This window comes from Eucyclogobius newberryi, unplaced genomic scaffold, assembly GCF_026437365.1.
Source record: "Eucyclogobius newberryi isolate DKJ021-1_F unplaced genomic scaffold, fEucNew1.0.hap1 SCAF_7, whole genome shotgun sequence".
NCBI lineage: Eukaryota > Metazoa > Chordata > Actinopteri > Gobiiformes > Gobiidae > Eucyclogobius > Eucyclogobius newberryi.
In genome coordinates this window covers 21,927,191-21,999,279 of record NW_027316389.1, presented here as the reverse complement: position 1 = coordinate 21,999,279, position 72,089 = coordinate 21,927,191, and the positions used below count along the sequence as shown (strand labels likewise).

Genomic DNA, 72,089 nt, shown 5'->3' with positions numbered 1-72,089 from the left:
CTAAACCTCATGTATGTTTATTTCTGAGCAAAGGTGAGCGTGTGTGTCTCGGGCCGTGAGGTGGACAGATGCTAGTTGGCAATGAACAGAATGAATTACTTAGAGGCCGTTAAGCCAAACAGGGCAGTGCTGAGCGCTGGTTTACCTAGCACTGATAGGACCATCTGCCTCCTCTCTGCTCTTTACACACATGAAACCAAACATCGGTTGCACAGGGAAGAGCAAGGGCTGCTGGGTAAAAACATCAGGACGTCCCCATACAATGTGATTTGATAATTTAAGACTACTACGCTCAGACAATTTTTTTACATTCAACAGGTAAGAAACAGAAAGTATATGTTGAGTCAGTGATGAAATGATTCAAATATCACAAAACACAATAGGTATATATACTATGTATTTTAGTATGAATGTTGAGATAAATGTCCATTGTGATGAAAAGCTGTGAACAGGCTTTTATATAAAATGGTCTCATTCATTCATATTCCTAAGCCAGGAAGCTTGCGGGTTCTGCACAGTTTTTTTTCCAGGGATCTGCTGTAGCCACTCCTCCAGTTTGGGGGTCATTGCCCAGAGTGCTCTGATACATTCACCACTTTGGCCTTCCACACCTTCTCCAGCTCCTCTCTGCGCCCTTGGTATTGCTCTCTCGTGTTCCCTTTTCCTGATGTTAACATCACTTGGTGTTGCCAAGTCAACCACAACAGTATTCTTCTGCTGTTTATCCACCACAACAATGTTTGGTTGGTTCTCCATTACCATTCTGCCAGTCTGTATCTGGAAGTCCCAGAAGACCTTGGCTCGGTCATTCTCTACCACCTTTAGAGATGTTTACCACGTTGTCCTTGGGGTTCCCAGTCCATACTCCGCACTGATGTTTCTGGACACTATGCCAGCCACCTGGTTATGGTGCTTCATGTATGCTGTCCCTGCATCTTACACCTTTCAGTTATGTGTGGGATGGTCAGGGGCCTCTTTGCACAGCCTACACTTTGGGTCTTGTCTGGTGTTGTAAATCTGGGCCTCTTTTGATCTGGTGTTCAGGGCCTGCTCTTGTGCTGCCATGATCAGGGCCTCTGAGCTGTCCTTCAGACTGGCTCTTTCCAGCCATTGGTAGGATTTTGTGATATCAGCCATATCAGTTATATTCTGGTGGTACATCCCATGTAGGGGCTTGTCCTACCATGATGGTCCCTCAAGGACCTCATCATCCTCTGTTCCCTATTGTTTGAGACATTCACTGAGCACATCATCAGTTGGGGCCTTGCCCTTGATGTACTTGTGGATCTTGGATGTTTCATCCTGGATAGTGGCTCTCACACTCACTAGTCCACGGCCTCCTTCCTTACAGCTTGTGTAGAGTCTCAGGGTTCTGGATTTTGGGTGAAACCCTCCATGCATGGTCAGGAGCTTTCATATCTTAATGTCTGTGGTCTATAGTTCTTCATTTGGCCACATTATTATTCCTGCAGGATATCTGATCACTAGAAGGGCGTAGCTGTTTTTGCCCGGGACTAGCCTTAAGTAGGCAATAAGTATTGCGTAAGTATTTGGCTGTTACTACTTTCTTTGTTCCCTCCTTTGGTGGCCATTTGCCTGTGGTATTCAAAGGTATTTGTAATATGCATACATAAATGATTTAAATGCTCACTTCTTGAGGTTTGATCGGTCACCCGCCCCTCCCCCTGCACAGCTGCATGCTCCCTCTTCCACAGCTGGACAATGCCCTGCATCTGTTCCTCTTCGCTTATCTGCCCCGGACCATCAGCTCCCCACTTCGCCTGGACTCACCCATCCCCCCAGCACACGGTCCCCCTGCCAACCACTGACTGTCACAGCAGCACAGGTGAGAAGTGAGCTGAAGAGGATTAAAGTGAGGAAGGCAGCAGGACCTGATGGCATCAGCCCCAGGCTCCTTAAGTCCTGCGCAGATGAACTGTGTGGAGTTATGGAGCATGTCTTCAACATGAGCCTGAAGCTGAGGGTGGTACCACAGGTCTGGAAGACCTCCTGTCTGGTACCTGTGCCTAAGACACCGCGCCCCAAAGACCTCAACAGCTTCAGGCCAGTGGCTCTCACGTCCCACCTGATGAAGACACTGGAGCGGCTAGTCCTGGACCACCTCCGCTCCACCGTGAGCTCAGCCATGGACCCGCTGCAGTTTGCATATCGGTCTGGCATCGGAGTGGAGGACGCCGTCATCTCCCTGCTGCACCGCTCTCTCTCTCACCTGGAAAAGCCTGGCAGCTCTGTGAGGATCCTGTTCTTCGATCTCTCCAGTGCCTTCAACACCATCCAGCCGCTGCTCCTGAGGGACAAGCTGGAGACGGCTGGTGTGGAGTATGACCTGGCAGAGTGGATCCTGGACTACCTCACAGACCGACCCCAGTTTGTGAGAGCCCGGAACTGTGTGTCTGACACTCGGACCTGCAGTGTGGGGGCGCCCCAGGGCACTGTCCTCGCGCCCTTTCTCTTCACCCTTTACACTGCAGACTTCAGACATGACACGGACAGCTGTGTCCTGCAGAAGTTCTCTGACGACTCTGCCATCATCGGACTCATCACGGACGACGATGACGCGGAATACAGAGGACTGGCGCAGGACTTTATGGACTGGTGTCAGCGGAACCACCTCCTCATCAACGCGGGGAAGACCAAGGAGATGGTGGTGGATTTCCGCAGACGCCACTCCACTGCCCCCTCACCAGTGAACATCCAGGGACGGGACATTGAGAGAGTGGACTCATACAAGTACCTGGGTGTTCATCTGAACCACAAACTGGACTGGACTCACAACACAGACGCACTGTACAGGAAGAGCCAGAGTCGGCTCTACCTCCTGAGGAGACTCAGGTCTTTTGGAGTGACAGGGCCACTCCTGAAGACCTTCTACGACTCTGTGGTGGCATCAGCCCTCCTGTATGGTGTGGCCTGCTGGAGCAGCAGCATCACAGAGAGGGAGAGGAAGAGACTGGACAAAGCCATCAAGAAGTCCAGCTCCGTCCTGGGCTGTGCTCTGGACTCGGTGCAGGAGGTGGGGGACAGGAGGGTCCTGGCTAGATTCACATCTATGCTGGACCATGAGTCTCACCCCCTGCAGGACACTCTCTCCGCTCTGGAGAGCAGCTTCAGTGAGAGACTGATCCACCCTCGATGTGCGAAGGAAAGGTTCCGTAGGTCTTTCCTTCCTGCTGCTGTCAGACTTTATAACAAAAACTGTTAGTACTGAACACTCGCAATACTGACCTAACCTAATACTGATGCGCAATTCTGTCATATGTGCAATTGCTGTTGGAATTCATGTGCAATTCATGTGAAATTCATGTGCAATCTATGTGCTGTCGTGACACATATTCATGTGCAATTACTGTCGTGATCACATGCAATGGTATTTATGTATTTATTTATTTATTTGTCTATGGGAGTTTTTATTTATTTATAGGAGATCTTCTACTGAAAGTGTTTTTCAGACTTCCTATAAGTGATCTGTTCTTCTGTATCTACCTCTGTATCTACCTGCGTTGCACCAATGAAATTTCCCCATGTGGGACAATAAAGGAATATCTTATCTTATCTTATCTTAAAACCCATAATTAAAGTACATTTTCAGATGTACTGTGACTTTTACCAGAGTCATTTTTTAGACAGTCAAGTAATTTGAGTAATGAATATCAGTACTTTTGCTGGACACCAGCCGTGTTCTCTGTTCTCAGCAGAATAACCAAACTGGAAAGTATTTATTTCTTCTATGCTTTGGATCTACTTGAGTCTCTAAGTATACTCTCTGTTCAAATTTCAATTCAAATATTCAAATTCATAAAAATTCGGCCATTATGATTGAACTGATCCCTTTCTGGTTCTGATTTCCAAATACTGTAGATGACAATTCAACAAATCTATTTGTCACACAGGGGAAAGTTGCCCTGAGCATGTGGTACTGCATCATATACAGACAACACACCCGGGTGTTTTTTTTGTATTTCTAAATTTTGATCCTCGTCCTCATTTGTCCAGGAGTGATCCATTATAGAAAAAGCTTCAGTTGTAGTAATCTGGACACATATTTGATATAATAATATATAAAAATTACACAATATAAAAAGCCTAAATCTTCATGGGTGAATTTAATTTATTCATTTAAGATTTATTCTTTCAGGACACATTTCTATCAAATGCAATTTTACACAATATCAAACTATTTTAACAAAATTCTTAGCCATATGCTATAATTTCTTATTTAAAGCAAGAGGCTAAAGTATATAATTGTATTGAGAGCAAAGTGGAATGTACAGACACTTCCCTCTCAAGGTAAATTAGGGCTGATTATGGAAAAAAAAAAGAAGGCCTTTAATGTTAACTTTTATAATAGCAATAATTAAAAAAATGTGGGCTATTTTTAATCGACTAATGATTGACCAGAGAATCGTTGTTGGTTATTCACATATGAGAGCTAGTTACTTTTCGTCTAGCTTCAAATCACAACTACCTCGCTTATAAAGGATTCGCCTGTCCTATCTGAAAGGAAGTACAGACAATCCAGGTTACATTTGTGTTCCCCCAAACATAGGCCTATAAAAAAAAATCACAAATGGTTTTCGGTCTGTGTGTGTGGATGGAAGACTCATTTTAAAAGCTGCATAGAAAATACAAAACCCAGAAAACAACAAAAAGCAAGCACTTGACAACACAATAGCATTTGCCACAATGGTTTCTGAGTCTGGGAAATTAGAAAGTACAATGATGCAGGCAGCACACAAAGGCTTTACAAATTGCTCATTTGTGTGTGAAAATACACCTCTTTTCTGGCGTTTGTGCCATCACTCGGCCGGGGAGACACACACTGACAGATTATGTATAGCTGCCATCCACAGCAGGACAAGAGTTCATATGAAATCCAACATCATTTTGAAGTCTTAGGCTGCTGCTGTCAAGCCGCTGTGGAGAGCACTAAGGCGACATGGTTTTCATTTAAAAGTGGACACCGTCACTATATTATGAAGAGACAACATCCGCTTTTTACATTTACAAACATACACCTCTGTGAGTGGATACATGCATGTCATTTAACTGCAATCTGTTTTTCAAATGCACCATAAAGCATGGTAAGGAGATGCACTGTATGTTTTATGCACGTTGCTTAATAGAATACATCTTTTTTATTATTATTTAAGATATGAACCAATATAATTACTATTATTCAGTCGGGTTGTCATGATATGGCAATGTCATAATATGGGGATGTCATAACATTTTTGTGACAATTATTGTGAGACGAAACATCACCATGTTACAATTATTTGCCTACACCCTTATTCTTTTTTTAGTTCATGGGACCAGAATAATTACGATTATTGTAAAACCAAATAATCTTGACATCCCTGAATTTTACTTTGAGGTGTCAAAATGTCTGAATAGACAAGACTGGTTTTGAGTCAGAGGACGTGAGTATGAAGGCTATGCATTTCCTCTGATTACAAAACCCATACATATCTGAGATTAGTCTTATTATCATTTTAGATGTTATTATCACCTTAGATTTGGCCTTGCTGCTCCAAAACTCCTAACATTAGATAGATAGATTAGATAGTTAGATAGGCTAAGTAAAACAGAAATGTAGCGTGGACGTTGTGGACCTACTGTACCATTGCGTCCTCTTCCCCTCTGAGTGTACAACTTGTGGCTTCCATTCCTTTTTCCATGTGCAGGGAATAATACTGATGAATTAGTCGTGTACTTGACAAATGGAGTGGGGGTCGGGGTGACGTCAGGCCCCATCAGGCTGTGAGACCTCCTATTGGACCAGAGGAAGATTATTAAAAGGAGCAAGCGGCGGCGAACCGGAGGCTTTCTCTCCGATCCGACATCCGCGGCTCGCAGCGTGAAGCTCGTGGACGCAACAGCGGCGGCGCGCGGGCGACATCACAGGTAAGAGCCGACACTTTATTAAAAAACACGGAGGGTTGAAAAGAAGACGGACTCGATTGGTATTTGAGTTATGGAAAGGAGCAATAAAAAAAAGGATAAATAAAAAAAAAATCAATTAAAAAGTGACTACATTTTTTGGTGTTTATTTTGCCTTTTCTTTTCCAGGTCACTTCGGCGAAAACTCAGCGCGGCACAAGTAGCTCGAAAGGTATGTGCACACGTTTGACAACTGTTATAACAAATGAAACATGGCACTTTTCTAAAATAAAGAAAAAGAAAAAAAAAGATTGTATTAGCCTCGAATCGCAAAGTGAAATTAATTTTATTCACTGGATGTCTTGCCTGAGCCTATAGTTTATCATTAAAGCAAGAGAACTTAAACCCGGGAGCCTGTTTGTGCTTCCCGGGGCTCGCATGGAGGAAAAGTCCCTGTGGGGTGAGACACAAGTGTCCTGTGTGAAGAGGGCAGTGGAGAGGCAGGTTCGTCTGTGAGCATTACAGGTGAAGAGATGACAGCTGACAGTTGTGAAATTAAGTGCAGTCTCAATGCTGCTTTAGGGCAATCGAGAAACACTTTTCAGAGTTTGTCCTGAAATTACTCATGTTTATATTAGAGCTATGAGAGGATTATGTGGACGGGAAAATGAGGCAGTTGTGTGTGAACAAATCCAGCAGCAAGGAGACACTGCATTTTAAACAGACCTTATGCACAATCTTTACTTCAGCTATGGACATTTCCACTGTCTATCATCTCAAGACTATGTTAATAACTATTCAAATAGGCTCAGCACAGACTAGTTGGCTAATGACAGCATGGGAGGTGTGAAGGCCAGAATGTACCATGCATATTATTAATTTTTGTCCTCATCCCAAAAGATTGTGGGTGAATTTTCCTGGGATGTGTCGGTGACAGGCAGCCTCCTTCTGGCTCTGTCTGAGGTGTCAAAATGGGACCTGGAGCGCAGCCAGGATGTCCTATTTACATAACCCCCTCCCCTTTTACCCCAGCATGGGGCGGCTTTGAGGGCGGCTGCAGATACATACATTACACGTGTACACCCACATAGACGGACCAAATGGTGTGTGGCACGGCACATACAATCTGTGGCCACGAGAGAAATTCAGTGCTAACAGGTGTTCAAACAGGCCGCTCAGTACATTCTTCCAATTATTGCAATTAGCTGCCTAGTTACCACTCAATAATGTGCAACTGCTGCTGAGGACTATAAGTGTGTATGCAACAGAGACAGGACTGAAATAGGGAGAAAAACATCAGAAAGTGCATTTATGATGACACAGCGATTGTTTAGTGTCAGTGCTATAAACAAGTGACTAGAGATACTGCCTGAATGCATAAGTAATACAGTATTTTTCCTGCCTTGAATCATTATCAACTTTAGCAGATTGTCAAGAAGGTTTTGTGCTTTGCTTCACAACAGAAATACATAAAACAAACGTTGGCCACACACAGGAACAATTTGTGTGTTTTAGATAAACTGCAGCCTATTATCGGTTTTCTGTTGTTGTGTGTTGAAGCCGCTCGCACCAAATGAAATAAAGGTAGCTAGTGTGTGATAGGGTTTTATCGTATTATAAAAATGTGCAATTTGCGATAATAATCTGTTCTTGCCAGTGCCAATAATTAGAGTTGAAGCTTTAAAGCCTAAAACAAAGACTCAACTATAACTTTCTCCTGTGGGCACTGGTCGGTCACTCAAGAATAAACACAAATGTGAATGTTTCCTGTGATGTGGATGTTGCTCAGGTTTAATTAAATGCATGTAATAGCTCTGGTTGAATAGTCCATTAAAGTAATGTTTGCAAATGTATATGACCATTTATATTTTTAATTACATTTTGGAAACTTAATTTCTCTTTGATAAATCATCAAAGAGAAATATATACTATATATACTATACTATGACAAGGCACCTCAACCATAGTATAATGTTACTATAACTAGTGCAGGAGAAGTTCAACTATAATGTAAGATTGTATACATTTCTGCTCTGATCTGATCGTAAAGTAATTAAACCAATAGCTTCCTGTAGTTATTTTGTGCGAGAGCAGCCCCTGCGTCTGTCACTACAGCCTTTGGGGGGGTGAGAGAGGTGGACATCGTTGCTGTCTGTTCTGAGCTGGTTTTAGCAAATTTGTTGTTGATGATGATGTGATTGTTGGTCTATGGCTGAAATGTGTGCTGCAGCAGAGTGACAGCGGCAAAACCCGGCATGGAGGACACAGGTATTCCATCATGACAAGGGCAATCTTGAGTTGATGAATGATTGAGCTGTCATACTTTACAGCACGCAGGGCTCAATCAGTGTGGACGCGGCCTTATCACAAGATAGACCGATAACAGGCTGCCATAAAGCACCACAGTGGCCCACTGACATCTGAACAGTATAATAAGTGTGTATGTGTGTGTGTGTGTGTGTGTGTGTGTGTGTGTGCGTGCGTGTGTGTGTGAGCACCCAAAGGTGAAGGGACCCGTGTGTCATTACAAACAGTTGATGTTTGTGGCAGCTGTCATCCCTGTTTGAACAGCAATCACATCAGAGACAACAGCAGCCGAGCGCGTGGTGCTGACAGAGCTCTATGGGCGCCTCTATCTTCATCTGCACCTTGTCCTGGGCCTCTCCCCTGCCTCAGTGCCCCTGCCCTCATCCTGCCCTCATATGCAACTAAATGTTCTCACAATTAGTAATGATGTATGTAATGGCAAAATTTTGTCAATGAATGTCATATTTCTGTTGTCAAAAGATTGTTCACAATTGCGATGGTGCATTAGTAACTGCTTAACAGAGGGAAGAGGCTTTGCCATGGCAAAAAGAGCCAATTAAGAGCCCGGTTTGAGGCCTTATATTCATAATATGTCATTAACACTAGGGCTGGGCAATACGGACATGAAAATAATAATCAGAAACATTCATCACTTGACTGTCACAATGATACATGTTGAAGTATGAAAGAACGCTACACTAAATATATCAATACATGATAATGTTGAAACTACTTAATGCCGCTGAGACATAAACCTTAAGCAGCTTTTGCATTAGTAATGTAATAGCATCTTTGAAGTGTAATAACAAAGTGAGCCTGCTTCTCTGCGTGGCACTGTTTGAAAAACATGGCTTGTTTTTTAACTGTCTCTGATTGGATGCCTACATGTACTCATGAAGATTCAGTCCTTCATCAGTGATGATTGATACCAAGAGAAATGGAGGGAAATGACATATGACAGAACTATTTGAAGATTAAAAGTGGTTGTGTTCCCCAGTGCAGTGTAATGGTGCATTTAAATGTTCATATCAATCAGCACTCCTGATTTTTGTCATGTTTCTTCGCTCTCATTTTCAGTGGGTGCAGCTTCAATTTCTCGTCTTCTTTCTTGTGCTCTTCATTTGAGTTTAGGCTAAATCCATTGTTTGATGTGGCCTTTCCATCGGCTTTAGAAGAGGCTGAGGAGGGGAATTCACTCAAGGATGGAGCAGAGAAGACAAAAGTGAGAGAGTCCCGAAGCAACAGGCTGCTGCAGATGTGATTCACCGACAGGAAAAACAAGGTCAGGCATTTTGCTTTTTCTGTGTGTGCTGGCTGTGTTTTAACAGAAAGTTAAAAACCAAATTGCACATATCGACAAAATGTGGCATTGTTTGTTTACTGAAGATTCTTTTCACTCTTGTCGCCGCAGCAGGGCTTTAACACAACATCAATACACTTCATTCTTCAGCTTTCAAAACCTTCAAAAGTTGAAACTAAAGACATTTAGAGCACAAGAAAGCTTTCTTCTTCAGTACCATGATCATCTTAATAGCGTTGTGTCATTGACAGAAGTAAATAAAAAAACGTTAACCATAGTAAGTTTGACCTTAAGACAAAGCTAGATATGTTAAGCACATATAATTTACAATATAGTTTTAATGTCTCTAAATCAGAGCTTGGGTTGATCATGGATAGTAAGTAATACATTTAATACATTCAAATGTTTTTAAAGTGTCAGTTCATAAACAGATGACTTTGTTTTAACCAGAAAGGCCTAATATAGTTTGGGAGGACATTTGATGGGTTCAAAGAGTGGACATGTGACATTTCTGTAGGTTAGGTTGAAGCGAGCTGCGGCTTCTTAAACCGTTGCATGAATCTCTTCATCTGGTTTGACATTTGATCCACATGTGGACCGCTTTACAGAAGCGCAGGTCAAGGAGTTACCATTGTATGAAGAAAATTAGTCCTCAGAAACCATGTGTGTGTCAAATGAAACAGAAAAAGGCTTTTAAGCCATGGTGGGTGCCTTTTTTTATTTTCTTTTTTCTTGTGAGTCATGATTTCTTTGTTACATACAGTATAAGAAGCACAAAAAAAGGTTTGTCTGACCGCTCTCCAAAAGAGAGTATCTGCCTGGAAGCCTGGAAAGTCACAGCCAAGAAGAGTTTCCACTTTAATTTAATTTTTAAATCTATTTGGTTATGCAGTGCATTGCATATGCACTGCATAAGCAAATAGAAGCTGTTTATTATTTATGTCAAAGCCATATCAAAGTTTACTGCTGCTAAATTAAAACTGATTTAAACTATAGTAGAAAAAGCTTCAGTTGTAGTCATCTGGACTCAGTCCATCATCTGGACTGAGTCCAGATGACTACAACTGAAGCTTTTTCTACTATGGAACACGCCTGGACGAATGAGGGATTACACCCACTGATTTAAACTATCCTATCACTGCAGCTCAGGGAGGGTTGCCAACCTTCAGCAGCCAAACCAGTGCAAGAGCATCTGAAAAAACAGTGTATTTTCCACTGTATTAATGAAAGTAGCTCTTCTCCGGTGACACAGACCCCACTAACACGCAAATAGAAGCTCCACAGAGCTTTGGATGTGATTTATGTCACTGACATTCAAGACTTTCATGTTCATTCTAAAATTAAAACATTTTACTTGAAAAATTGCTCTGGCCGTGGAAAATATTTTTGACCCACAGCAGCTCTTAAAAAGCGGCCCAATTCCACGGCAAATCTGCAGACCTGGCAACACTGATCTCAGGTCAGGACTGTGTCAAACGTGTCACCATGTAGATGCAGTCATCTGATATAAGCATGCAGATTATTGCCTTATTTACATTTGAATGGCCCAGACCTGACACTTCCAGCATGCAGCCTTCACTTTCACATGTACTGATTGCTAACTGTTCACATTCTCTTATATTAGGCGGGAGTACGTTGGAACAGCTTGCAGAGGAGAATACTGCATTGTTCCCTCTTTAATTCAATTTAAAATACGCTTTTCAATCTATACAAATGTAGACAATTATCTTATTTGTGCATGCAGATTTTTTCCCTTTCTTATGAATTGCTCCTTTTGTCTGGAGCTAAAATGAGCGCTTTTTTGCACTCCAAGGTTGAAGCAGACTTTGTGCAGAACGAGGCAGCACTTCCTCTTCCACCTGCACACTGTGAGTAGCTGCAGCATGTTGCCCAGCTGCTGCCTTTTCTCTTTGCTTTGTGCTGTTTGTGTTGTCCTCCGTGTGTGACGTGTAGGACCACAGCTTGTGTAAGGCGGTCCTTGTCTTCACGTAGTTGGTCCATCTCTTTGCATGTCAGCGCTGTGTCCGTCTGGGCGCATGACCCGACCCAACTTTGGGTGTGCCTCTCTGCATGTACAGTACATGATGTGTGTTCACAATCCTAGGCCATTCACTGGCTCTGCATGGATCCATTCAGTGTCCCCGTCGCCATGGATACAGGGCCACTTATCACAGAAGGTCCCAGCAGATCAAACAGGTGTGCATCCTGGAGACCACTGTTGCTAAGAAGCTTTGTTAGAGACAACACACGGGTGCTTGTCGCTGCTGGTTAAAGCAGCAGGAGTGCTAAAACATTGTCTTGATGTCCCATTCTGAACTGAGGTGTGCTCTTGGACCAGTGTGTCCCGGGGCGAGCAGCAGGAAGTGAAAAGAAAATAGGTCATTTTGTGGGTCATCATTTCATCTGGACCGAGGGGTCACATTTTTATTACAATAGTGGACCCCCTGTGGCTGTATTTTCACTTTCAAAATATAATTTGGACTCTTAGAGAGTGAATTATACTCAGAACAAAACAAAACACAAACACTTTCTATTTCAATTGGATGTTTATTTTTTGTATTACTTTTGTATGTTCCCATCTGTGTTGGCAAGACAGTAATGGTAGACAGTGCTTGCTTACCATAAATAGCATAGTATCTTAGTGTTATTTCAAATGTAGCTTAAACGAGAAGTAAGTGTGAGGTTGAGTGTGATTCTCTCCTGCTGTGTTATTGATATGACAGAGAGCTGTAGACAGAAATATGTTTTTATTTTGCATTTTTTTGACTATTTGAGACAGTTCTTAACATTTTGAGCTTGCTGTCACAGGAGTTGCTGTTTTACAAGCAGATTTTGCAAATGCTATGACTAAAATTGGTCAATATTTCGTTGTAGCACATTAACAGCACACACATAGACAAATTATCAATGATCTGTCAATGTTCAGTATAAAATGTGTGAACAAAACAACAGTCAAGTCTATTATGTTACATCAAAAATGCCACCATTGTCATAAGCCGGCATACTAAGTAAACTATATTCACCAATGTCTTGTTGGAAATAGCAATAGCTTTAAAAACAGAACCAAGCACATTGCGAACAGTTAAAAAAGCTTGAACTTCACCCTTTCACCTGGCCCCTGCGGCCGCGGCCCCCTCCCCCTGCTTCCCCACACACAACACCTGTTCCTCTATTCATCTGCTGCCTATGGCTCCCACTTTAACTGCTGCACGTCTTCATGAGGAGCCCCGCTGCTAATAAAGCTTGTTCTCCTCAGCCAATCAGACGGGTGACTTTCTTCTCTATCCCTCACATCCTCTGTGTAATAAACCTAAAAGGACAAACATAAGCCCGACCCCCCTTCAACAAATTCTGCCCTTAAACCCCCGTCTCCACCTGACATTTACATCATAGGTTTTTAGCTGTGTGGCGCTACATGTGACATTAACCTGCTCCTCCCGTGTGCGTAGCTCTTCCTCCAGTTTGCTTTGTCCATCACTATTGCTGATAATATTTTTGGATAGAGACTAATTGATATTGACAGGAGGTGCCTTGGCCTGTTCAGTCAGCCGTGCAGTCAACAAGTATCCTCATAAATCCATATTGACAAGTGGGTGCATTGAGCTCGGCGTCCCACCTGTTAACACTTTATTTCTGCGTACACAATTACGACACGCATTCTGGGTCTGAACTTCAGGTTGCATTTACACCTGCCGTTGATGCCTCCACCTGATAATGATTTCATTAGATTGCAGTCTAAAAGTAGGTGTGAAAGCGCTCTGAAGCTCAAAGTTAGAAACTTATACTCAGGATTTATCCAGTTAATACAATTAAGTCAAATAATTGCTGCAGTTTTTCTGCCTCAGTGTTCCTGTTCTCAAATCCCATATGTCACATTTCAGTTTTAATCCAGTATAGCACTTCGCCCTTGCACCTCACTTACACCCATCCTCTTTCCTCCTCACCTCTCTCCCCCAACAGTACCACAGTACCTCCCCCTCCCCCTGTTCCTCTGAACCAATCACCACCAAAGAAAACATGAGTAGCACGTGATTCTATCGACACCAGAGGTGTCCAAACGTTTTCACTGAGGGCCACATTTTGAAACATATGCAGAGAAGAGGGCCACAAACGATATGACAAAGGCAATCATTGGAAATTTGGCATTGTATGTAGTTTTGATGAGCCTCCACATCTTTAATAAGACTTGGAACATTAATATTAGGTCTGTATCTCATCAAAATGTGTGTTAATTGGGTTATTAGAGCAGAATATTTCCTATTTACAGTAAAATGTACTACTTTTGGTTCTTTAGGCCAATTCAGCAGGATGCTTGAGGGCCCCAAAAAAAGGGCCGCATTTTGCCTCCAGGCCATAGTTTGGACACTCCTGATCTACACCATTCGATTGTGTTTGTGGTCAAGCCAAACATTTAACGGTTAGCAAAAATACCTTGACAAAGACTAAGGTTTTCGACCCCATCAAACTGGTGTGCAAAAGTTAGGAATGGAGAAAAAGATTTTGTGAAAGGTTTGCCAAATCTACAAACAAAACATTGAACAGTGCTGATTGAAAGACCAATTTTGTTGCGATCCTTATAGGGATGTCACAATATACATTTTTTAATTATTGTCAGAAGAAACTTCACACTTTTATGGCACTATGATCAAACAACAGATAAAGCCTTAAAATAATAAAATAATAATCTCACGATTATTATTTTATTAGTTCTTACGATTATGTTGTGACCTGGATAATCACATTATCGACTTGCTGAATTATATTGACAGCCCTAGATCCTTTTCAAATGTGGTTTGTTTGGATTGTCGACATTAATAATCAGTAGATTTGGCTCAGGCGACACCTCTCTTTCCCTGCTGTTTGGCCCCAGCCTCCCCTGCCTTACCATCCTCCTCCACATGGTCTGTGTCTGTTCCCCTGCAGCGAGCCCTTATCTTGGGCCGCGGCGCTCACGATGCTCCCTTGGTGAGAGGGCAGTGTTCTGGCTGTTTCCTCTGTTCTCCCCCTCAGCACTTCTCCAGCCGATGTAGATCACACAACCTTTGATAAATGGCCACAGGGTTAAAATGTGGTCTTTGCTGTGGTTGATATTGTTTTGCAGATCAGGTATTTGTCGTGGCATGAATACAAGCTTCATATCAGTACTAGCTATGATAGTATGAGTATGACAACATACTGTGGGCTTCTGGTAAAGTGCCATGCAATAGAGCTTAGAATGAATGATGATGAATTCTGTCCATGCTAATTTATTTATTTAATATTAGCGGAATATGAAAGTTGTGCCCTGTGCTATAAGTTGTGTACCTAAAATAATAATCATGCGCTGTTGCCTTTTAACAGTGTTCATGTCGAAAGTTTGTAATTATATGCACACAATTGAGAATTGGCCATTTTCCATATGACTTTATCTGTGGTAGAGAAACAGTGGCATGAACTGATTAGTACCTTTCTGTGAGAACATGCAACTGGTGCATACATGATTGTGCTACGTGCTATAGGGCTAATTCATTTGTAAACTAATTCAAATACTGTAAAACCTGTAATCAGTCATTATTGTCAGTACGCTTCAAAATGACCTGTAGCAACAAGTGATTCAATTCTCCCAACATATTAATTTAACATTAATTTGTTTAAATGTAGTTTGGGGAAATTAGTGCCAATATAAATTATCTTTGGAATTGCAAATTCTAATGTATGCTGATGGCCAGAGGACAGAGAAATCTGTTCTGTCAGCAAGTGAATAATGGAAATGTGTCGCGTTGGACGAGGAAGGCAGACGCACACTGCTCTTCAGAGAAATCCATTTTCTAATTCTCTGACAGACGCAGAGGGGGTGCCGAACACATGTACCTCCCCCTCACATACACCAATTACTGCAATGAGCAAATGAAAGGCTGTGTCCCATCAGGGCCGCTGTAGGGGGTACAGAGAGCCACAGAGAGGAGGGGGCTTCTACATAATTGCCCCCCTCCCTCCCTTTGACAGACACACACATACATTACCGGCAGTCATCATCTGCTCGCTCCGTTGTTCTCTCTTCCACTGTGTGGATTTGTGATTTGTTTTTAGTTTTTCCTAATTTTTCTCCCATCATCCTATTTCACTCACACCACAGACTCACACTGCCGTCTCATCAACTGTCTGCATGCGCAGTGACATTTTACAACAGCAGTCAAAATACTGTGGAGAGTCTGTCAAATCAATTAGGGTTACATTTGCCTTCACCACATTTGAAAGGAACATAAAGTTTCTTCTAATAATACAAATATATTTGCATTTATATACAAATAATTGCCTCTATATATGTTTTAACAGATCTGGAAAAATCACCCTTTAATTAACAGGAATAACAGATTTATTTTGTGAAAGGTTAATCTAAAACATAGGGCGAAAAGATGGACACATTATATACAGTGAAGGCATTTCACTAAACTAAGTTAAATTAAGCACCTCCTTTGAAAGAACTGAATGAATCTGAGGTGAAAGACAGAATAGAATGAGTTTCATCTGACTGCATGTTCACAGTGCAGCCGTGCCGCTGCAGGCTAATTGAAGTCAACCACAGGGCACTGCTAATGATCAGCCTACAGCGACCCTTGATGGTCTGTCATACTGTATCTCTGTCGTATCTCTGCATGCTATTTACAGAGCTCATAGTGTCTGCGGGAGAGGCCAGAGACAGAAGTGAAAAATACACACAGTGGATTTGAGAGCAAGAGGCCTGCCGTGATGGACAAATGACCCAGGTGATGAAATGACCAGCATCAAGCTGAGCAGGAAGTAGCCTCACCATGTCTGGATCTGCTCACTTCCGCTCGGTGGTCATTATCCCCCACCAGCTCCAAATTCACTAACGCAAAATCGATAGAAGCAGGTGGAGCCTGAGGTGAGAGCAGGAACTGTGGTTGAGAGCAGCTGAGGAGGAAAGACACTTTCACTTAGTTATTCAATGACCAAAGGCCTTGGATTAGCAGCACTATGGGGGGAAACCTATTGACTTTCTCTTATTAAATCTTCAGGCTGACAGAGGCACACAATGGAAAAGGAAAGGATTCTAATAGGTAATTGTGTCTAATTGTGAAATATATTTATTATATATATATATATATATATATATATATATATATATATATATATATATATATATATATATATATACATATATACTTTTTATTTTTTATTTGAATTGCTTGATTGCCATGAGGATACATGACCATTGCTATAGCTTGAAACCATGAAAATGATCCATTTCCATAAAGACTACACTCGTGCTCTTCTTCCTCACCAAACCAGGCAGTGACAAAGCAATAAAATATATAGTCTTCTACACTTTAGCCGAGTTAACAATGTGGAGTAATGAAGATGTCCTGGTGGATCCAGAATGTTGCCTGGACAAAATCACCAAGGTACTCAACTAAATTATTGCTATTGTTCATTTGATGTGTACCCTAAAATTATTGACTGAGAAAATCCACTTATGGCTAAAAAAAAAGGTGTTTGTGGGTTGAGAAAATGAGCCGTGCTGCTGAAAAATCTTTCTTAAATCCTATTTGCTGTTATTTCAGTTCATTTTGTGTTTCTGAATGAATACACTGCACCAAATCCCTGTTTGAAGAAAGGAGAAAATCATAGATCGTATGTTTGAGCTCTACAGGAGATGAGCGTTAAGCCTGGCTGGGCTGCGGATAATTTGATACACACTGTAATGCCCACAATAACAGCAGCACCTGTAGAATCGCATGTGGCTCAACTATTAGATCCCAGCAATAAACCCGGGTTTTGTGCAGCTTCAAATGCTCTGTTCCTTTGAGAACAGCAATATCTGCCCAACCAGTGCTGCATATTTAGGTGTCATTTTATACCCCATATTGTGATGACAGTTTTATAAGGAGCTGAATGTGGAAGCACATAAAAAAACATTGTCTACAGTATATGAAGTGGCAGTATGAATTAAAATAAACTCCTTTGGCATTAGAGGGCCTCTCTTTTTGCATGTCATTAAAATGAAATCCATTGAAATTCATCAGTGCAAATGAATGGTTAATGATTTGATTAGCTTACCATACATGCAATGATAATTATATTCACAATGGATATGATGGAATATGATTAAAAGGATTTTTGCCCTGTTCCTGTGTAAGAATTACATTTCACTAACCTGCCTTGACAAACTAATTGAACATTAGTCTAATATAGAACATTCTCAACAGAAGAAAATAAAATGTGCCGTCCTCCAACACTGCGCCAGCTTTTTGGCCGTACCACTGTCTTCACCCAGTTATTTCTCTTTGGCTCTGAGTGAAAGGACCTTCATCCGAAAGTGAAGAGCATAATTTAAGCCTTCTCTAATGACACAGAACCATTCAGCGGGCTCTCCATAATTGTTGGACCCAGGCGGAGAGAATAATAGTCCCAAACTCTCACCTCTGAGCCTTTCTCCGGCTTCTGTCTCGAGAACAGGCAGTGACCTAAGTTCCCCAGAAAAACAGAAAACTAGAGCCACTAAGTTATGGGAACTGTGGGGAGCCCATTATTTTCCAAGATGATTTTTTAAAATAGGAAAATTTGAATCAGGCTGGACATGGATCTAATTTCTAATGTGTCATTCTGGCTGTGCACTGAATGTCGTTACATTAACCAGGCTGCGTGCTCTTCTCTGTACTTGGCCTAATGCGTGTAAGTCAGTGGCCCCTAGTGGACCTTAATGAGTCTGGAGTAGGACACGCCCTAGGAGGACAACTGACAACGGGCGCAGGGAGAGGGAGAGATGTACGGGTGAAACGGAGGCATGGAGCTCTAATGAACTGAGGCTGGCTGTTGGCTGTCACTCTGCTGCTCAGCGCTGTGACCCGGACAATGCTGCCACATTGTTGGGCCTCCTTTGTGAGCCCTAACCCAGGCCGCCCGCGCCACATAGAGAATGAAGGGCTCCAGTAACTTAAACTTGCAGTCCAACAGAGGCAGCCGTCAGTCTGCCTTTTGTTGTCGTTGACAGCCGCCACTGATGAGAGCATTGTAAAATGGAAGAAAGCAGCAGCTCACAATGCAATGCAATGCTGTAACACAAAGATTTACATCCAAAGCTGCTGCATCTACAAGGACAAAGGCATTATTATATTTGAAATGTCTATTATTATTATTATTATTATTATTATATACCTGCATAATCAACAGGAGAATCTAAGTAAAAAAGTCTCTGGTATCAGTGATCAGATCAGGAGCTTATTCTGATGTACAGTATACGTAAAGATAATCTAATCTGTACATGGTAGAACAATATAAATATGTGTAACAATTTCACAATAAAACTGTGCATGATATAGTAATCATGTAATTTAGTTTTGTAGAAAAAACCCTTTTACATGTGCTCCCTGCGGATATTCAAATACAACATTACAAAGTGGCATTAAAGCAGAGACAAATGTAGCACATGGGATGTAAAAGTCAGTTGATGACAACAAGGATTTTTGCTCTGGATGTCAGGATAACACACCAGAGCTTGGCAGATGCTTTCATATTTACCAGCGTTGTTGGCAGTATATTTTACAGTGTGATGTAGTGAAGTCAATTTCTAAGCAGTGTGTTACTTAATCCCCAAAGGGCCAGAATCTTGATTGGGTCCTGAAGTGCAGCGACCCCAACCAGGACCTAAAAGCTCTGAGACGAGGCCCCCCGAGAGAGCCCTTATGAGCAGTCACCAGTGTGTGCGTATGTGTGTGTGCGGTTTGAGCGTCTTGTGTGCGTTAATATATATGTGTGTGTGTGTGTGTGTGTGTGTAGAAGGAATGACTTGATGGTCAGGTGAAAGGAAAATGAAATAAGAAACATGAAATGCTAGACTGATTACATTATATCTGTGTTCCAGTCCGCTGTCCTCTATAATGTTCATTCTGTTATTAGCAGCAGAAGATCATTACAAAGGATGTCCATTCAAAAGTCAGTCCACCTACGCTACAAAAAATACACAATCTAGAAACACAATTAGAAAATGTGTAACTGTAACTGACGGCTGTTTTTCAGTTAATATCAAGTCGAATAAATGTCAAAAAGTATCCTTATTTCTGCAAGAACAAAACCGGAGATTTTTTTCTGTGCATATTAATAACATCATAATATATTAATAGTGGTAATTATACTGTGATAAACAAGACTTTTTCTGGCTCAAAGGCTTGATTGGACATAACTATTGTGACGTGAAATGAAAGAGGGCAGAGACTTTTGGCCCGCAACACTGATGTGGCAAACACCACATATGTGCGACAACGCCTTGAACCACTACAGTGAGCACATCAACAGCACTTTTATTATTTATGTGTGTAACTGGAAAAGATTTTGGTGTTCCTGTAATGGGTCATTTAAAGGTGCACTATGTAACCTTTTGGGTACTAGTTCTGCACTTGGTTGTCTCCATATAATGTTCCACAGATACTCTTTTTTTCGATTCTTCTTTTTGTACATGTAACAATACTTGAAAATTAATAAATACATCTCAATAGAGACAAACATGTGATGCAAACCAGGCCTAGTTACAGGTCAGATCTTTAGAAAGGGGCAAAGGCTTACAGTAGTCATGCATGTTTTAGCAATAAAAACACACATGATTCAATAAATCCCATTACTGTGGAACATTCCAGGCAAAGCTATAACATCTAGACAAACTGCGGACCCTCCACCAGAAAAGTTATATCGTACAAGTATCATGTGTCGATAGAGGCTTTTAAAAATATTATTTTAAAATGTGTTGGCCTACTGCACAAAGATGCAATCTAGTCCTTGTGCGAACTGCATTGAGCTAACCAAGTGTTGTCTTTGTGTTGATCCTTCCCTCCAGAGCTATAATGAGGAGGGAGAGTCGCGTGTGGTACGGGACCGTTTACCCACCATTAAAGATTAATAGAAATAGAAAAACGGCAGAGGGGTCAGCGAGGCCGGAGCCCCCGATATTAACAGGAAATAGGATGGGAGCAGAGGTACTGTAGGCGGGCTACAGCTAAACAAGCCATTATCATTCATTTACGGGGATATTTGTCATTCACAACACAACCTGCATCCACAAATAGTGTCTGATGGCTTGAATAACATGAAAACAGTTATCTCTCCTGGCTTTATTCAGAGCCATTTGTGCCATCCCAGTCCCATTTTCCCTGTATTATCAGTTTGCCTTCATTTTGTTTATTCATATTTTTCAACACATTTGGATTCACTACTGCTTCCCTCCTGCCTTTAGATTATCTTCCATACTTTCCATGTTTACTGTCTATTTGTTGTGCTTTCTGGATTGGAAGCTTCCCTCCTCCTCTCTTCTGGTTACCCAGCAAAGATCTTATTGGCAGAGCTTTAGAGAACCAATCCAGTGAGATTAAACCTGTGTCCTTCTGTGTTATTAAAGCATCTGTGCTGTCACTACAGCTTCAAGACTCTTAAAGCTATTGGAATATTGCATTGTATATATGCAATAATTAGTGCAAAATGCTAACATAACAGCTGCTGTGATGGTTACTAATGACAATCTATTAAGGTTATCTCGTCTCACCTCTGTTGTTTTCTCTTTCAGACCATTTCAACATCAATATTGCGGAATTCTTGTACGTATATTAAATGATTGCGTAAACTCGAGAGCAAACACATTTCAGCTTGTCATAATGAAGATGTAATATGTGTTAAAAGATTCCTTATTAGTTGTTTAATTGATCCTCTACATATTAATGGACTACTAAATATTCATGTAAGTCATTGTTCAGTGTATTTGAAAATAAAGGGCGTGTTTGCACTAGGCTGTAGCTTGATTGTGAAACTTGCTTATAGGTTCTGATGATATGGACGTTTAACACTTGTTTTGAATCAACTGAACTGGCCACAATTTGTGTAAAAAGTTGCCAAAGTTGTTTTTCAAGCCTATGTACTTGCGCCCCCTCTTCACACTCACACTCCGCTTGCAGCTTTGGCGTGACACATTATGGAAGACTAGTGATTTTGTTGTTGTACATTTCAGTTCTTGACAACAAGTCACAGTCTACCTCACTGTGTTTTACGCACACACACACCCCTTAACTGCAAGACTTCAATCTGTGTGCAACTGCCAGCATCCATATAGCTGCAACAATTACAATCATGGCCTGTGGATACATGCAGACTCCTGGGGGCTGGGATTGGTCGCACTGCAAATAATACAACTTGTAAAACAGCAAATGGCTTGTAAATTTACTTTTATGACAGAGAGACAACCAGAAGAATTTACAGTAAAATGCAATGAATACAAATTAACTTATTAAACTATGACTTATATACCTAATTGATGTAGGACATATGAATTGATCTAATCCAACCTTCTTAAATATTTGGTTATGTCGCCTGAATATTTGTCTGTTTTTGGCCTTTTAAATATTGGCCCCGGACTTTACAAACAGCAAAAGGTAAGTTTGTTATAATACAAACTCTCTTTTTAAAAAAAATGTTTTAAATGTAGAAAATAGTGACCACTTCTTGTGATTGTATGATATGTATATTGAAATAAAAAGTCCAAAGCCCGTTCCCTGTTTTCCTGTGAGCTGATTAATGTTCTGCGCTCTGCATATTCCACATCGCAGCCCCGACTCCAACTGTGGCAATCAATTCAATCAGCAGCGCTTATGAACCCATTACAATCTAGCTGAGAGCACGCTCTGCATCCTTCAACTGGCCTCGGAGTAATTACTATTTAGTCAGGCCAAAAACCACAGAAGGACAGAGGGATGGATTGATAAAATATGTCCCTGATGACTCGTATGTGACTATGAATATGCATTAGAGTGATTTTGCAATATATAAAAAGCATGTGTTACGTTGGGAAGTAGGAAGTTGTAGAGAGTGCACCGTTGCCACGGTGATCAGCGTCATGGCAACTGCGTCTGCATGTTCCGACCCCATCCCCAATTGTCCAAGGCCAGAGGTCTCGGGTAGTACGGGCGTAAATGTCTGCTGTGGGGCATAGTATGTGACCAAAAATGCTCCATAGAAACGAAAGCCCACCTCGTGCATAATTGCAGGGTCAGAGTGAGCAAAACCTCCCCCCAAACGCTCGTTTTAAAGCAGGTTTTTGAACCTGTAACCTCTAGGCCGCAGAGGGTAGTGCACATTTAACATGTCCTGGGGCTTTTGTGTTACTAATGATGCATTTATGTTAATTAAATACGCCAAATTTCTCATATTTTACCCAGCCTCAGGTAGTTTTTTGCCCACACAAACCAGAATTTAAAAAACATGCACAGGCCACAACCAAACAAAGTCTTATGAACAATGTGCCCATGCTGATACAGATAATAATAATAATAATAATAATAATAATAATAATAATAATAATAATAATAATAATAATAATAATAATAATAATAATAATATGTGGAAATAATGGGCTAAATAAGTAGGTTAGTGAAAAGGCGGTAGATTAATAAAGTATTTTTGGTGTAATGGGATGACCTGAGCATGCATGTATTTTTTCATTTCTGTTACCAATATCAATACTTTGATACCCATAATAAACAGATATCAGAATCAGAATCAGAGCAGTGAAAGTAGGCCTACTAATTTATTCATGCATCAGTGGCTGTGTAACATTTTTATTTAAAAACGGTATTGTATAAATGAAAGTTATAAATTATACTATGAGGTGTTCTGGGCCAAGAATGCCCAATAAATGGTCTACATTCACTGATTTGCCTAAATCGACATGTTGAATCCGACACCAGCACAGTCTGAATCAAACCCAAAACCAGTATTCCTATATCCAATTGGCAGACTTTCAGGTCACTCCTTAGAATGAACTCAGCCCATCTCCAGAAAAGCATTAATTTTTTTAATAATCAATTATGTTAAAATAACACCACAAACTGAACTAACCTGTTTACAAAAACACTCAACATTGCATTTTATGGCCTTTTATCAAATTTGTTTTGTTATTGCCTAAATGGCAGGTTACATTTCACTAAAATGTAGAGAACACAATTATATTTCAGACTTTAAATAAAATCTTTGCCTGTTTGACCATTTTATAATTGTATAAAGTCACTTCTTGGTTGGACCTGAGCAGCAGATGTAACAGAAGTAGAGGTATTGGTAATTCCACAACTGTTACCTGGCAACCATACAGTAAACAAGAGCCAAAATACATATAAATCACACAATAGTTTTGATTTGACTAACAGTTATTCAATTTAAAACATTTATTTTGTAGAATGGACATTTAAACTATCAGAAAATTGTGTCAGTTAATTCAGTCACTGTTTTCAAATTGATGGCATTGGTAGGAATTCAGTTTTAGAACTGCTGTAATTTAATTTTAACGTCTTATTTTTCTAAATGTCTTCACAAACTGCAACTTAACAGAAGTAAAATTATTACCGGTATAAATATTTACCACAGGTGCTACCATACCAAACTAAGGCATAATTAGAAAAAAACAAGAGAACCTGTCATAGACTTTAAGTTAATGTATGTTAACCTTTAGCTTTGAGACAAAAACATGTCTCATATTTACATCATACGTAAAAGTCTCAACATGCTGCCAGCGATTATCCCTCTGTAACTCGCTCTCTGCTGTGAGATCTTTTTAATATGATTTATTTGACCAAGACTTGGCTAATTCCCACAAAGAATGAATGGAACGAGGAGTGAAGATTCGCACTTTATGGCAAAAGGGAAAACTATTATTTATAAATAAATATATGCAAGTATTAGTACAATTATTATAAGGTATATTTATGTGTTGAAGGATGTCAAAAAGTGATGTTAATATACCCAAAATACAAGTCTGTTTTATGTAGATTTTCCTCAATATTGCAAAGTGCCACTGCTGATTTACAAAAAACATTGGACATGATGAATGCATGAGCAGAATGAGCCTCATGCGATTCTCTCATTTGTGTTGCCAGTTTCAAAGCTGAAAAATACTTGGCTTTCGGTAGTGACCATTCAGATCAGAATCAATGCTAGTGCAGCCTCTGCAGCTCAGTGAGCCTGAAATACCAGAGATTTGAAGCTGAGCATTAAGCATAGATTGTTCACGTACTGGGAATGAGAAAATGTGTGACCTCTATCTGCAGTTTAAAACACTAGCAACAAAGGTTCAGTTGTTGTAGTTCCTTTTTTAACAATGTGACACCCCAATATTTTACCGTTGGTATACTTCATGTCACAAACGGTTTCCTACACACAAAAGTGCGATTCTATTGGACTAAATATTTGTTTTCTACTTTCAATGACTCAAATTTTTTACGAACTTGTCTTCTGTCCAAAAAATGGTTTAAACGTTTGATATTTTTTTAAAGATATGGATCTTTTTGTATGCCAAAGTCTTTTTTCTTATTTTTTTATGCCAAAAAACTCAACAAAATATGCAATATTTAAAAATATATAAAGTCTGAAGTAAATTATTTGGGTTGATGTTGTATAATAATTTATACCAACATTGATTTTGATGCATTATTGTGTTTTAAACAACAGCAGATTAATTTTATACCAGATAAGTTTGACAGTGATTCAGTGCCATTTACTGGAGATATACAATACTATGATACTGTACTTTATAAATAGAAATACTTTTGTCTTAACAACCACAACAACAATTCTGCAATACATAAATGTGATGTGAAATAATAATTTAAAAAAGTAGATTTTTTGGGTAATTATTTAGAACAATCTTGAACATTAAACACAGAGTTTGTGCAGGTCCTGGAGGACAAATATTCCGCAGCATATCCATATTTGTTAGGGAGACCATTAGGAAATAGATATTGTAATAACATAATTTGGTGAATTTTCTTACAAATATTGAATTTCAAAAAATAAAGATTCACTCACAAGATGAATGCGTCCAGGCTCTCAGAAGCCCCTTCTCTGCAGAGCCATGTCTGTGAGAGCAACATCAGACTCATGTTATGGTACTAACATGACCAACTGTTATGTCAATCTAACTTTTGCGGTTAATCTCCTGGTCAGTGTCAGACAGATCATCTCTGCTGCTGCAGACTCGAGATCCATATGATCCATATGATACAAAGTCAAAACAAACACAGCCATTTGAATAGGTTTTAATGTGGACCATTCTGATATCATACTTTGACTCAGGCTTAGTTTCAAGCCTAAGAACAGAACTGATCGAGCCTCTAGAAAACACTACAGGCTGCAAACTATTGACGTGAAACATGATTTAGACATTTGTAAAGTTGAATCAGGTCGACTTGCACATCTTGTGTCATTCTCTTTTTCACGGTTTCTAATTGAAAAGTCAGTGTTGCGCCTCGTGAGTTGTAGAACACATCTGCTGAGTCTCAGCTGTGCCCCTGATCTGTTTAAACTGGAGCTTGTACATCTCCAACCTGCTATGGAGAGAGAGCACGGGTTAGTCGAGTCCTATATAGTTAGTTATGAAATGATAAAGAACTAAAGACAGGCACTGAGGAGCAGCGTCAAAACATTCACTTGACAACTTCATGCAACACATCAAAATTATTAACTTTTATATCAGACATAAAAGGTGGTCCACAATTAAAAGAAGACAGATACAAAAACACACACAACATCCAGATTAGTCCATATAATTCTGGATGATTCTCACTGAGTATCTTGGCCCAGAGTTTTCTCAGAGCAGAAGTGCATCTGCATGAGCTCATTTGAGGGTTAGTTAGGAATTTTCAGACACCTTCAGGTGCTGCATGGATTTATGTCAATTGTCTAAGCTTTGCCTCAAAGGTGGAGATGTGACTGGCTCCATGACATCTGGGCTCCACAGCAGAAGAATCAAGGTACCACATAGTTTCAGCAGAGGAGCCAGGTGAGTTCCCCAAGTTTGAGAACCAACGCTATAAAGACTGTAACATTTTCCCAATTCTTCAGTCACTTAAGCCCCATTCACCTAATTCCCCATAATTCTCCAAAGGAATGAATGGAGCAGGAAGTGAAGCTCTGCATTTTTAAGACAACCGGAACTAGCTTATTAGTTTCGTGACTTCGTGAAAAGAGATTTAAGTATTTAGTAAATGCTTTGTAGGTCTAGAGCTTGTATGGGAACAGTTCCCTCAAAGAAATGCCAGAATATGGTATAAATAGTCACAGGAATGCTGCCTGGTTAAGGCACAGCACCTATAGGTCCATGCAGGGCCGGCCCAGCCTATAAGCGAACTAAGCAGCCGCATAGGGCCCCGAGGCGTTAATAGGGCCCCCAATCTGGCAACCCGTTTTATGCGAAGTGCAAGCGCAGCGTGCGCCACTAGTGTAGTAGCGCGGCAGCGCACACAGCGGTAACATATAACGCACAAACCGCGTTTATTTGTAATGACAATCTGGCAACCAAGACACCAAACCTGCGCTGATTGGGCAACTTCATTGTGCGCGAGGAGCTCGAGAGCAAATCATAAACACAACACAACGTGGTCCCTGCGTGGTCCTCATGTCCAGAGGAATATATCCCCCCGATGCCGAAAAACGAAAGAAGAAACTTCTTGACGATGTAAAGAAACTGCAAACTCAACAACACTCTCCAGGTATTGAACTTCTCTTACAAAGAGACGGTTAATGCTGCTGTTTGAAACAACACGATTCTGTCACGTTAGTTCGCTCAGGCTGGAGGCGACGAGAGCTCTGCCCCGCGCATAATGTGTCTGAATGAAAGATAATAAGATTAACATTTACACCAGCCCGGTAGTGTTAGCTGCAGGTGAGGCCGGTGAGGGGCGTCTATGTCCCGGGTCACTAAGAGGCGGAGATCCAGTCCGGACGAGCGCCGTCTCGTCCAGAACCTCTGACGTGAGACTTTGGAGTGAACAGTGTGCGGCCCCTGTCCCGGGCCCCTGTGCAGCCTCAGTTAGAGATGAGCTGGTTTGAGTTTGCGTCGCTCTCTCTCACATCACCATGTGTGAGATCAATCGTGACTCGTGATGTCTGTTTTACTTTGACTTCTTAAAGTGCAATAAGAGGAACGTAAAGGTTTATGCACGTAAGGTCCATCAGCCAATCACATCGCAGCATTGTGTCATGCAGAGGAGTCCAGTGTGTGATGTTCTGATCAGAACAAACATTTATATTGTAATTAACTTTTAATAGAGCAATAAAACATTTCAATTTATTTAAAAAGCATCATTAGACTATTTGTTATAAATTATAATAAAGTGATAGTGAAAAATAACCAGACATATTATAATTACGTCTGTTATAGAATAATACTATATATTTTTATATAAAAGTAGCAAAGTTGCAGAAACGCAGTCTCTTCACTATAGCGAGGTTTGGACCTTCACTTCTCGTTCTGTTCATTCTCTGGGAATAACATGTTTGCACTGTGAAGCTTTATGAGTGTTATCAAGCAATGCTTATGCCATTTGTTTAATTTAATATAACTTGTTTTGTCACTTTGGCAAGAAGGAACAGTTGGGAGCAGTAAAAGATAAATTAGTAAGGATAACTATTACTTTTACATTTTCAGTTAAAAAGAATCAATTTGATCATAATTATTTTTCATAGCCATTATTGTATTGAGTAATTAAGTACCATAATGTATTAATAACTGGCTTTAGTCATTTTCTCCTGGCACAGTTTCATCACATCATCATTTTATAGCATTGCAACCTCAACATTTTACTCTTATTTTAGCCGGCTGGAAATGCACCAGAAGACCCAAAAAGGTCTGAAAATCTCCCCCAGACCCCCCCTGTTCATTAGTTTAAACTAATGTGCTAATGTGGCTGTCGACCCTTAACGCTCACAAATACGCCCAAAAACATATCTGGGACGTGTGTTATTTGTACAGGGAGTAGAGGTGATGTCAGCGGAATACCAAGTTGCATTGTGGGATTTAAGTTATCAATATTTGAGCTTGTGAGGTGTTGAGAATAAACTAACTGGCAAACAGATGCCCTGGAGTTTGGGTGCGCTTTGTTTGCGTTGAAGAAAGTTCCCATATGTGAATTGTTTACTGACAATGGCAATAAAACTGATTCTGATGACGTGGTGAGGGGCCCCCAAAAATGTTTTCGCTTAGGGCCCCCTGAAGGCTTGGGCCGGCCCTGGGTCCATGAACTGTGCAGCACACTATGTCAGCTCCAAGTGTTATGAGTTCTACTCCAACAATTTACTGCAGGTCCTCCCTTCTCTCTCATCCCATATTTCACTCTGTCCTTCCTGTCTAACAAAGCCTACGGGCCACAAAATCTTAAAAACAAGGAAGCTATGTTGACCTGAATGTTTTTCAGAATAATCTACTGATGCTCACTGTGGTCAATGACGATAGAAGTATCTTACTGCCCCCTACCGGCCAGAAAGTATTACAGACGACACAGGCGGCCCGAGCATTAGTTACTATCAGGGCTGCAAAGTTTTACAACTTTTGTTGTTGAATAATGTGTGTAATAAGGGGTTTATATTTTAGATTAAATGTTTATAACATTTTGACGCTTTCTTTGTGTTAAGAATCTAAACATTTTTCAGCATGTAGGTCAAATAATTGAAAATTAAATACAATCAGTCGGTCCATTATTCTGTCTCATTCTGTCTTAAAAAAAACTCAAATAAAATGTTTTAACATACATTTTAACGAATACATTCAGGGCTATATTGGCACTACAACTAGAGTTAAGGGAAAAGCTAAATATTGTTCTGTAGTTCATCATTTATTTATTTTTGTTGTTGTTGTAAATTTAGTTTTATTTAATTAGTGTCACAACTGTTCAGAAAACACAGAAAAACAGCAGTAAAATTTCATTAAAAAATTAAATAAATGAATGGAAAAGATTGACAATAATAGTATTGTGCAAAATAGAATTTATTGAATTTAGTTGTAGTATTATGTGGCATTTGTGTAAATATTTTATTACCATCAATGACTTGTATATTCAGGAATACACACGTCTTCTATTTAACATGGGGATGAAACTAGTGACAGTAACACCAATGACAAATCTCTAGACATTTATTTTTTTGCTAAAATATTTAAGGTAACATTCTGTATCCTTGCAAGGGTATAATTTCACCATTGATCCCATTTCTTTGAGGAAAAAATGCAATTACATTAAAAAAGACCATTTCAAGCTAGTTTTTTAATTAATTAATTAAAAGTGCATTTGCATCACCAATACAATTCACATGCAGAAAGAAGCTCTTGACTTGCTAATTTCTGAACTGAAAATGACTTGCTCACATATTTCTAAACATACAAAATACTGGTCTGTAATGCGACAACATCAATGACACAAAAACGGGGGGCAGACACGTTTTATCAATTATTTGCAAATTATAATTATTAGTTTTCATTTTAATCAGGCACATGATTGGGGACTAGGGGTGGAGACACTGGGTTTTTAGCATACTTACAAAAGTTATTAAAAAATACAAAATGATAATCTCAATTCATCATTGTACAAATATGTGCTGAATTAATTGGTTTTAACTAGATTGAGGAGTAAAAAAAAATAAAAAAAATATATATATATATTTAATGACCCAGTTATTGACCATTTCAATTATTGTGCAGCCCTATGTGTACAACTTGCAGGGAATGAATAGCACATTATAAGAAAAAAGACAACAACAGCCAATAGTTTAAGGATGTATTTTAATAAAAATAATTTTGTCAAAATTAAGCAGAATATTTGTTTTAACATGTTTCCAGTACATACTTTTTCTATAATCTTTTTCACTTTTTATATTGTTTTTAAACTTTTAAAAGGTCATGCTAAGTGTAGAGTAAATCATTTCACCCCACATTTTGTGTATGTGTATGTGTATGTGTGTGTGTGTGTATGTGTGTGTGTGTGTATGTGTGTGTATGTGTGTGTGTGTGTGTGTGTGTGTGTGTGTGTGTGTGTGTGTGTGTGTGTGTGTGTGTGTGTGTGTGTGTGTGTGTGTGTGTGTGTGTGTGTGTGTGTGTGTGTGTGTGTATTTGATAAAACTAAAAAGTCAACATGAAATTAAAACGATGCTGTGCAAAGCTTGTTCTGACGATGCACTTTACATTTCTGTGACCTCTTTTATAGGAAGTCCATATTTGGCTTCAAAGACTTTGTGGCCATTTCCATATAAGTTTATATCCCTCGCTCACTGATCCAATCCACGACTGTGTTCAGGCCTCAAAATGAACAGAGTTGCGAGACCTGATCTTTACAGGTAAAACAATGTTAAGAAACAAAAGCCTTACAGGCATACAAGCAAACATCACTGTCAAACTATGTGTATAGAGACGGGTTGTTGTTCTAAGCAGCTTGGTTAAGTCTGACCACAAACTCTGTAGTGACCTCATAGCCAACACACACTCTACAGGGCTATAATTGACCATATGCAGTTGTAACAAATTCACACTGATTAGAAAAAAACGATTGCCGACTATACAGGTCTTATATGCAACGGGTTGTGGAAAGTGTCTATAGTTCAACATCTAAATGCATCCTGGAATTCTGGGTAATTCAATGTGAGTCTGTATGCTAAAGCCACAGAGCACTAAATGTGTAGCCCAACTAAAGTGATGTGTTAAATGCACTAAAAATCCACAAAATTGTTGAAATAAATCACGTAATGCTTTTAATCAAATGAAAAATACCAGCTTAACTTCCAACCCTGAATAAACAAGTCTTCCCCTATAAAATCACACAAGAACTTTCTTTGCCTTATTTAAACATACACAGAGCTTGTTAGACTGCCTTTCAGCGCGATTTATCTCATGCAGGTGATAAGGGGTGCTGACAGTGTTAGAAGTGGAGACTTGTAGAGTTAAAGGTGTAGCTGTGCCCCTTGCCACCTGTATCCACATCATTAATTGGCTGACAGTGACACTTGAAGTCAAATTAGTGCTCACTGCTCAGTCACCTACAATTTAAGTGTTTCAAACCACCTTTACAACATAGTTACAAGTTGTGTTTCACAACTTTTGAGGCATATTAACTCCTGAAAGAATGAGGTATACTTATTAGAATAAATGACAATTAATTTGAATTGGGCAATCCTTTCATTTAAACCTAAAGCGAATGCCATCCTTTCAGAAGTAAGTACCGGTATCTCCAATCGTCCTAAGATACAAAAGAAATTCAAAGCATAGCCCCAATACTGCGCTGAGCAGGCGGCTTCAGTGGACTTCAACCCAAAAGAAGTCACTGATGCAGCCAATAACTGCGATAACTAAACGTAAAATAATGATCTACTTATGTGGCTTCTTTCAATGTGTCAGTGTCCCCCTCCAATGTAGAAAAAGGTTCAGTTGTAGTCATCTAGACTCAGTTTTAGAAAAAACTAACGTGTCGACCCTCATCCAAGAGTCATTGTCAATCTGCGAATTAAGACAGGGAACTCTAGATATTGATTCCATTCTGTGGTAAGCCCATGCCCACCGGGCAGGCCCTCCTGAAGTAGAAGAAAAAGTTGTTTGTTTCAACAGAAACTTACACCTCTTTCAATGTCTTATTTGAAATGGAAAAGGTTGGACAATAAAAGGAGGCTACAGGTTTTGTGGTCAGCAAAATGGTGAACATGATGAATACTGATGTGAGGGGATCGTCTCCAGCTCCACGAGAAGGGAAAATATAGGGCCATTACAATCTGTAGAATTTTCCAGGATAAGCACAACAAACTGACATAAAATAACTAAAAATGCTAGATAACAGAATAATAACTGATCATCTTTTAAATAGTGTCACACAATTTATTTGATAATACTAAATTAAAAAGGAGACTTTCTTCACGGCCCTCCAGCGCTCCTGCAGTGAGGCATAGTCTGACGTGACGGTCCAATGCACCAATCAAAAAGCATGCTTGGTCCTTCATCGCCATGGGAACAACCTGCGAACATGCCCCTCTCTCAGTGCTACTTTACGTTACCCTGTGGAAAGACATGGATCGTGCACTGTATGTTAGGAACACAAGCGTATCTGACACTTCTGTATGGATGGCTGGCTAAAAAAACTCAAATAATCAAAACAAACCTGGTAAATGCAGTTTATTTTTCATTATTAAGTTTAACATTTAGCAGTTTCGATGCTTGCATTATCATTATGATGATCAAATAGGATTTTTTTTTAATGTAGATATCTTGAACAAGCTCAATCATATTTTGGCTACATATAGTGCAAGTGTAAACTGTAATGTGTCTCACCTGGCCATGGGCTAGTGCAAAAAGTTTTCTACTCTGGCGAAGGAGCAGGAGCCAGACCGGACTCTAGCCATGAGCTCCACACACTCTGTGGCCTGACCAAGCGCTAACATCAGCGGCGGCTGCTTCGGGAGATTCTGGGAATCTACACACAACATACACATAATACATATACACATGGCCCTCCTAATGATTGAATGTTTATTTATAATAAAAAAACAACCCTAAGTCTATTTCATAGTCCATATAATATATAAAAGCTACTTTTGAACTGAACCATTTTCTGTTTCAAAAAGCAATAATTGGTGCTATCGTTTTCTGGCCATTTTAGCTTTAAGTGGTAAGTTGGTTTACTTACTCATACAATATATTGTAAAATTGTTTTATAATTTTCTTGACAAAGTGGTGCAGACTAAACATTTCTCAAACCAAGTTTCTTCTAATATTGAAGTGTTCCAGTGGCGGGCCGTGGGTCTGGGGCTTGGGCCTTCAGTACACAGTCCCACCTAAATTAATCCACCTCTTATTACCTTCATATTACCATCATTATGATGCCATGGCTCTAGACACTATACATTTAGACAGAAACGCCGGTGTTCTCCGCACGCGATTATGTTTAGGCTAGCAGAGAAGGCCTTGCTGCCCCTGACGCCCCACCACTGGAGTGTTCTTACCCAGTATGGCACTGTTGAGTGCAGAGCAGAGTGTCTCTCTCTGTGTGGGATCCAACTGCTGTCCAACGGGGCAGTTCCAGGGGTCGGAGTAAGCAAGCAGGCTAAACGCATCCTTCACACAAAAAATATCATCATCAGTAACAACCTCACGTTGGTTGCAAACATAATAATATATATAACCAATACATAACCAAACTATTTAATCATCAATATTCATTCACTGACACTTGGTAGCCATTTTAAAACCAGGCACTACTGCAGCCACCACATCACACGCAACACCATCATACAAGGTTGGCATGCCCCAAGGACCCAGCGACAGTAAATGCCATTTTTCTATGCAAAAGCTGATATATTGGCAGGAAAAAGTAGGTTGAAGAAACTGATTATAGGTTTGGATTTTTTTTTTATTTTTTATTATCAACACATTTCAAGTAAAGAGTAACTACCATATCAGTTGCGACCCACTGAGTAAACACAAGATTCAAAAATACGATAAAACTTTGGGCATTGTCGAACACAATAATGTCATTGTGTAATAAAACAGCGACTCCTGTCCTCTACCTGCAACATTTTCTTGTGTGTGTTGTTCTTTCCATATTCTCGACACAACTGCTCACTGAGCGCCTGCAGTTCTCGTCCAAACTGGATCATCCTCTCGGTGGCCGCATGGTTCCCTCCACACAGCTGTCTGCCGTTACTGCACTCTTCGTCTGAGAAACACACACAGGATTGGTTGAAAAATACAAAAGATCCTTCCCTGTTGCAGTGATATTTAAAACATAAAATAATCTGCATGTAACATATATAGAATAATACAATTATTGTTTCTACTTTTTCTTGCTCCAAGTAAGATCAGACAGGTTCTATATATTGGAAAGTGTTTTATAAAGCTGCATCAAATTTACTGTATAGCATTAGTAAATGGAAACCGCTCTACCTGTGACCCCATTGCCAATGCTGTTGTCATCTGGTTGAAGGATCTCTTCATGTTTGTAGGTACCGTTCATGATCCGAGCAGTTGAACCCTCTACAACACCATTTGTGTAATGCTCTGCTTCTATTTCCATCTCACTGTCACTACAAATACATAGAGTCACAAACCACCTGAATTTAATTTAAGTAAAGATGTAAAGATGGTCACCTTGTTTCTTGGTTGCTATGTGGCTGGCTTTTAGTGGAATCTGAGGAGTTGGACTCTGAGTAGTTAACGGATGAAGGAGAGGAGGAAGTGGAGGTGGAGGCGGAGGAGGATGCACTGGGATATTTGCTACTGCCAACAACGCCCTGAAGCTTTGTCTTGTTGGGTGGAGTCACTCCGTTACTGCAGGTGGGACTGTCTGTTCCTGGGACAGAGGATACATAGCAGTTGTTGAAGAAAAGCTGTTTACACATTGGATGCCGCAGCTGTACCTCTGGTGTGCTGGGGTGTGCTGTTGGGCCCGCGACAAGGACTGAGGTTTGGGGACCCTGGGTAACTGTCCTGGGACTTAGGGGAGCGGACGGTCAAGCGCCGGACTTCACTGTCAGTACCGTTGACCATTTCTACAAACTGACGACACCTGGAAGAGATTAAAAAAGTGTGTGTCAGCCACAACTTATTCAGTAATTAAAAATGGGCAAAAAAAACACTGAGCGTACAGTAATGTAGGAATTATTTGGTTGTGAAATACCTAATGAATCACGTACTACCAGCATGTACTTTGGCCTTTTACTAAAAGATGGTAGAAAATTGTAAAACTGGTAGAAAAGTAACCAATGAAACTGAAACCATGAATGAAATATATGTGATGGAAAAGCTTGAGCTGGCATATAAAATAGCTTCTGCATTCGTTGTACCCCTTTTGAAAATGCATGAGTAGAAAGTGGATGAATGTAGAAGCATAAAGTTTGGGTTCAGGAACCAGAAGTGTGACTCACTTTACAGAATATTAATTGTGGTAATACTGTACATTCTTTTTGCATGTGTAGATGAAGACTTACTTCAACATGAACAGGAGGTTGGGGTTGTGATCCAACAGCCCTGGGTACAGCTGCTGAGTGTCTTCTATGGCTTCACCCACACGACCTGCCAACACCAGCTTCTGTATTCCTGTAACAACAGTTAGACTTACAATGTAATTCAAGTGAAATCAGCAGTTATCTCTTCAGACAAGTGTTGTGTGGTTTGTAGCTCACTTTGTCTGTTTTTTATCGATGACTGGTCCTCTTGTATCGTGGTCTGTGTGGCTCTGGCAAAGGCTGTTGCGGTGGCATAGTACCCATGATGCACCAGATAACTGGACACCATACTGCGGCAAAAAAACAAAAGTAAAATTATGTACCATTGTTAAAATGTATTGCCCAGCCGAGAAACCAGACTGTGTTTTTCTGATCTACATGCTTACTTTTGCAGAACACCTTGCCACTCGCCCAGTCTTTCTTCGATGGGGAAGCGAGCGATCATGCCGTGGATCTTGGCCCTCCATTCACTCATGTAGTCCTCAATGTCAAAGACAAAGGGTTGCTGGCCAAAGTTTGCATCTACAATCTCACCGGGAGTCTGCAGGCCCACAGTGGGGTACAGGTTTGGCTGGAAGAATTATTTTACAATTAGTGTTGTTTATTTCACAAAGCGTAACAAATATTTAGTTGGATGTTGGTTTATGCGTTTAAAATGGACTATACATACAGTACAAATTTGTTCACTGCCCTCTTGTGGCTGCTCTATCTAACGACAACCTTTTTTAAAATGTCTCATTATTGACCAAACTGTTGCCCTGGTAGTGAATTTGCTATCATCCACAAACCAAGCAAACATCCACCACTAAAGAAACAGAACGGAGTATAGTTTCACTCTAGTGCAGTGTGATAGTTCTGTGTAACTAACCACCAACATAATGTTAATGAGCTGCTCTTTACACACGCTTATACACATAAACAGGAGTTTATAATTACAAAGCGCTCATGCACAATACAAAAAGAGCACTTGGTTAAATGTTGGTTAGTTTTAACAGCAGCTGGTAACTCCATCTGCTGAGGCCAACTGTGATTTGCGGTCCCTGTTCTATTCTTGACACTGTGTTGGCTGGTAAAAGTGGCTTTCTCCGGCAAAATGTCCCTGCTACAGTCGGTGACAACAGCGTTCTTCCAAGTGCCAAAATAAAGCATTGTAGGACACAATGGAGGCCAGGCAGATCTCAGAGTCAGTAACATACTGCGTGTGAATGTGTCAGTCTGAAATGGAAACATTTGTTACATCTGTTTGGAATCACACACTGTCGTTTTTTACTCGATTTTTTTGTACAGTCAGTCATTTTGTACAGTCAGGACTAGGAAAGTGCAAATCTAGCAACTTTTCAAAATAATAGAATACTTTTTAGGACTCAATATATATCGTCTTTACTTTTCTTTTAGTTATTTTTGTACAATAACAGAGCTGTATAAGCTTAACAATTAACTTCTAGGACTCATTATAGAGACCAACCCACTTCTTTACCATTTTGCTTTGCCATAAATTTGTTGCAGTTTATGTTTTTAATAATGCTGTACATTATTGAGGCAGTCCTACATAGGGTTTTTCTGCCACTTCAAAATGTGTTATCGTGATGTCACATAAAACTACAATGTATACAGAAAAGTTCAGCTTCTTCATAATTCAATAACTTGCTCCATGCCTTTTCCTGTCTGCTGTTGTGCATATGACTCGTAATCCTAATCAATCGACCGATTCATTGACTAAACGGCTAAAGGACCACAGCCCTCATAACTACACAATAATACATGGAACTTGAGCTTGACAACATAAAAGGTGGGTCAAAATGTTAAGCTTATATTGTGCTGTACAGGCTTCTCAAGATTCTCAAAGCGCCACAGTGTGTACTGTAGTCATTCACTTTACAAACTCGAAATGATGAGCTACTGCTACAGCCACAGCTGCCCTGGGACTGACTGACCACCACAAATGACAACATTTAAACAAAACTGACAGAAGGTGTTCAGTTATAGTGTTTTAACAACTATAAGTATGCAAAACTAAAATCATCTAAATGGACGCAGTGTGTCAAACACAATACTTACGGGAAGGTCGGTGAAGGCTACACCTGCAGGATAAAAGAGAAATGTTGAATTTTGCTACTATTTGTTATGGTATTTTTTAAATATATATAAGTCAGCAATAACTAACCTAAACTGATGCCATTTTTGGTGTAAAAGCATGTGTTATTGATTAGGTTCACACAGCAGCCAATCACATCTCCGGTGGTGAATGTGGGCCCGTACGGCTGTCCTGTCCCAGAGGAGCAAAAGGAGTTGCCATCGTCTCCGTGGTAACCATAGGAGTGCTTGTCCCATCCTAAAAGAAGGCAAGGATGAGGGATTGTTTAGTAAAATGTCTTATTAACTGTTATGGACACATTTTTTCAAGTAAATACATTCCCAAATATTTCTTTCTGAAGTAGTAGACATACTTTAATAGTGCATCTTTGAAATACCCTAATATGCCTGCAGGAGGCAATGAATCTCACAGAGGAAAGAGGTGAGTCAGCTGGTCCATGCAGTGTGTCTTTAGCCAATACACACACCCAAATTACCAATGAGAAAAGGTACCATTCACAATAAGAAGCATCGGCTCTAGTTTTCCCTGGTACAAAAAAGTCTCTGCAGGGACTTTCCTATTGTAACTTTGTCAATGAAAGAGGCCACACTGTATGTTGCATTAGAAAGTCTGTGTGGCTTATACAGACACTTGTGAAAGAGACCGTCCTGATAAAGTAGTGCTGCTCCAGGCTGATATCATGTTTAGCTGTGCTAAGTGTCAGCCCATGCATAGAGGAGGCAGAATCAAGTTCACAGGTAACCCAGTCTTTGCAAGCAATTTATAAATGAATGGGCAGTGTCAAGGTTACACTGTGCTAGATGCATGCAAATTATACTGTAAAATAGTAACGTTAGTACCGTAATGTTAAAAAAAACAGCATAATCTTTTTTTCTCCCATTCATCCTCTTTGAATAAAGATCATGCTAAAATGTTTGCTCAACTATTCAAACTATAGCAGTGTGTGCTTTTAAGGTCACAAATGCAAATAACCAGTAAAGCCAGTACTGCCAAATACAGTAAAAAAAAAAAGAGATAACTACTGTGAGCACATCCTCTGTCTATAATGAGTGCGGGGATAAGTTTGTGTTGTTTTTACATTTCAACATTACACTTCACTCACACCAACAAGTTATGTAAAATATAGTGATTAATAAACGACTTTATGGTTGAAGTTTAATATTTCTATGGTTGAAGTTTAATATTTCTTATTTACAATAAAGTATGTATGTTCCACCATCTTTACAGCTGTATAGTTTAGTTCTAACAATGGACCAGTACCAGTCTGAAATACACTGCTGGGAGTTAGATTGGGCATGAGATTTTACACACAATACAATATTTTTGAGTAAATAGGATCACTCTCCCAGAACTGAGGCTTTTGAACTGCCGTCTCCTCAATCACAGCCTGCACGTCAATGCCAAAAAGCAAAGCAGGGTTAGTGAAAGTAGGTCGTAGTGGGGTAATATTAGGCATTCGCTTGTACAGTATATTATGTGCATGTTTGTAAACAGTCTCACCGCACAAGACGTTGGCTTTTTACACTCTATTGCTATTTCTTTGGTTTCACCTTCAGCCCCTGGTCTCCGATTTTATGTTGCCTTGAGTGCACGCAGGCTATAGTGGTGTGTGTATGCAAAGGTATTAGATTAATCTGCTGACAGGGATATTGCCTCTAAAGCCAGGCTCACTGATCCAACATGCTAATGAAATGGGCAGGACTCCACAGCAGGATCAGACAGAGGTCAACAGTGGACAACATTGTACAATCAAGGGAGAACACATAAATAAACATGCAGCGAGGGGAGGAGGGTGGGCTGTGACAGAAAGTTTATTGTAATATTGTATTGTAATATGTTTACATTTTAAAATTTGGAAATACTGTTGTTAAAATATACCCAGATATAATTGACATACTAAAACAATCAACTTTGTTATCCCAACTATGTAAACTATGTTTATTTTTATAATTAATTTAGTTCAGTAGTGAAGATTTATTCAAATGATTTATTTTTTTGGTTTTAGTCTCCAAAAATATACAAATTTGGTTGACTATAGTATTCGTCAACCAGAAAATATTTTTGTTGTGTTTTAATTGTGATCAACTATATGTCATTGCTACATGTAAAGACGTGTTCATAATGGATCTGGTTTGGGGCTCTGGGATTGAAAAGTGGAGCTTGGATCAACTCTCCATTCATTCCTTTCATTCCTGTTTACCTAATATTCATAAACAAAAAAAAATCCTCATCCTCATTTAGTTAGATTTAGTCTTTTTTACCCAGCAAAACTATGATGAAACATTTTAGTTGACAAAAACAACACCCATTTGAGTATTGTTCTCACTACTTACTACCACTACCTACGACCACTACTAGCCTTAGCCTTTTCCTTCCAATCAAAGTAATGTGTGAAATTTTACTATTGTAAAATGTACATGTTATTAAGGGTTGAAATTGCCCAGGTCGTGAGGTGAAACAAAGTATGCCTTGGGCTCTAAATCATCACACTGTGATAGAAGCTTGTCATACAAGGAAAACCTGACTGCTGGACTCAAGACGACTAAATCCAGAGCTGACGACAAACATTGCATTCAAACACAGAGTCTGAGTTAAGGCAATCAGCAGTAATCTGTGCACCAGCCCCACTCACCATCTGGGACAGAACTCTAGCAACTCAAAACTGTTTCATACGGAAGATTGATAGCAATTGAATCCAAATCACAATTTCAATGGTTAAAATTAGGAAAATGCTCCAATTACAGATTCATGCAATACAGCCTTTTCTTGTTCTGTGTGTGTCTTTGCCTGTCATGAAAAGTGATATACAAGTATTATGTGTAGCCAAGACATGCATTTAGCATACTTTACCAAGACGTACAGTCTGGAACTGAATCCGGTCTCCACAATTTCCCTTGGACGTGATTAACAAGTGGATTAACCAAAAGATGATACTGATATATTTAATCACCTCTCTTTACAAGTCTGTATAAAAAGCATGTGAAAATCAAATACAAATCACACTAGCTCAACCAGCTAACTATCATGTCAACAAAAATACATTTTCTACTTGGTTAAGAGAGAGATGTAAAGTATCTATGCCCTGCTAAGGCACATTCGACTGGCTCTGGTATCTTGACCGGTTTGCCTTGAAGCTCTTTGTCATAATAGCACTTCTGGTCCAGCGGGAATTCAATTGGTTTAAATGGCGAATGAGGGAAAATTCTCACTGCTAAAATATGCTATAAAGTAGATTGATTTGGGTAAAATATCCAACATTCATGTGACCAACAAGTAAACAATGCACTGATTTCGTGGGCGGCTAGAAAACGGACGGAATAAGAAGTATACAATATTTACAGTGCTGATGATCCTCTCCATAGCAAACCAATGGAAATGAGGCTCTAGAGCAGTGCTATTTAACATAAGGCCTGAGGGCAAAATCAGGCCCTCCAAGTGATTTAATTCTGCCCACGACCCATCATCCAAATATATATTTTTAAATAATCCTGTGTACTGGTTTAATTCTGGGATAGCACTAGTTTAGACATGGTTTGGTCTCGTTTTAGTCCTTGTTTAATTCCACTTTAGACCTGTTTTGATTCTAGGTTTGTCCTGGTTCAGACCTGGTTGGCACTAGTCTTGACCTGGTCTGACCTGGATGGGCAAGAAATGTTGGAAAAGAATTTTGGATGTCATTTCTCCCAAAAATGTAATCTATATGTATAATTAACTACATTTTTGGGTAACAGCGTTATTTTTTTTGTGCGACCCATAATGTTGTTTGGTCGAATGGCCCTGCTCTACAGACAAGGGCAAGAACAAAAAACAAATTACTGTAATGTAAAAAATTGTTTAAGGGCTGACAAAAAATAGATTAAATAGATTTTGATGAAAGTAGGGTAGCAGTAGTAAGTTAGTTAATTGATTAATCGTAATTATCCAATTATTTAAATAAATGTCAACTTATGTAATCAAATAATTGTTCAAACATGCCATGGATTACGGATATGAATTGGTGTAATTATATCAAAATGACACAGGAAATGTGTATATTTTTTGTTTTTGATGAAAACTTTGGAAATATACTCCAGATGTCTTCAAGCGGCTTCAAGGTCAAATTTAGTGAACATTTTATTTTTAATCTAACTTTTCTACTCGTCAGGACAGTGAAGCCAGTCCAATGGGGATGGACTCAACTAAAAGGCCCGGATCAGTGCGTCCAGGCCAGAGGAGTGGTCTGATTGTGTGGGGATAGACCCAGGCTTTAGTCAGCTCTGGGACACTGTAACATCACTTCTACTGATGTCACCACCAACTAACAGCATTTAGTGCACAGCCATGTCAAAGATATATGTATTGGTATGAATGAGCATCGCCACATTTGAGATAAAACAGACTTATCAGTGGTTATTAGTTGTCACCAATACCATGGATATAATATGTCTAATATTCAAAGCTTTATTAACTAAGTATCTTGCAATTGCCTGTAAATTAATACAATTAACAAATTAGCTGTAATAACAAAAAATATAATAAATGTAAATTTTAATTTAGCTTTCTTGTAATTAACAACTTATCTGAATTTATATCAGAAAAGTATGTTCATCGCAATCGGACATACATAACATTTTAAGTCACTGCATAATCCAATCCTGCATAGTCTTATGGTCCAAAAATAAATTCAATGAGAAGTGCGGTTTGAGTGAGATTAGTAGGAGTTCAGCCCACAATGCATCACAGCTCCACGTGACAGCTACAGTACAAGCCCCAACATGTCCTCTCCTTATACCTCACATACAGCTAACACAACAACAAAAAACATACCAAATAATAAAAAGGTATATTTCCTCCAAATCTCAGACATTCTAGCAGCCCCTGGATTCCAGCACACAAGACAAATGCTTTCTTGACACTTCAAAATGTATTAAACCTCCAGTGTCTAACCATCTGTCCCAAAGCTCCTGTGCTAAAAATATCACTCAGACAAATACAAACACAATGAAGCCTCAGGTAACATTACAGAATAAAAATGACTGCTACCTTTTGTTCAAAACTGTCAGGAATGAGCCAGTGGGTTTAGAGTGCTCAAAGTTGAATGAAGAAATGGTGCTCGACTGTCTCGCCCTTTTCGGTTCCAGATGTTCATTTCTAATTATTTTTTCCCCAGACTTTTTGAAAAATGTAATTACCAGTTCAGGCACAACAGAGGCTAACCATCTATGTCCATAATACAGATGTTTACATTTAATATAAAAATAACTTGTATGTGGTGATAGAATGTGATTAGGCCAAGAAGAAACAATTGTGTGTTTCCAGTAACTCGACCGACCTGGATTTCAAAATAAAGAAAACCCGACCTTAAACATTTTATCAACAAGACTCCAAAGTACGACTGGGCACTTACAAGCAATGGTGCTTTGGAAAACTTTTGGGGACGAGTGGATCTACAGGTCACCGAACACGCGCGCAGGGCGACAGCGCGGAGCGGGGCCGCAACAGAGCGGTAATTAATAAAAAGTTGTCTGCTAATGGCTCTTGTCCTGTGGTTGGACTAGTATAGATGTAGAGAACTATTTTATTCAATATCTACATACCAATAAGGCCACTTCAATGCAAAGCGCTCACTTCTGAGAAAAGAAAACTGTCTGCAAAACCTGTGCAAGGATTTTAAAAAATATTTTGAAAAAAATAAAAAATACGACCTACCTACCTGGATTTTTTATTCAATGTTACCGGAAACACACAATTTTATTTTTTGGCCTCAACTGTTGCAGGAACTACCCATGTGGTTATTAAAAAAACAATACACTCCAGTTAGCGCTGGAATCCTCGCTGACCAGGGTATAAAAAGAAACATCTATAAGATAAAAGATCTGTAGCGATGTTTTAGTTCAATTTGATGTCTACATGTTCTAAGGTTCATCTAGGATTGATGAAAGTGTCATAAATCAGATAATAGTCTATACTAAAACTAGTATTGAAACCAGATACTGATTTGAGCAAGTTTGAACATTTATATTGAGCCTATTCCTTAGTATCTAAAATTGAGTTTGAATTTTGTGTATTGTGACAACACTAGGCTCATCCCAGTTAGTGAATGTAACTGCTGGTGTGTTACTCACCGGGTAATCTGTTCATGTTGACCCCCTGCGCAGACAAGCCTATGCCCATGTACCTGCAAACACAAACCAAAACATCATTCCTAACAAACATATTTTAATCTTGTTTTTCCAACAGGTTTAGTTGATATAGTACACGGAAAATGACTGAGGTGTCATTTTTCAGCATTTTTCATTTGCATGTATTCAACATTTCAGAAATAGAACAATATCAGCTAATCAGCTCATACAATTATTAGGATCTGCAGATTTAGTTAAATTAATAGTTTTATTCTGTTCAAGTGCAATAAAAGTGAAAGGCCTCATTATTCCAGTCCGATACAGAGTGTGCTCGTTTTCTGTTAAAGGAAAAAGCTTGGGCTCAGAAATTGTCGTAGGCATGTCTCATCACCAAGAAATCAATCAATCATTGCTCAAGATTTCTAAAGAAAATCACAAAAAGACTTTATGTGGCTATTGTTTGGTCACAATATAATTATCCTTTTAATAATAATAATAATAATAATAATAATAATAATAATAATAATAATAATAATAATAATAATAATAATAATAAATATAGCCGCAAGCGGCAATGATCGGCCCTCGCCACGCCGCCGCCACGCCGCAAGAGGAGGCCCCAATTGTCCTTTTATTACATCTACTGCTGAATCTGTGACGCTGTCACATCTTCTCCCCTTTGTTTAACCATCAAAAAGCAATTTTATTTTGAATTCTTGGCAAAATGTGCGGCTTTGCCGCACAGAGACCGTGACTCTTAGAATAAAAATGTGGATAACTTTTGATGGTCCACCCCTGAAGATCAGTCTCACCAAATTTCAGGTTAATATGTCTAACGCCCTAAGAGGAGTTTGTGAAAGTCTAAAGTGTAAACATGTTCTGGCGATTTCCCCATTGGAATAACATGGAAGGTTTCGGTCATCGTTACGGCAAAGCCATAACAATTATGACATGGGTCTCATTGACTTTTTTGATGGGGATGCCAAAATTGAGTTGTGTGTCAAATTTCATATAATTTCGCAAAACTAAATATTTAACCTCCATATAAAATCTGTAGGGGGCGCTGTGGCTCCAAATTAATTTATTTCACTTCAAGTAGGTTTAGGGCAAAGAGTTTAACAACTGATTCTAATTTGACGCAATTCGGACTTTATCTGCGCAAACGGCAGAAATGTTAAATTTGGGAGATTTCTGAAATTCTTGAGACCATGAGAGGTATCAATGTAATTTGGATAACTTTTGATGTCCCACTCCTCAGTAGCATTTTCACCAAATTTCAGCTTTTTAGGGCCACCGCCCTGGGAGGAGTTCGTAAAAGTACGACGTTTGGAAAAACTCCGAAGTCATGTTTAGCCATTTTTGAAGCAATATGGCCGACATTTGGTTGGGCGGACGGCGTTGCCGTAATAATATTTTTTACTTCTCTTGTCACCATCTACCTCTAAATTTCATGATTCTACGATCAGATTTCTTTTGGGTCATTTCCCATCTCTCAATGCATTTTTGGTACATTTGGGGGCGCTGACGCGCCAATTTTTTTAATTTTAGAAAAGGGAAATAGCCAGATAGTAGAGAGGCACGATTTTTAGAGGTGGGCTAATTTTTGTGACTTTTCGTCAATGTTCACTGGGTGAAAAATAGGGGGGTTGGTCCCGAGAAGAAGAAGAAAGAAAGAAAGAATAATATTCCGATGCGAAAACAATGTTTCCCATTTTTCAAATATCATGAACTATACATTTTCGGAAAGCGCTCGCGCTTTCCTACCTCATGGTGTGGGTCCCTGGTCACTGACGGGTACCTATCGTTAATTTTGAGTGGGCTCCGCCCACTTTGTGTTTTTGGCCCTCTATACAGTAATAATGTTCAATTTTTGCATTACATGCTTATATGCACGGAACATGCAAGAGATGGGGAACGTATTCGTGAGCTACTTAGCGCAAATGAGTGCTTTATATGGGGATGACGACCGCTTCGCTTCGCGGTCGTCATCCCAATGTAAAGTGCTCGTTTAGTGCGCACTTTTGCGCGGGCTTCGCCCGTTTACAACGGTAATGTTCCATTTTCCTACTACTAATTATATGCACGGGGCGTGCATGAGTGAAGGAGTGCGTTAGTGAGTGTTTGGAAGTGGGCGAGCGCTTCGCGCTCGATTTCGTGCGCACTACGTGCGCACTTTCGCAGCCGTGCTTCGCACGGCCTTACGAGATTAATAGGCCTCTCGCCAGCTTGTGGCGCTCGGGCCTAATAATAATAATAATACTCATACGCTTATATGAAGACAAGACAACATTTTAACTCCACAGCTCTATGCCCTCAGAGTATGCCACCAAACCAGAACAGGGGAGTGTAAATGTTATGCAAGACAAGACTTTTGAAACTGAATTTCCAGTTAGGATTCCAGTGTATATTGCAAGGGTGGGCCTTTATTTTCCTCCGAGGGCCATATTCGAATCCAGGCAAGTAGCGGAGGGCCGGCCCGCGATCAAGAAAAAAGATTAGATATATAGATATGTATCTATATGTCCATCTTTTTTCTTTAAAAAATATCCAATATATATTAAATATCAAATAAAATATCACTTTTCTGTCAAACATAGGCTATTGAATCTATTTAATTAATTTTAAGGATACAAAAGGATACAAGTACAGACAGTTAAGACAGTTAAAGACAAACGGGCTGTATGTGGCCCGCGGGCCGTAGTTTGCCCAGGTCTGGTATAATGGGTCAAAAGACTGAAAGCAATAATAATAATTTTAACTCCCAAGTAGATAAAAGTAATGCAGTAAAAGTGCTTGCTCCTCTGGAGTCTGACTGTTGTTGAGCCATGACTAAACCAGAGTTACCAGCCTTTGTATTTTGTATTAAAAGGTGGTATGGACGATTTTTTTCAGCAAATTTTGTATCATATTTCCTCGTGGCGTGGATAAATCATTTGTCCTGCCACGTATCAATCATAAAACGCACCTACCGCTCACCTGCAGCCGCGCCAGGCTCGTCCCCACGTTTCCGCGTGCCTAAGCGCATGGATCTATCATAATATAGTTCCCTCAGTGTACGGGGCAAAATGAAGACGGAGAAAGACAGTTCGAGCTGACGCAGAAGTGGACAGAAATCTACGGGAGACGAGCGATGCGATGCGCTCCGTTGTGCTAATAAACAAACGCACGTGTGTGTTGTATCAGTCCGCACGGGGGAGTGCGCATGCGCACTTCCGCCTGCGTTCTCAAATCGCCGAAAAATCGTCCATACCGCCTTTAAGTTAGTAAAGAAACTAGATGCACAGACTTTTGTTCACAGAGCAGTTCATGTGGTGCATAGGGTCTTTTAAAATGCACATGATGGGGGAGATGTTGACTAAAAGCTGGCAGTGGTGTTTCTGCTTATCAGACAAGAATGATTTTGGGACAAAATCTAATTACAGTCTAATTACAATCTTTCTGAGAAATATTGCAATTAGCTTTGCTATATAAAATATTACAGCAAGAAGAGTAACTATTTGAAATTTGACATTAAAAGACATACAGGCTGACATATTCATTGGCATAAGATATCATTATCTGCACAGGAAATTGTAAAATATACATGAGCAAAGTTTTTGCCATTTTGTAACTAAGGTCATTTGAATAGCATTTTCAATTACTACTATCTTACCCGTCACGACCTTTGCTGACAATCTTGACTTCAAAGTAGTAAATCCCACAGGCCGCTGGGATGGGGTGTGTAGCGCGCACTGATGCCGCATCCTTGTGGTTCTTCCCGTGACCTGCAACAAGACGGCAAAAGGTTGAGAGGTTTATGTGAAGTATAGATGTAATATAAAAATATAGCCGCAAGCGGCAATGGTCGGCCCTCGCCACGCCGCCGCCACGCCGCAAGAGGAGGGGGCGCTAACGCGCCCCAATTGTCCTTTTATTACGCCTACTGCTGAATCTGTGACGCTGTCACATCTTCTCCCCTTTGTTTTACCATCAAAAAGCAATTTTATTTTGAATTCTTGGCAAAATGTGCGGCTTTGCCGCACAGACACCGTGACTCTTTGAATAAAAATGTGGATAACTTTTGATGGTCCACCCCTGAAGATGAGTCTCACCAAATTTCAGGTTAATAGGGCTAACGCCCTAAGAGGAGTTTGTGAAAGTCTAAAGTGTAAACATGTTCTGGCGATTTCCCCATTGGAATAACATGGGAGGTTTTGGTCATCGCTACGGCAACGCCATAACAATTATGACATGGGTCTCATTGACTTTTTTGATGGGGATGCCAAAATTGAGTTGTGTGTCAAATTTCATATAATTTCACAAAACTAAATATTTAACCTCCATATAAAATCTGTAGGGGGCGCTGTGGCTCCAAATTAATTTATTTCACTTCAAGTAGGTTTAGGGCAAAGAGTTTAACAACTGATTCTAATTTGACGCAATTCGGACTTTATCTGCGCAAACGGCAGAAATGTTAAATTTGGGAGATTTCTGAAATTCTTGCTACAGTTTGCGGCTTCGCCGCACAGAGACAGTGACAGGTATCAATGTAATTTGGATAACTTTTGATGTCCCACTCCTCAGTAGCATTTTCACCAAATTTCAGCTTTTTAGGGCCAACGCCCTGGGAGGAGTTTGTAAAAGTACGACGTTTGGAAAAACTCCGAAGTCATGTTTAGCCATTTTTGAAGCAATATGGCCGACATTTGGTTGGGCGGACGGCGTTGCCGTAATAATATTTTTTACTTCTCTTGTCACCATCGACCTCTGCGCCAAATTTCATGATTCTACGATCAAATTTTTTTTGGGTCAGTTCCCATCTCTCAATGCATTTTTGGTACATTTGGGGGCGCTGACGCGCCAATTTTTTTTATTTTAGAAAAGGGAAATAGCCAGAATGTAGAGAGGCACGATTTTTAGAGGTGTGCAAATTTTTGTGACTTTTCGTCAATGTTCACGGGGTGAAAAATAGGGGGGTTGGTCCCGAGAAGAAGAAGAAAGAATAATATTCCGATGCGAAAACAATGTTTCCCATTTTCCAAATATCATAAACTATACATTTTCAATGTAAAGTGCTCGTTTAGTGCGCACTTTTGCACGGGCTTCGCCCGTTTACAACGGTAATGTTCCATTTTCCTAATACTAATTAGTATGCACGGGGCGTGCGTGAGTGGAGGAGTGCGTTAGTGAGTGTTTGGAAGTGGGCGAGCGCTTCGCGCTCGATTTCGTGCGCACTACGTGCGCACTTTCGCAGCCTTACGAGATTAATAGGCCTCTCGCCAGCTTGTGGCGCTCGGGCCTAATAAATATCTGCCACATTTTCTATTTTTTTTTAACATACCGGTAATGTTTCATAAATGTAAAATTCACTTTAGCAGAGACTTCACTAAGACCTCATGATTTTTTTCATATATATATATATATATATATATATATATATATATATATATATATATATATATATATATATATATATATATATATATATATATATATATATATATATATATATATATATATATATATATATATATATATATATATGGTCACAAAGCTACTTTGTGTTTGCATAGGCCAATTAGACTGAAACATAACAATCATTAGAGTCTGTAAATTTAGATTTAGATGGCTGCTTATGCAATCCCTAGGGTCATAGAGAGAGTGTGCTCAGCTGAGCGTTGTGTAACCCCCGATCAGGCTTTGACACTTTACATGTGCCTCCCAGTTTGTGACATGTACGGTAATCACAGGATTGAATTGCTGAGGGTTCGCCTGGCTGCATGCATAAAAAGAGAGCCCCACTTGTGTGTGCATGAATGCAACGAAGATGGTGTGTAACCCTAACCGGAGCAGCTGGCGGTTAGCAGACACCTTGTGTCAGTGTGTGAGAGGGAGAGGAATAGAGAGGGCTTTGGCCATTAATGTGGAGCCATCTGGACACATACAGGACATAGATGGTTCAAGTTAGGAACAAACACACAGCCACATGATTGTGAAATGTTCCAGTGTGGGCCTATCCGATTTTATTCAGGGTCAGGGTGAACAGATGAGGATATTAGAATCATGATGCATGACAGGGAAGTTTGGCTTTCTGTCAGAACAGTGTACTAAACAGTTTAAAGATGTTGTACCCAGAGCCATTGCATGTTTATGCAGAATCGGGAGACACGGTGGTGCAGCGGTTAGTTGGGCCTTCCTGTGTGGAGTTTGCATGTTCTTTCCACGTCTGCTCCGGTTTCCTCCAGTTTCCCTACCACTGAAAACATGTAGAATAGGCTCCTCCCCTCTGGGGTCAGGACTCCCCTGAAAATATATTCTTAATCTAAGTGGGGCTTTCCTGGTTAAATAAAGGTCAATAATAAGGAGGCCTCATAGTCTAAGAACAATAAATAAGACAAAACAGGAGGAAGTAGCTAAACTGATTACAAGCATGACCTAAAGATGAACGTGTCAATGTGATGTATGTGAAGCATAGCAACTTGAACTTATGCAAATGCACTTAAATATCTGCATTTACACTGCCATAGCAAAGTGATGAACTGCATTCAAGTTGCCTGGTGTGACCACTTGGATATGATGAAGAGGTTTTAGGTCTCCAGGCCAAAAAGTATGCAGAGTGTGTCTAAAATATCTTCAAACCAATGAAAATCAGTCACATCTGTGCACACAAGTTACCGTAATTCCTTTGAGATTACACAAAGTTTTTTTGTTTTTCAAAATTCCAACAATTTGAAAAAATTGTTCCTCCTCTTTGCAACCCTAATTATGAATTGTTTCTGATTCCCATGAAAGTTTCCCCGATACAATTGTTGAAAGCTCCTCTTGTTGTGACTGAGAACATGGTATGCAGAACTCAGCTCCAATGCCATTTTATTGTATATAATTAAACTTGAATGGGCAATATTGTTTTTATTAGTTATTTGTCGATAGGTGATATGGAAGGGTCAAATGAAAAATGAAATCCACTGCCTCACTGAAGAAATATATGACTAGACAGACCGTGCTTTCTAATTTTGTTAAGAGAAAGCTTTTTCTTGTTGACTTGAGATTATGACTGTGGTGATTGTGACAATTATGATTATTTTTCCATGGTGGATAAAAGTAGATGATTTAGGAAATATGCCAATGGCTTGCTGGGGCCCTATTCCAGAAAACAAAACGAAATAATGAATTTGGTGCATTAATCACACCATTGTTTTTACATCCAACACTTTCTTATTTGTATTGTCACAGTCAGCGACCCGACACTCGTGAATTGTCTGCTGCAGTGGTTAGAGTGAGTGTGTGTGTCTAATTTTAGAAACTCCTCATGAAACAAGTCCTCAGTAGGCCCGCAGGTCTCTGTACAACTACATACAAGGACAGGGGACAAGTGTCAGTCTACCTATTCCACTGGACAGCTCCCACAATACAATTAAAGAGGAATAGAGAATGCTCTTTGTTTAAGTAACATCATTTCCACAGCAAAACAACAACATCCTTATTATGTATTGAACTACTCGGAATAACAAATAGTAACTCATAAGACCCTTTAGACTTTTACAAACAACTCTAAAATGCTCAGGATAGTTTAGTTCATATTACAGACTTTCTTATAGGCAATATGATTATAAAAATTGGAATTGTGATTTGATCTTTGCCATTAGCGATGGACCATCTATAAGGACGATATTTGCAGTTTTTAGTGTATTGGCGATCAGCCTTAATGTTCCAGCAGAAGACAACCTGCAGCCTAAAGAACACACACGTTAGCGTGAAGACGACGCTGCACAGAGCGACACTGCACAGAGCGACACTGCACAGAGCGACACTGCACAGAGCGACACTGCACAGAGCGACACTGCACAGAGCGACACTGCACAGAGCGACACTGCACAGAGCGACACTGCACAGAGCGACACTGCTCTCTTATATGTTTGTGGTTTAACGGCTGTGGACAAGTTTGTAGTCAATTTAAACAGTGTAATTTAGCCAAAAATATCAAAATGGGCCCAACATATTGGCCTAGAAATATTGGCTATGTTTATTGGTCATCGGTTTCCCTGTATTCTAAAACAATCGGCATCGACATATGGCTATGAAAGCAAAAAAAAAAAAAAAAAAAAACTTTGAAGGCAGGTGTTCAAACAGTCACATTTCCCGACCTACTCCTCTTTTGGTCAGCCTCCTCCATCATGCTCTTGCTTTGAGTGATCGACAGGTGGATTTGACCAAACACAGTTAAGATGAATGATTGCATACATGAACTCTCGGAAACAGGTAGTTGTAGTTAAAGACAGTATAAAGCTACTTAGTATTAGCAATGTGAAAATGATTTGGTTAAATCAATAACCGTGTTTATTCCGGTCAGAACTGAAAAAATATATCCAGATCAATTTAAAAGCAGTATTAATTCAATCTATATCCAAAAAGATTAACCTAAATGCGGAGTGTTTTTTTTATCTGGCTGTGATTTCACATTGATTTACTTTATAATTCAGAAAGTGTTTGATTTAATAACGCTGGTCACATACTACTTGAATGAAAGTCAATTAAGAGTTTCACTGTTTGGTTGTGGCATTGGAACACTAAAATGATTTATACTGTGACATCCCTAGTTGTAGGCTAGTGGCGAAATTGTGATCTAGGCTATTCTCAACATGTTATGTCCACTGAGAACATAGTCCTATATTAAAACTAAACATAAACCACAAATCTAAATGTGATGCAAGAAGAAATGTTTCCAAAATAGTTCAGCCCTTTGTATGCTAGAGGTGCGAATATCTCAGTTGTTTTGGACATATGAAAAATTATAATATTGAGAGTATATCCTCTCTAATATATGTATTTTTTTTAAACTGCAAAAAAACCAACATGTGTAATGAAAAGTGAAAAGTCCAAACAATGGATAAATTAAGTAATACTGCACTCTTTTAATTCTACAGCGCTATAACATTTTATGCAAACAAGGAACCGTGACAAAGGTTTTTAAAGGCAGGTTTTAGCACATTTCTGATAGTCCTGGCTGGGAGAGAAATTAACTAATCATGTGCCCATCATCAGAGTTAATGGTACAAAAAAGTTGGAGACCATGACTAACAATAATAATCATAACACTAAAAAGGTAATTACAAACTCTAAGGAAACGAATACAAAATGGAACATTCGGTCAAAATAGCATCAAAAATCTCAAGGGTGAGAGAAGGGAGCAGAGGCTACCAGGGGATAAAAGATATTTCATCTAATATAGAGTAGGCCTATTTATGGCGACAACCCATCCTAATCGTGCAGTGTCATACAAAAGTCTCATTTGAGCCCATAACCAACTTTTAATAGATGCTTATGGTGTAGTGTAGTGTATGGTATAGTATAGTGACCTTTTTTATAATACACAATCTGGGGGCAGTCCAGAACAGGCAGGATATCAGTTAACAACCAGGCACAATGAGTTATAAAAGGGGTAATTACTAAATACTGTCCCAGTTTGACAGACATATACAGCAGGATACCTCTGTGACTGTGATGAGGCCTGGGGGACTTACTTTATGGGTGTCCTTTTGGGCCAAATGCAGCCCCCAGACTAATTTGTGTTGACCCTCAGGCCTACTGATGAATTGGCCCAATGTTCATAGGCAGAACTTCTTACAACAAATTGAAGTAATTCTACGACTATAACCTGAATAGCAAACACTGCGTTGAAATACAGACCTACAATCCACATTCCTTATCAAAGTATATATAGTATATAGTAGTGGCCCTGTCAAAGCTGTGTAAAAGGCAGCAACATAAATGACTCACTGTATAAACCATCAGTCTGCGGCCCACCATTTCAAATACATTTCAATATGCGGCCCTTGGTGAAAATGTTTTGAACCCCCTGCCCTGGCTAACGTATCCTCTCACACGGTTTTCACGGGTTTCACTTGCGTTCATAAAGCGCTAGCACAGCCCCGTGAACGATGTGGTGACCGATGATGAAAAGGCGGCTTTAACAGGAGCAGATGACACTTTGTTTTTACTTGTGAAACAAGCCAGTAGGCAGGCCGAGCAGGCCTAACAGTGAGCACTTACTCATGACTAATGTGACCTGATCAATAACAAAGCATTGCATTTGTTTAAAGACAAGAAGACAACATTTGGCCAACTGAAATGTGACTGAAATGCGCTAAGGCCTCGTCCATCAGCTCAGAAAACTGCTTCGGGCCCAAACAGACGGACTGCTCTTTACTCAAATCAGGAAGGGGGAAAAAACAAACACCAAGCTTTATTGAAACCCATTAACAAAAAGACACACGAAGAAATTTCACAAATGAAAAAGTCTGTTATTACATTTAAGTCATTACCAAAACATTTAATCATCTGGGATCTATTTGATTGCTTTATGGTTAAAGGCAAACAAGTTATATAGGCGATTTCCATCGTGGCAAAGCTTAAAACCCGAAACAACACTCGAGTTAGCTAACGTTAGCTAGTTAGCTCATCGGCTAACTAAGGTTAACGCTAATATTGCTTATTGGAAGGTTATCTCGCTTTAGCAATCCCCGTTTTAGATACAATTGCCTTTATTAATGCCATGTCACTGCCAGTGTGTACTAGAATGTCATTGCAGCCTTTCCGTAAAACTAGACCATACCAGAAAAACAATTACAATACAAACGTCAGATAAACAAAGAGAAGCCTCGGCTTTGGACATTATTATCAGTTTGTTGGGTTAAAAAAATGGTTGATGTTAACGATGGTGTCAATGTCACCCATTTTGACATTCCTCTGCTTTTGAGAAACAAAGCCAGGTTATAGGACAGGGGAGGCAGCTCAGACTAGATTTACCAGGACTACACACAAACACACACACACACAAAACCAACCAACATAATCGCATAGTGTACGTGTTGTGTGTGTGTGTGTGTGTGTGTGTGTGTGAGACCCTCCGCAACTACTCGGGGTTTCGGTCGTTGAACAACTTCTTTAGCCCCGCGAGGATACACCAGCTCTAACCTTTGTAATGGACTCGCAGGTTGTTCTGTGACAGCCCGATATAGCTGTACTTATCCTTGGGGCTCCAGGATCGGGGTAAAGGGGTCTCTTTCTCGTTCACAGCCGGGTAGAGCCGTTTTAGTCGGTCGTTGAGTTCGTGCTCTTGGTAATTAAAAACAGGATCCACTGCGGGCAAGCTCCCGACTCCGACCACCTCTGCCATAACTGGCGTTTGTCTGGTGTCTAAAGTGCGTTTCTTGCTGCCCAAAGCCCCGTCGTTGTCCGCTGGTGCTGAGAGCTGAGAGCGAGAGGGACTGTGGGGAGAAAATAGCAGCGGTGTGACATCCCCGGATAAGCAGCAGAATGTACTGTAGGCTGGAACGGACGGTGCCGTGTGGGTACTGTAGTTCAGTCGCATTTGTGCGTCCTGCCTATGTTCGGCGGTAATACATTTAGATTCGAATGTTATCTCTTGGAAAGTAATTCACTAAGATGAGATATTTATGGCAATATTTATTGAATTGTTTTAGCCCGTTAAGTTTAATGTTTTGCATGTATATTTTTGTATAGGGAATCAAATAAAAATATACACTTTATGGTGGTTGTTGTTGTTGTTATTATTATATATGAATATATTGGTGTCTAGAAACACAAATCGATGTTATTTTTGGACTAGACTATTTATTACAATATTTATTAGACAGGCGCTCCGAGGTCTACTATGAGGACCTTGTTGCGTGCTCTTTTACGTTGCTATGGGAACATATTAACTCGCTGTGTTTTCTGGGCTTTCGATGAGCAATCAGAATCAATTTTGGAACTCGTGTGCTTTGAACTCGTGGGCTTTGAACTGAAGAACGAAGTCTAAAGATTAAAGTCTGAATAAAGTCTGACGGTAATGTAACGCTTGGATACCAGTCGACATAAAACACCATAGAGGAAGAAGAATAAAGTCCAAAGAATAAAGTCTTGCGGTAATGTAACACTTGGATAGCAGCCGCCATAAAACACCATAGAAAAGTACAACAAAATTCACAAACATAGGAACTTGTTTTGGTGATTTAGTGCAACATATACATATAACATCAAAAACCAAATGCATCAAAGAAAAATATTTTAAATCTACTATGGGATGTAAAAAAAATAGGCTTACTATGTACACAAAATTTACAGTTAAATTTACAAATGTAGTGCACAGAGTGCAGTGAGTGATTGATTAAATTATAGCTGGTGACAGGTGTTTAGGAAGTATTCATGAGTCCAACGGCAGAGGAAAAGAAACTCCCTGTGGCGGCAGCCTCTTGCCTCAGAGGAGTGGCTCAAATAGTCCGTGTCCAGGGTGAGAAGAGCCCTGGAGACATAGAGGTCCAGCAGGGATGGAAGTCTGCAGCCGATCACCTCAGCAGAGTTGTTCAAAGGTGCCGGTTTTAGTGGCTTTAGTTTTTGAGCCATTCAGCTTAAGGAAGCTCTGGCTCATCCATTCCCTTGTCTCCTCCAGGCAGGAGCTGAGGCAGGTGAGAGTGGCAGAGGGGGGCCCAGAGAAAGTGACTTTTTGATGGAAGTTAAGTCCATGCTTGCTGACGACACACCCAAGAGGAAGCATGTGGATGGTGAAGAGGGTTGGACCCAGCATGCTGCCCTCGGAGACCCCACAGGTGACAGTGTGGGGTTATGCAAAGTATTGATTTAGCAGAGATTGTCAAGAGCTAAATCACAGTGCAATACGCGTCTGAAGCAGCAGTTCTCTGACAACAACCCCCTGCAGTTTGCCTACAGAGCCAACAGGTCTGTAGATGATGCCATCAACCTGGTACTCCACTTCATCTTGCAGCATCTGGGCTCCTCGGGAACCAATGCCAGGATTCTGTTTGTGGACTTCAGCTCTGCATTCAACCATCCTCCTTGCTCTGCTCCAGGACAAGCTTTCCTAGCTCAATGTTCCTGACTCAGGGTCAGGAACAAGGACTGCAGGTGGATCACTAACTTCCTCGGAAGCAGTGCGTGCGCCTGGGGAAGAATGTCTCAGACACACGGACTATCAGCACAGGAGCTTATAGACAAGACTGATCAAGTTTGCAGACGAAACCACCCTCATCTGGCTCATCTCGGACGGGGATGAGTCTGCCTACAGAAGGGAGGTGGATCAACTGGTGTCCTGGTGTAGCTGTAACAACCTGGAGTTCAATGCCCAGAAGACAGTGGAGATGATCGTGGACAGGAAAGTCACAGCCCCCAGCCCCCTCTCACATGACAGACTCCCTCATCAAGAAGGCCCAGTAGAGGATGTACTTCCTGTGGCAGCTGAGGAAAGCCAAGCTGCCAACACAGGTGACAGTGGAGTTCTACACAGCCATCATTGAGTCCATCCTCACCTCCTCAATCACCGTGAGCCACAGCCAGTGACAAACAGACTACAGCGCATTGTGCGCTCTGTTAAAATGATCAGCTGCAGACTTCCATCTCTGCAGGACCTGTAGGTCTCCAGGACGCTGGGACGAACAGGTCAGACCACAGCCGACCCTTCTCACCCTGGACATGGACTATTTGAGCCACTCCCCTCAGGCAGGGGGCTATGGACTAATGAACACTTGAACTCGAGAAGAATGTGAAGGGATGTGGAATCAGAGTCAGAGGCCATCAGTAGGTTGCTGGGAACTCTGATGAGAGCTGTTACTCTGCTGTGGATGGAAATCGAATTGGAATGATTGTGACGTTGGAAGAAAACAAACTTTTCAAGAATTTTTGGATATGAGGTTTGAAATTCGGCAGTAATTTGACAAGGGTCTTACTTACATTACTTAATTAGGTGGTTGTTCCCATGGGGTTATTCCACGGGTCTTTAATTTACCTTGAACGTTTAATTTTCTATGAACGTTTTGCACATTTTTGACGTTCGATCCCAAACTTCATTTAAACCCAGTTGTAAACACATTTAACTTACTAGAAAAGATGATCCTTTCCAATTGTAAAGTGGTACCGGTAATTACGAGTCCTTTTTGCGGTCTTATCACAATGAAACATGTTAAAAACACACTTTATCTAGACAAGTATAAGTGAATATAGCATAAAAAGCTATATATAGCGTTTATTTTATTACACTGTATAATTAGAGATGCCGTTCAACAATTTGTGTAAGCCATATAATTTGCATCGGAATTTGTTACTAACAGTTGAAAAATAAGTAAAAATTGCTATTCTTTTGCTCCTGTCCCAATGAGAATAATACAGCCCAACATTATTTTAACTCATTGTGTTGCAAAATTTATCATGAATAAGGATCTACTTGAATTTATTATACTGGACAAAAAAGTTGATTCCCAATTTGGGGAAAGGATTCCCCTTTCTCTTGATTTCTGAGGATAAAAGATCCAGGAGATTATGCTAATCTGATAAATTATTCTGAAGGTCCACTGGAAGGATCTGGCAGCAACTGTTTGTAGTTGTTTCCCCAGCTCATGACACCAGTCTAAAAGCATTCTTGTAAGTACTGTACTGTACAGATTGTGTGCTTAACGATGAGCTGAATTACCTGATAATTCTTCACATATTTACACATATTCACATAAGTAGCCAACCACTTTAGATAGTGGCAGACCACTTTAGAAAGTTGCCGACCAAGTGGCTGGGCACTTGTGACCAGTCTAGAAGGTGGCAAACTATGATTTTGAATGTTTAAAAAAAAGTAAAGAAAAAAAAGCAGTCTAAACTGTGACAAAACATGATTTTGGACACTAGCCAGGCTCAAACACACAACCTGTGACTCCCAAATCCAGCACCTTGCCAAGTACAGTGTCTGTATAACTGTTTTATTTAAAATACATACAATGGCTACAAAACGTCAGTCTTCTAAACATGAGCAAATACCAAAGGGTCACTTGATTATATTTAATTTCTGCAATTAATTTTAGTTGTTTAAGACTGCAATGAACCACACAATGGAATAACACTATTTCAGGATTCTTATCTTTCCCATTCAAGGGATAATTTCTTGAATCACGTGTCTGTATTTGTGTCTTTAATAACATTTTTTTTTAAATGTTATTTGATAATCATTGTTGTTGATCAGTTTTCCCTGTTTGGCCACTTTTGGCGCCCCCTAAAGGTGGTTAATACAGTGGCCCATTAGCTTTTGGATCTCGGCGCTCCGGAATGCACCACTGGCATGACGTTTGTGACAACTGTGCAACACAATCATTTACTGTTTAAATAACTTTACACCCAAGGAGCACAATATTGTTGGATTACGACTCACTTAAACTTATAATAAATTATGTCTGTTGTTTGTTGCTTTGCTTATGTATTTGGTGGTGCGTGGAAACCGTAGATCCATGGGTTGAAAGCAGTGACTATATATGGAAAGCCTTAAACGAGGAGCAGTCCGTAGGATAAGCAAGACCTGCGCCGATCCTTGTTGTTGTGTTACTTTTAATGGCGGTTGGCAGCCAACTTAAAATGTGCATTTACCGCCACCTACTGTAGTTGTGCGTCTTCAAAGTATGTGTTTACGCTATACCGTATGCAAAATAAAATAAAAAATAAATTAAGAAGAAGAGAGTTTATTTCAGCCCTGCGCAGATCCGATCGATGCACGTTTCCGCTTTAACCCTATTCTATGCTCTTATTGGACACTTCAACTTTGGTCGATCATCCAGACGCGGCGCAGCTTAAACCCGAGCGCGACTACTGCATGGAAAGACTACACTCCCATAATTCTCCGCGCGTATGTCTTCTTTGAGCGCGTGCCCTCTGTTCGTCGGGGTGAGCATAGCAGCAGCAGCAGCAGCAGCAGCAGCAGCAGCAGCAGCACTTGTGGTCGTGCGGCCGGCCTCGGCTTTGGTCTAAGGTAAGTTATACTTACTTTGGTTTTAAGAATTCTTATCACATGCAGTGAATGGAAACATATAAGTAAATGGCCAGGGCTCCTGCAGACTGGTTGAAAGATGGTAGTGACTTAGAGTAGTCCTTTCATTGACTGCTGCTGTTGGTTGAAACGGTGGGCACGCCTATGGAGAGTAAGAGCTGCCCGGGGCTCCAGAAGTATCGCGGGCCTGTAGAGGAATCAACACTTGGAGGAGATGAGATATTTTTAGCGACCACTGAACAGGCCTGTGCTGCGAAACAAGCAGTCTCAGAACACCCTACGAAAGCTAATTTTATCTCCTACTAGAAAGACTAGCAAAGCATGGAGTATTATCTGTTTATTATGCTAGCAATGAAGATCAAACAAGCTAATAGCATCTGGTTAGCCCTTGCTAGACTAGTCTTTACAGAGCAATCATATGCACTTCTAATATTTGATTAACTTTTATGTTAAGATCCCAACTGCTGCTATTGACGTTTGTACCGGCATCTAGTAGGAAGACTAATGTTAGTTGTGTGAAAGCGCATGACTTGTGCTGTCAGTGTCACACTTGCAGCTAATACGATGTGGTCAGCAAAACATGCCTGGTTCAGATCAGCTTTGGTAAGCCAACTGTGTTATCCATGGTGGGATTTGAGTTTCTGAACAGTTCAGATTCAAAGCACTAACCACATTGATGTTGTTGTATTTTTTGTTAACGTTTCAACATCAAATGCCATCGGTAATACTTGGATAACACTGATTAGGCCATTACAATAACACATTTTGAAGTATGGCATATCACTACAATCAAAATATCTCGATAAATGATCATATATAAAGTTATTTGGAACTACAACATTCCCATTAGTGCAAAGAAACCTTAAAAATATAGTTCCAGCTATCACTTATTGAAAAACTTAGCTATCGGTCTGGATTTCGCTGTACATGTTTTTGCCTGTTTACGCATAGCATTATTTAATGTCCATCTGTGTATCCATCCATCCATCTATCTTGTTTAATAGTAATATTTCTCCTCTCTCAGTGTGTTGTAGGGCTAACCAACATGGTGGACCAGCCTGTGTGGGAACAGATTGGGTCCAGCTTTGTGACCCACTACTATCAAATGTTTGATTCTGACAGATCACGACTTGGAGCTATATATGTTAGTGTGATGTACTTATTTCCATAAAGCATAAGTAAAGTTTCATTGATCTTGCATTAATCTCTTTCTTGTATTACTGTTACTCCATACAGACGGATGCCTCATGCCTTACATGGGAAGGACAGCAGTTCCAGGGGAAAAATGACATTGTTAAAAAACTCACTGTAAGTTTTCTGGATATTTTAATTATCAAGCCTGAATACAACTCTGAATAATGTTCCTTAATCCTTTTAAAGCAGGTGTGCTCACAATTATTTGAGCTACTTTTAGGTATATTTTGTTATTAGTGAGTTTTAATAGTGTTTGTATGGTTGATTAAATATTATTAGGCTATAGGAACACTGTATGGGCCTATTTGAGTGGGTAGTGAGTAGTCATGTAGTACCACCATGTCAACATTATAAATTAAAGTATAAATGGTGTTAAGATCAAACTGGTAATGGAAAGCAGTTTGCTCACAAAAACAAAAGTTTGCTCCCCACAAGCGCAGATGCAACATAAAACAGGTGTATGTATTTGTCCCTGTGATATGAACATTTGTAATCTCATGTTAATCTTTGCAATAGACGTGGACAGATATTACATTTTTTATAATATTGTGAATGTTGTTAGGAGTATTTTGTTTTTGATCAAAAATACTGATGATTAATCTTTATTTTGGAATTTTGTCTTTTAAACATTTGCTTGTAGAATATATGAACAAGCCATGCCTCATTTGAAAGCTCAGCACCTGCCAAATACACTTGAGCTGCAGAGGCTGCACTAAGATTTAAGACTTAATTGTCCCCAAGGGGAAATTCTTGCTGCGTTCTTCAAACCAAGCTTGTTTGTCTAGTGTGCAAACAGAAAGGACAACAATGGACATATTCCAATAGAATGCACTTGACGGGGCTTGTTCAAAAATGCAATGAACAGTAATTGTTGATTGGCAGCAGGTATAATCATTACAATAAGTAACCACAAATTAAATCATGTGAGGCTAATTTCTTTAGTTTCAGTTGTAATTTCATGTCTTTCTGATTGGACCAAGCTGGAGGTCTACTTGGATTAGCAACAACACATGCAGCCACTCCCCGCTCCCTTCATTTTAGCTCAGTCTTGACACCGCGATGTGTACGTAGCTTTACACTGAACCAGAGCTCTCTCTTGTTGGTTTCGATGCCTGGGATTAGTCCAACTCTAATACCCCCATTTCACACCCTAGTCGTGTTAATTTATAGGCCTATTCATAATTTTAATATCTTTACTAATTAATGGCAAGAACAATTTAGTTTTTATCTCCATGCCATACACTCTTAGTGTGTTTGTTTTCTAATTAGCCAAAGCTATCTAAATCATGGATATTTTGGGATGTTTTATTCAAATAGAACTTGTTATCAGTTGCTATATGTATTTGTTACTAGCTGCTTGTGTGTGTCAGATTTTGAGCTGTCTGCAGACTCTGCACAGATTCTTAAATACTGTCAACCCTCTTGCATTACGGACAAATACACACCCAGATTTACAACCTTGTTACCACAAGGTTGCTAAAGGAGGACCTCTTAGAGTGAAGCACACAGCAGTGCCACGGATTAAAATATTTATAAGGGTATTTCAGTGCTTAAAGTTTGAGAACTGCTTTTCTAAGGCTTTTTGTATTAGTATAGATGTCAATAAGCCAAAGATACTGCAAGTCAATGTTAACAAACAATTCTGTCGGTTTTGTTTCCAGAGTCTCCCTTTCACGAAGATAGCCCATAGTATAACAGCGCAAGACCACCAACCAACACCTGACTTCTGCATAATGAGCATGATAGTAGGACAACTAAAAGTGAGTGTTTATAAGAAACCTCAAAATATTTCCAACAAATGGTATCCTTGTGATGACGAGCTTTGTGAAAGAACACTATTTGTCACTCCTAATGTGGGTGTCCAGCTTTAGGGATAGATGGTTCTATTCAATATTGTCATGAAAAGCCTCAAAGAAAAAAGGTTGATTGTCAGACTGACTGCCAGTTTCCAGGTGGAGGCTGCATGTCCTCCTTTGTGTTGGTTCTACAGTAATACATGCATAACAAATGGCTGCTTCTCCTTGGGGGCAGAATGGAGAGAAGAAATGGTTCCCATTGTCCAAAGTGACCCTTACTGGCCTGTTGAGGGGTCTAAAGCAGCCCACGTGAGGTACTACCTCCCAAAGGGATCTAGCTTTGCCTAAGGAAGCGCTACACGCAGCAGCGCAATGATTGGACCAGAGAGAAAGTGGATTTTGGTACAAAAACAAAAAAACAAGGTCCTGCTTTCTCTCAACTATGCTGTCAGATTAATCACACTTTTGACATATTAATACGATGAATTGCACAGCGCACTTACATTTTTGTCATTCTTTAAATTAGAAAGTTTGATTTTTTTTTTGTTGTGTTTTTGCACAATTTCTTTAAGAATGTTTTCTTTTTCCTTAAGAATTCTAAAAGCCCTATTATTGGCTATAGTTGAAGTCTAGTTCAGTATTTCAAGTAAATGTACACGACCAATCAACAGGCTTGGTGGGGTTCAAGGCCCTTCTTTGTCACCTGTGGATTTAACTGGCTCTTACTATGACATATGCAAGCTGATGTTGAAGTCCTGGTGTTTAGTGGTTTAGTAATAGTGGAATATTTGGCCCATTAACTTTAGGGCTTGCACACAAGCTTTATTTTCAGCAAGGTGCATCGAGATCTCTGCTGCATCTTTGGTTTCATGGGTGTCATTTTTTGTTTGGCAAAGCTGCACCGCTCTCATATGCTCTGCGCTTGTAAACATCAGCCCCTGAGTGATTTGGGCATGTCCATCTAACTGACTGATTTTATGTGTAAATTTAATTGCCTGATATCAGCACTGCTCCTATACTTCCCTCCTTCGTTCAAATAAAGCAAATGTTTTCCTCCTTCGTTCAAATAAAGCAAATGTAAAAGAGCTTGGTCTACACAGACTGCATGATTAATCTGCATCAATTCATGATTAATGCATGATAAAAGAAAATTTAATGCATGCTACATTTTCTATGATTTATTGCATGAGTTAACATAACTTGCTCGCATTCATTCAGTGGACACTGGAGGCAAAGTTGGTAAAGTGCCTTGCCCAATGACACAATAACTGTAAAAACGACTGCCCCAGTATTTTTTGCTCCAATCCAAGAACTCATCAGGCCTAACTTTGCTTAACTTTTAAGATCTGATGATTGATTGTTTTCAAGGTAGCCTGACTGCAGCGACAGTAACAAATAACAGAAGGATTCTGTTTTTAGAAATATTGTTATGAGCACAACATTAGACATGAAATAAATTGACAAAAAGCTGACTGTAAACCTGAAGTAGTTGTCCCTTGGAGTATTTAAAACTCACTGCCATTGACCAGAACACTGCCAGACGGCTCCATGCACAGGCAGGCTACTCGGAGAATACATTCAAGCTTTGTGGAGGGGCCATGATTTGTGTCATTGCTGATCTAAAATGAGTACACGGCATGTTGGATTTTTGCCTGGCTGTTTCTTGCCCAGTGCAGATAAATGCTTCTCCTAGTATGGTCGGCGTGCGCTGTATACATGCAGCAGAGCTAATAGAGTATGATCGACGTACTCCAGATGTGATAATGCAATTTTGGAGCCTCAGTTGTATTAAAAAAAAAAAAAAAAATCTGTTCAAATCATACTAGGCAAGAAATTATTATTTTCCTGGCCTACATGTAAAAATGTATGTCAGTACTAAGTAACCTGGAGCCCATTCATATCTTAATTCTATTGTTTTTTTTACTCCAGGATTTGGGACCTAGTGTGGTCGCTCAAGGCCCTACAATGTGTCCCCGGCATTTTGTCAGCGCTGAGAATAGCCTGTGGCCACTTAAAACCACTTTTAGTGCCTAAATGTGATTTTTCTACTAGCTGAAGCTGCAAAACATGCAGTATGTGTGCCATCTTTGGTTGGAGGCATGGTGGCTCAGTCACCATGCCTCCAACCACTCTCGCCTCACTGCAAGAAGATTCTGGGTTTAACTCCTTGGCCTTTCTGTGTGGCGTTTGCTTGTTTCTCTGTCTGGGTGGGTTTCCTCTGGCACCGGTTCCATATTCCACTACACACAAAGAGTTGTTTTTAGTCTTCCAATTTGACCTATCTTTTGCTAAAAAAATCTTTTTTCTACTGTGAATTTCAGGCAGACAATGACTCTGTTATGGGCTTCCATCAGACCTTCATCCTGAAGAATGTAAATGACTCGTGGGTGTGCACCAATGATATGTTCAGATTGGCTCTTCACAACTTTGGCTAAACTCCCTGGTGGGCAGGGGCAGCCATGGTGAGGGCACTGAGATGATGGATCAGGGATTTGAGGATGGAGAAAAGCTCTTTCCTTCTGTCTCTACATCTCAATTATGCCCATATGACAAATGCTCATCTCCAGGATTCTGTATGTAATCAATGAAGATCATCCCTGTGGGTTTTGAAGGCCACATGCTTGTCGAGTCGCTCGGCCACTCAGATGCCCCTGTCGGCCACTGCACTGATCCGCATGAAGCTGGGAGCCCAACGTTACAACATCTACACTCAAGCCACCACAAAGGAAAAACCTGCATACCAACGCCATTAAGTCATCTTTGCTCTGTTGTACACTCTTCCTAACTCTGCTGTTGACAACTCCGCTCTGCTTGCACTGTTGTCGACTGGTTTGTTCATGTACAGGTGTGTTGTAATTGTTTTTAGATGCCACTTAAGTGTTAACTTTAGCTTTCCTTAGCTGTTAAATTGAGTTTTATTGTTTACACTACTGTTGCCATGGTTCTTTGTTTGTCGTTCGGTTTTGCTCTTGCAAACCAAAGAATCATAGAGGACAATGTTTGTCCTTGCTGTGTGAAAGACTGTTATACAATATATTCTTTTCCCTTGGTCTCTCCTTTCATACAGATGTCAAGCAGTTAACATGGATTACAGCCACAATTCACAATAAATCTGGACTTTTTTCATATGTGTTTTTAGTATATTTTAACCGACGCGCCCTTGCTTGAGAGAATGTCAATGGCTTTATATCAAGTAGTTTTTCCTTTTTTAAAACAAAACATGCTTTGCCATTTCCATCTGAGTAGTAGAAAAAGCTTCAGTTGTAGTCATCTGGACTCGGTTTGAAAAAATAGACGTTTCGACTCTCATCCAAGAGTCATTGTCAATAAAAGAATTTAGATCGAGAACTCCGATATTAATACTGTTCTGTGGTAAGACCCGCCCATTGGGGGGAGCCTTCCTGAAGTAGAAAGAGTTGTTTGTTTCAACAGAAACTCCCCCCTTGTATCTACCGAGGTAGCCTATTCAGAATCTTAATGGGCTATTAGAATCCTCTTTGTCTTTGTGAGACCCTGGCACAACCACCCTGAGTACCTGATTAGCATCTAAATGTCCTTGTCCTGGTCCTCTACCTTTCCAGGGGTTCAGTAACCCATTATAAATAACAGGAACAAGGTTTTAAGCAGGGAGAAAAGATGGTTTGAAAGAGGAGTCAAGGAAGCTATTTTTGTTAAAAAAGAAAGACCTTCTTTAAACAGAAATGGAGGGCTAAGGTTTAATCTTCCTGTTACGTCTATTTTTTCAAACTGAGTCCAGATGACTACAACTGAAGCTTTTTCTACTATGGAACACGCCTGGACGAATGAGGGATTACACCGACATTTCCATCTGAGCCATACAGACTGGAGATCTCACCTGACTCCAGCATGAGTCGATGTCTATTTTAAGGAATTGCTGGGTGCTATTATAAAATATTTTTCCTACACTTAAAGGGGTTGCGATCCCATGACATCACAACTTTTATAAACTGCTCACAAACTGCTGGTTAACAGTTTGTCTTTCAAAAAGGCAGATGTGTTGTCCTGGTTTATGCTTATATGCCTGTAATTACAGCCTATTGTACTTTTTTTTGCTCCTTTTGCACCAATGAATGAGTAATGCATTTTTAGTTTTCAATTAGAAATAATGATAAAAACTAATATAGTATAGAAGTATAGTAAGTAAGAAGGCTTTTAGACAGGTCAGTTTTGTTTGAACTTGGGAAGAGAAGGGAGGACATGCAACAATATGTCGAAGTCGTGACTCAATCTATTGACGCTGCTGCTAACTGCACGTGGAGCCTGCATATTCAGTGTCGCCTTAACCACTCGGCCACCGGCCAGCACTCTTAGGACTTTCTCATATGGTTTCTCTCATAGTGCAAGATTAGAGCAAGGGAAAGAATAAAGAGGACAGGTATAACTGTTTTGGTAGATGCACTGTTTTTGATATAAGGAAAAATCTGAAAATAACAGCTCAAAGTCCTTTAAAGTTTCCACCACTGGAAGTTGTGTAAAAATGTGTGATTAAATGTTATATTTTCAAATGTCAAATAGATGAGTTTTGGCTTTGTTGCTCGTTAGGCCTACCTATGCATGTCACATTAGTTCCCCACATCCACTCAAATTAAAATGATACACTTCATATCAGACTAGGGTAACGTATTCACAACATTTTGTAATATAATCATATTAACTAAGGTTTTGTTTGAAGTTAACCAAATGCATTTAAAACTCTGGCCAGAAAGTTGTGATGTCATGTTCAGTCTAACCTTGATCTCATCAGCATTTTTTGGGGGATGAAGCTAACTGGAGTCGTCATGTCACTCAACTGTCACTCAAGTTAGACTTTAGTGATTTAATGCAATCTTATCTTAAATAACTTGGTTTGAACTGCAACAGACGAGTGGATTTGTGTTAAACAAGTCCCTCTTAAACAACACTAAAGACACATGCAGCAGCTTTAGCATTAACCAACCTTTACCAGTTAGTAGTGCCCTTTGATCACCTAAAGCTCCTGAATTGTCTAACCACTTCAAGCTGTGTTTTCTAATGAATGCATTATGTCACCATGGTAACTGTGGAGCTGTCCTATGATAGACACAGTGACTTTATTTTGGCACAAACACTATAGTAGCGCATTGTATGATGTCAGATGTAGTCTGAGGTGGATAGAGCAGCAGCCAAAAATGTTGGCTACTCAAGAGTAATGTTACTTCAAAATCAATACTAAAATAGAAGTAGGCAAGGCCTTTAAAGTAGTTGGCTATTCCAAGAAATCACTCAAGTGAAAAAAAAGTGTGAGAAAAAGGGAAACTACTACAAGTGTAATTTTAAGAGTCTGCTAAATCATATCTGAATGGGAGCAGTGCTAGAAAATCCATGTTCATTTAAGAGGCTAATGGCAACAAAACCTTTATCAGTTATAGAATAGCACAAGAGTACTGTTACTTAAAACTAAATATTATCTATGGATGCAGTCCAAACAGTTTTGATCTCCTAAAGTACATTCTTTAATTCATTCATTTAATTAATTTTCTATCACTTGTTCCCGTTTGGGGTCGCGGGTGAATGGATTCTATCCCAGTGATTTTAGGCCTTAGGCGGGGTACACCCTGGACAGGGGCCACCTCATCGCAGGGTTAACAAAGAGACAGAGACTCACACACAACCATTGGATGGTGGGAGGAAGCAGGAGAACCTGGAGAAAACCCACGGTAATGCAGATTCCACCCAGAGAGATCAGGTGATGTTGGTCTGGCCCGGGAATTGAACCCACGATCTTCTTGGGAGTCGACTACTCTGTACACACTGTTTGTGTATTATTTATTTAAAACATATCGCAGTAGTGAAGACTTCATGGGGTTCAAGTGTTAGAGTTGAAAATTTCTCAAAAGTTCATACAAACTATTCTAGACTAAGAGACTGAAGACTGAAGAGTGCATGCAGTCATGTGTAGTCTAGAGCATTTCTATGTAATAGCCAACATGGCAATTGACTTAGTCCAAGGGGAAGAAAAGTTAAATTACAATGTCTGATGCTTTTTTTTTTCTTCTGCCTTTGTGTCAGCCACTCCTTTTTGGAGAAAAATGGCAGAAGGAACCACTGAGTTCTACTTTTGATCGTCAAGAGGGAAGCCCATCAAGCCCTGACTCAACAATTAGTATCTCAGTTTGTTATCTTTTATTACAGATTCGATTGAGCACAACTACATAAAATATAGGTAAGTACACATTTCATCACCAGTCTTGAATATAATTTCTTGATGTCAACAGAACAGAAGTCACTTGAATGAGAGGGACGATTCTTTGTATGAGGGGAGAGATTAAATAAAGTCAGGCATCACAGTAAGTACAAAAGTTATTGGCTATTTGCTAATTTTTTTTTTTCTCCATCATTTTACATGTTCATTGTTCATATAACTCGACATGCGTACATGTCCATTCAGTGCTCAAAATCATCTTTACAAGCAAGAACTCATTCAACAAGTTACTTTACATCTTCAAAACATTATTTTTACCAATGTGAATGTTTCTACAACACTCATAGAATAGCCAATCTTTCAGTTAATTTTGGTAGAATGACTTTCCGTTGATAAACAGAGGACTACACTTGACTCTTTTTCTATGATGGATGAATGAGGAATTACACTGACTTGATTAATAGTGCATGTTATTACAGAAAAAGACCATGAATTGACCCCAGACAATTCCGTACTATATGGTGATTGGACAACTATATAAAAGCCACGTCTGAGTTTAACTACGCCTCGTCTGGATGATCAATGAGAATTGAAGTGTCTAATGAAGTCGTAGAAAAAAAACACTATTTAATACATCCATGATGAAGATCCATAGGGTTAAGCCGGAAACTCCAAAATTGATCAACACCGATCGGATCTGCGCAGGTCGAGATCAGGTCCAGCGTATCTCGACCGTGCCTTTTATCTGCCTCCCAATTGAGAGATTTTTAGCCCTGGTTCTCGTCTCTTACAGTTTCTGGTTGAAGTTGAAACAACCCTGTGAAGTCAGTTCCAATGACCTAATTCTTCCCTCTCCCTACAAACATGCGCTTAGTGAATTGTGGAATCTCAGTTGTCTCCAGTGAAGGAATGTCAAATGCAGTGTCATCATGCAAGCAGCCCACCAGGTTGGCTGTATTCACATTTGCAGAACTCACAACTACAATGGGACTAAAATTGACTAGATCAGGATTTAACCAAGAATAGAAATAGATAAAGTCTAAACCAGTGTGAAGTGTGAATTTTCCTTCGACAAATGTATTTAAATAAGAGAAATGATTTGGTCTCTTCAGTTCACAGGTACACAAACAATTCTTATAACATAGAACAAGTATAAAACTCTGAATAGTAATATCACATTGTAAGTAGACGAACAGGATTGCCCTGTCCCTCACTGTGACAAACCTCTTCAGTTCACAGCTGATCATATAATGACCATAGGTCACTTGGCCCTTGCTGGTAGCTGACCACAGATAAGTACAGACTGGTAGTAGTCACGTGCTGCATACATTGAAAGATGTCGGATTTCTCTCAAAGTAGTCTACTTGTGTCCTCGTGTCCTGTCTAGTATACTGTTCACATGAACTCCAATCTACTTCTAACTTTTGGCCCTGGATGGTGGATTGGCCTCCTCTTGAAACACATCCTCCTGAGACCAGTGTTTAAGAACCCAGGTTATTGAGAAATCGTCCAGTCCAACATGAAGAAACATTCATCATTAAGAACCTTAAAATATGCGTGATGTCTGTCAACATGACCTAATTCCAAGACATTTCCCCTCATTAAAGATGGACAAAGACAAGCATATGAGCTTCCATGTGATAATGGGTTTGCCCATTAATCGTTAATCTTTGACTAACCTCCCACAGCCATGTTTATTACAATTAAAATTCATAAAGAATGAATTATACAACATGTTTAATCATAGCAATTGTATTGTTACTGCATTCTTTTTTTTAAATATGTTAATGTAGAATTCAATTTTACTGTTAGTACTACTGTTAATAATAATATAAATAAATGAAATTAATTTGTTTTTAAGCATTTCATTTGAACATCCCATGGTGTCAGAATGAGCTTATATTATGATAATATATAATATAATAATACATAATACAATGATAATATATACTATAATAATAATACTTTAATTGTATCATCAACAATTTAATCATTGTATTATTATTTTGTATTATGTTTAAAGTAATTTATTATGACCCTATTTTGTTTTTCCCATTTTGTTGCTGCTCATTATTAGCTTTGTGCATGTTTGAGTTCGGAATTTTTTTTCTTTTCACAAACCCCTTTTTCCACCCATTGCACTGGGCTTAATTTCGAATATGTGACATTTACCATAGCCATCAATAAAAGTACATTCAATTCAATTCAATTTATTTTTGTAACGCCCAAAATCACAGCAGCGGTTGTCTCGGAGGACGACAGTGAAAAACGGATTAAACAATGTCTATAGGGACGAGGGGCAATGTTCCAGGGTCCCCTGTCCTTAGACGCGAGGCAGACGCGAGATAGACAGTGGAGCTGGAGCCACTCAGGAGGAGAACCAGTTCTTCAGGAGTAGAACCAGTTCTTCCAGGCAGATGAAGATCCGTTCACATGGACCGCTTTTCCAGGGACTCGAGGAGCATCTGGGTCCACAGGTCATCCTGTCCCACTCAGGAGCTGATTCCATAACACAGGAGCTTGGTCGCTAAACACTCTACCTCCTACTGTGCTTTTTAGAGACTCTAAAATCCACTACTTTTTTTAATATCAAGCAGTTTTGGATTTAAAAATGTAAAATAATTTCTATGTATATTATAGCAGCTTTAATTGGGTTATATCAGGCGAATTAGACCACTTTTTATTCTATTCTATTTTTAAAACTGCCATAATGTTTGTTAAAATCAATGTAAACCTTTAAATACTTTTTTATCCATAATGGGTCAACACTGCACATCTGCAGGGGAACCTGGGCACTCGTCAGGTGCATGTCCAATTACAACAAATGAACAATTCAGCTCTGACCTTTACTCATATTTCGTTAACATAAATGACAAATCTGGATCTTTGTATAACGGTAGGTATTTTCATGTAAAGGTTGTGGGCTCATGCATACCAAAGGGTGATCTAGCATGGGAATAAAATAAACCTTTTGCTGTGTTAATCTGTCACAAACATGTTTAAAAGTGTTGTTTGAAGCGTTGAAAATGCAGAGCTTCATGTTCATGTTGTGAATTTTAAAATACAATTTATTTAAAAAAATAGTGGCCCATTTTAGCACTGCAACTTCAGGTAAAATGTGCAGGTAAATAGAGTTTGGAATATATATAAATGTTAAAGAAAATTATATCAACCTCACTTTACCGCAGCAATCTTTTGTATCTTTATTTAATCAGCAGACCCTCATTGAGATCAAAACAAATAAATAAATATAAAAAATATATATATATTATATATATATATATTAATATATATATATATATAATATATATATATATTAATATATATTAAAATATATATATATATATATATTATAGATAATATATATATATATATATATATATATATTATATATATATTAATATATATATGAATATATATATATATTTATATATATATTAATATATATATATGAATATATATATTAATATATATATGAGAGTGAATGGCTATCTGTAATGTTTATGTCTCTGTGTTGGCCCTGTAACGAGTTGGCCACTGTCCAGGGTGTACCCTGCCTAAGGCCCAAAGTCACTGGGATAGGCTCCAGTCACCCGCGACCCCCGGAAGGGAACAAGCGGTAGAAAATGAATGGATGGACAATTT

The 72,089-nt window shown here is 39.7% G+C and overlaps 2 protein-coding genes and 1 long non-coding RNA gene across 5 annotated transcripts; 2 read left to right on the top strand and 1 right to left on the bottom strand.

Annotated features, from left to right (window-relative positions):
- The first annotated feature begins 5,848 nt into the window (after positions 1-5,848).
- LOC140348556 (uncharacterized) lies at positions 5,849-11,377 on the top strand. Its single transcript, XR_011924497.1, has 4 exons — positions 5,849-5,925; positions 6,091-6,133; positions 9,340-9,490; positions 11,322-11,377. It is a non-coding gene; the product is annotated as an uncharacterized lncRNA (long non-coding RNA).
- Positions 11,378-30,069: 18,692 nt separating this feature from the next.
- ranbp10 (RAN binding protein 10) lies at positions 30,070-54,784 on the bottom strand. Of its 2 annotated transcripts, XR_011924496.1 has the most exons (16): positions 54,434-54,784; positions 47,133-47,244; positions 43,484-43,536; positions 37,449-37,616; positions 37,343-37,365; positions 35,671-35,855; positions 35,462-35,574; positions 35,267-35,375; positions 34,697-34,845; positions 34,428-34,629; positions 34,224-34,363; positions 33,848-33,996; positions 33,284-33,395; positions 32,613-32,754; positions 31,897-32,339; positions 30,070-31,676 (listed from the first exon to the last, which is right to left on the bottom strand). XR_011924496.1 is itself a non-coding variant. In XM_072434410.1 (15 exons), exons 1-14 carry the CDS (start codon positions 54,633-54,635, stop codon positions 32,624-32,626), a joined length of 1,848 nt encoding a protein of 615 aa, XP_072290511.1. In that variant the 5' UTR covers positions 54,636-54,784; the 3' UTR covers positions 30,070-32,339; positions 32,613-32,623. The 2 variants fall into 2 exon arrangements, 1 of the variants encoding a protein (XP_072290511.1); XM_072434410.1 differs by having other exon boundaries at positions 30,070-32,339.
- A 4,345-nt stretch (positions 54,785-59,129) lies between these two features.
- nutf2 (nuclear transport factor 2) lies at positions 59,130-65,391 on the top strand. Of its 2 annotated transcripts, none has more exons than XM_072435407.1 (5): positions 59,130-59,255; positions 60,298-60,417; positions 60,510-60,581; positions 62,129-62,227; positions 64,585-65,391. In XM_072435407.1, exons 2-5 carry the CDS (start codon positions 60,319-60,321, stop codon positions 64,696-64,698), a joined length of 384 nt encoding a protein of 127 aa, XP_072291508.1. In that variant the 5' UTR covers positions 59,130-59,255; positions 60,298-60,318; the 3' UTR covers positions 64,699-65,391. The 2 variants fall into 2 exon arrangements, with proteins under 2 accessions (XP_072291508.1, XP_072291507.1); XM_072435406.1 differs by having other exon boundaries at positions 59,227-59,248.
- The last annotated feature ends 6,698 nt before the right edge of the window (positions 65,392-72,089 follow it).

Bases quoted from the DNA above. Each gene is read 5' to 3' on its own strand.
- ranbp10 (XM_072434410.1), bottom strand. From the start codon at position 54,635: ATGGCAGAGGTGGTCGGAGTCGGGAGCTTGCCCGCAGTGGATCCTGTT. The intron at 47,245-54,433 runs GTTAGAGCTGGT...GTCTTGTTGCAG, and splicing joins CCTGCGAGTCCATTACAAAG to GTCACGGGAAGAACCACAAG. The intron at 34,846-35,266 runs GTAAGTCTTCAT...AATCTCTTCCAG, and splicing joins AACCTCCTGTTCATGTTGAA to GTGTCGTCAGTTTGTAGAAA.
- nutf2 (XM_072435407.1), top strand. From the start codon at position 60,319: ATGGTGGACCAGCCTGTGTGGGAACAGATTGGGTCCAGCTTTGTGACC. The intron at 60,418-60,509 runs GTTAGTGTGATG...TACTCCATACAG, and splicing joins CACGACTTGGAGCTATATAT to ACGGATGCCTCATGCCTTAC. The intron at 62,228-64,584 runs GTGAGTGTTTAT...TGTGAATTTCAG, and splicing joins TGATAGTAGGACAACTAAAA to GCAGACAATGACTCTGTTAT.